This window comes from Sminthopsis crassicaudata, chromosome 2 (assembly GCF_048593235.1).
Source record: "Sminthopsis crassicaudata isolate SCR6 chromosome 2, ASM4859323v1, whole genome shotgun sequence".
NCBI classification, from domain to species: domain Eukaryota; kingdom Metazoa; phylum Chordata; class Mammalia; order Dasyuromorphia; family Dasyuridae; genus Sminthopsis; species Sminthopsis crassicaudata.
In genome coordinates this window covers 572,162,354-572,234,442 of record NC_133618.1, presented here as the reverse complement: position 1 = coordinate 572,234,442, position 72,089 = coordinate 572,162,354, and positions in this window count along the sequence as shown.

Sequence of the window (72,089 nt, the reverse complement as noted above, 5' to 3'; positions counted from 1 at the left end):
TTGTAATATTCTCCCACTCTTCTCCACAAGGAGTAAAGAATAACTCTATATTTGAAACTCATTTTAATATTTAGTCATCATGCTTCTCCTTTTAGCAAAGATGTATTATTTTCTTACTGAGGTGGTTGATTGCTTTACCTCCATTAAACTTCTATGGAAAATGAAAATCAGTTAATAACATTGCCCTTTTCCTTTCCCACTTTTTGGCCTAATTGGATTTCTTGAATGGGTCTAGTTGGTGCTGTTGCATGTTTTCCTCAATGTCTCTCTTCTTGACTCTTTTTTCTAATTTAACAGTGATCTTGACCTATTCTATAATTAGCTCAATATATGACTAACACACACTGGCATATATGTCATTCTATAACTCTTAAATCAATAACAAGGTGCTTCTTGCTATGAACGGTAACTTTCATTTTTTGGGTAAGGTGTTATTCAGTATTATGACTCATAGGAAAAATACATGCACATATGCATATTATATAACATGTACATATAATGAGATATAAGTATTTATGTATATACAAACATACACACACACATACACACACATATGTATCCCTCTTTCTTTCCCTCTCATGTTTTTAAGTGTTTAACAGTGAAGTCAAGTATCAATGATTTTGGCAGGAATGATTTTGTGAAGCTCTCATAAAATGTGTCCCCCACCTCATATTTTCCAAAAAATGTTGGAAGTATGCTATAGTCATTTTCATAGTAACCTTTTTAATTTTACTCATCATATTACAATAAGACAAGACAACTAAATTTACCACAAAATGGATATTTTTATTGCCATTGCAAGAGTCATAATGATGTTGATGATAGAGGCTATGGTATCAAGTTCAGTTTAAGACCCAGATTTAACAATTTCATTTGGACACATATTCCCTGTGTGAGCACTGGCAAATCACTTAACTTTATTAAGTTTTAAATACTTGCCTGAGGCATCATAAATTTTTACTTTCCAGTAAGTCAATAAACATTTATTTAGCACTTACCATGCGTTAGACATCATACTAAGAACCTGGGATACAACAAAAAAGGGAAAAAAGAGAGGCTGAGCCCTCAGAGAATTAATCTAAGAGCTATCCATACCCTCCATATTAATGAGTTTTGTATTAAAGTTGTAAACTTTATGTAAATTCATATTGTGCAAAATTAACTTTACATGAGGAATTTTGAAAGAGATCAGAGTGAGGATTCCGAATGAGAATTTCATTGAGATGGAAACTTCAAAGACTATAGAATAAATAAAAGCATTAGAACACACGGTTAAACCAAAAAGTTTCAAAATGAAAAGATTGACAGAAACATTTCATCATTTTAATCTTTTCTTTATATTGCAAAGAAAGATCCAAATATCTCAAGATTTTAAAAAGTCCAAAGATAAGTTGAAGATAATATTGATAATTGTCATCAGATATAAAAGGGCCACAGTGCAAACATTTCTCAATAGTTTATAAAAAGTGTAACAATTGTCAAGAATAAAGACTAAGTGCATTGAATGGGAAAGGAGGAACATACTACATACATATTTTAACTTAATTGTACAGTATTGTATATACTCTATCATTAACTTTCGTGGCATAATTCTGTTTATCATGGAATAGTATTTAATTTCTCTGCATTATACTACATTTTTGACTCATGTAAAGTATTCTATTGTTGGCCTCTGTTACATAATCTAAATGAAGTGAGTAAGTAGGGGCAAATTCACATTAGGTAAAAATTACTTTACCAAGAGGAATATAAAATTGTCCCCTTAAGTAAAGCAAAAAACTGACTGTATAAGATTTTTAAGCATGAGTAATAATTCATAAATTTTCAAAGAAATATGGGAAGATTTATGTGAAGTGATACAGAATGAAGGAATTACTTAAAAACAGTATAGTAAGAATTAAAATGATACCTTTTAAAAGTTATAACATGCAACCTTGCTTTTAAAATCCTTGGTAAATTCCAAAAGATTTAAAATTGGATATATTAACAAGATATAATTGCTTTCTCTTTTCTCTCTTTAAAGGTTTTATCGACTAAACAATTGGAAAAATATCAAGTGCTCTTGGATACGTTGAGGGAATATAATAAATGGATAAATGGTCAAAGGATTTGAAGAACCCTTATTCAACAATCTTTAAACAGGTTGTTTTAGATGAAGAAATTACAGCTATCTATAAACATATAAAATGCTCTAAATTATTATTGATTAAAGAAATAAAAATTAAAACAATTCTGAGGGACCACCTCTCCTCACCTATCAGTTTGCCTAATAAGGAAAATGATGAATGTTGAAGAACATATGGGAAAATTAGGACACTGATATATTGTTGGTAGAGTTGTGAACTGATCCAAGAATTCTGAGGAACAATATGGAACTATGCCGAAAAACCTATTCAACTGTTCATACATTTTGATCTACCATTACTACTTCTAGGTCTGTATGCCAAAAAAAAAATCATATAAAAGGGAAAATGACTCACATGCACAAAATGACTCACATGGTGGCAAAAAAACAAACAACAAAAAAACCCCCTAGAAATCAAGGTAATGCCCATTAATTGAAGAATGGCTGAAGAAGTTGTAGCATATCAATGAAATGAAATATTATTGTGGTGTAAGAAATGATGAGCAAGTCAATTTCAAAAATTCTGGAAAGACTTACATGAACTGATGCTAAGTAAAGTGAGCTGAACCAGGAGAATATTGTATATAGCTACAGCAACATTGTGTGATTATCAACTATGGTAGACTTATCTCTACTCAGAAACACAATGATCCAAGACAATCTCAAAAGAGTCATGATGGAAAATGCCATCCATATCCAGAGAGAACTTTGGAGTCTGAATGCATATCAAAGCATACAATTCTCACTGATATGTTTTCTGGTTTTTTCTCATGTTTTTTTTTTTCTTTTGTTCTGATTCTTCTTTCACAACATGATTAATGTGGGGATGTATTTAATATTATTGTGTAAATATAACATATATCATTGTCTTGGAGAGGGGGAGTAAAGGAATGGAGGGGGAGAAAAGGAAGGGAGGGAGGAAGAAAATTTGGACCTCAAAATCTTATAAAAAACCTTAACCTCAAATGTAAAAAAAATGTTTGGAGATAGCTAGGTTTCATAATGAATAGAATACTCCTAGAGTCAAGAAGAAATGAGTTAAAGTCTAGCCTCAGAAATTTAGTAGCTCTGTGAAATTCACTAAGTTACATAATTCCATTTGCCTTTTCTCCCACCAAAAAATTGAAAAATTGCTTTTATGTGTAGTTGAGGAAAACAGATTAAAAACTTTATTTGCAATATGCTTAATATCTTTTAATTAATATATTTAATTATATATATATGTACATATATACATATATATAGTATAAATAATTTAGATAACTGTTTTTTACTTGACTTTCGTGAAAGAGTATCAATAATGTGGTATAGTGCATAAAATACTAAATCTTAAATGAGGAAATATTGATTCAAATTCTGGCTCTGACACTGACTAGTTGTATGACCAAGAACAAACTACTTAATATCTCTGAGTCTCAATTTCTTTATCTGTCAAATGAGGATTAGATGGATTCTAAAATTTCTTCCAGATCTAAATCTAGCTAAATCTCCTTTGATCTCCTTGACTATTTGGTCTCTGTCTCAACTGCTATTCCTCCCCCTCACCTATCCCTTAAAAGTATGTTTCCTAGAAAGTTTTATCTTTGATCTTCTTTTGTCTTCAATTTTTTTTTGGCTTGGTGTTCTCATTTTTTCTTATGGCATCAGTGGGCACTTTCATGTAGTAAAAGCCAAATCAGCACAACAAGCCCAGCATTCCCCCCAGCCATTCTCCAAAGGTCTACTTCCACTAATCAATTGTTTCATGAATGTCTTGACTGAGATTATTCTGTATCTAACACCCCTGAACATGTCTAAAACTGCATTATCATGTTTCCTTAAATCTTGTCCTCTTGCTAACTTTTCTATTGGTTATGATGGCAGCTTTGTTTAAATGAATGAATGAATAAAAAACATTAACCAGTGGTTACTATATGACAGGAACTGTGCTGAGCTCTAGAGTTCAGATGGTTCATATCCTCAAAGAACTTACATTCTAATAGGGAAAGAGAGCCCATATAAGGAAATAGTGGCCATGGAGGATGTTGTTGTCTTCAAAGTTGTGTTCTTACAGTGACAATATGTGGAATAACAGAACAATTAATTGGCATGCCATTTTTGGGTATATATGGTATTGTATTTTATTAATTCAATTATTATTCCCAAACCTAGAGGTAGAAAGGTATAGAGAAAAGGTATATTTTTCAAAATATATGGCAGCATGACAGAATGTTGTTTCTCAAGCTTCAGAAATAATGAATTATCTGTACTCAGAAGTTTATTTTCCAAGAACATGAATTGCACTGCTAAAGGAGACCCTCAAGGTGGAAAAGAGCAGTATAGCAAGATTGGTATGATTGATTTGGAGGTTCCTATATTCCACTGATTCCCACTAAATAGTCAGTGTTCCTAGTCTTGCAAGATTATAATCATGAAATAATCTTTGATTTTTTTTTTAATTCTGTCTCACTCCAAATATACAACCAGTGGGACAGTCCTCTCAATTTTATCTTTGCAATAATTTTTTTTTATATCTGGTCCCTCCTCCCATTTTCAATTACAATAAACTTTGTTTAGATCTACATCTCTTTTTGCCTAATCCTAATAGCTTATAAACTTGTCTTCCCTCTCCAACCCATTTTCTCCTTGGCAATTTTCTCATTTATCCTTTTGTTTTTGTTTATTATATATAGATAGGTAGAGAGAGAGAGAGAGATATCTCTGTGTGTGTGTGTGTGTTTATATATATATATGTATATATATATATATATATATATATATATATATATATATATATATATAATCACATTGGATTTTAAAATTCATGAATACAAGGCCTATAGGAGAATGATTTTTGTATTTTGGTACTTAGGACAGCTCCAAACACCAGTAGATTTTTAGTATGTACATTTGTCTCATGGATTATTTTTATTGTATTATACAATACTGTGATGTATGATAAAATGTTAATTTTCCTAATGAAAATCATATTTCATGCAAGTAACTTTTATAGTAGAAAATAATTAAGGTATTCTGAACACATAATTTACATATTGTTTATTTTTAAATGGAATCCCTAAGCCCTTTCACTAAAGTAGAAATGTAGGGATCCAGCTGTTATTCTGATAAAAGGCACAAGAAGAATTTACAAACTAGACTTTTGAGAGAGAGAGATATCTGTGTGTGTGTGTGTGTGTGTGTGTGTGTGTGTGTGTGCATGTATATATGTATGTATGTTTTGTGGCTATTAGGGAAGGAACTTGATCATCAGTATATTGGTTTATTATATTGTTCTAATACTGTACAGAATTTATTGATCATTATGTATTTAGTACTATGCTAAGTGCTAAGGATATAAATATGAAAAGAAACATGGTATCTTTGCTATAGTACAATAGCTACTGAATTGGTAGAAGCTAAATGTGATATCCTAGGAATCAAGATAATCTAGGTTCAAATCTGGTTGTTGCTACTGACTGGCTTAGTTTTTTCCTTTGCCAATGAAATCAAAGAAATAATTTTTAAAAGGTCAAACATTTTTATTGTAAAGCTATAATGAGAGGATTCTGGAAAATTACATCCCAGAAAAAATATCTAGAGAGAAAAAATTCACTTTATCATAGAATATGAAGATCTTGATCCAATCAGTTCAGATATGAATGGGAAAATTACTGATTCTAGACATAAGATTAAGCTGAAAATGAAACAATAATTTAAAGAGAAAAAACAAGTTCTTTCATTTTGTTGAAGAGCAAAATTAGTATTTGTAACTTACAATAATATTTTTTGTTGGTTTAATTTCTGTTTTTTCCTGTGGTACATAGTTGGAAAATTAAAAAACCCAAGCTTTATATATATAAAGCTTGGGTTTATATATATATATATATATATATATATATATATATATATATATATATATATATATATATATATATATATACAGAGAGAGAGAGAGAGAGAGAGAGAGAGAGAGAGAGAGAGAGAGAGAGAGAGAGAGAGAGATGCAGAAGAAAAAAAAATATGTCTGTGTCATTTTTGGAATCAGTGTGTGGATTAGTAAAATCCAGAGGGAAGAAAGGGAGAGCTCAGTAACCTCTGGAGTTACATGTAGAATATAGCAGGTCACAGAAAACTAATCTGGGACTCAGAGAATATCTGACAGCTTGAAATGCACCAGAACTGTGTGGCCTATGAGTTACTACAGAATTGGTCATTTAATAGGAAATCTATAGGTCGACAGTTGATAATGGAGTTCAGAGGTTTGAGAAAATATTAAGATTGGATATTTAGATTTGAGAATCATCTAAGTAGATATGTTGCTTGAAATTATGGAAGCTAGCAAACTTGCTAGGGAAGTATGTAGAGAGAGAAGGTCATAGGGTGAATGCAAGAATCCTGGGAAGTGTTAATACAAAGGGTACAGGAAATGATTGAAGATCCAGCAAAGAAGAGAGTAAAGAAAAAGGAAGCAAAAGAAGAGAGAAAATAGAAAGCTATATCATAGAAATAAAGGCAGAGGAGTGTGTCCAGAATTTTATAGAAAAAGAATGATATTAGACTTTTAACAATTGAAAGAATCATTCCTGAACTGGGATCTAGGACAAAATGGAGAGGAAATGGAAAAGAAAAAATATTCTAAGCATTATTAGAAAAATTAAATAGAAATGACTTTTTTTTTTAAACTTAGGCACGATTTTAAATCTTAAATAAATCAGAAAGAAACCTCCAAAATTAGTCAGAGAAAAAAATAGGTCATCACAGTTCCAGATCTTGCAGTAATCACAATAGAAGAGTGTGAGGATTGGGGAAGAGGGGGAAAGGAAGGGCTAAGTATATCCACAATACTTTGAAAAACATGTAGATATGATAATCCAGCCTCAGCTTTAGTGAAATTGGTATTCTCATTGAAACAGAAAACAGGTTTATATTTTTTAAAAACAAATTTAGAAGAACATAATTTGCTCAGCCTAATACAGGACCTTAGAAAGCTTTCATATTTGAATAATATAAAGCTATAATTTAGAAAGGAGTAGGAATGGAAGAGAAATAAGAAATAATCCTTTTTAATGTAAGAAAGCAAAATAGGATGAAACAAACAAAAACAGGCATGATAAGGGGAGAAAGAGGAATCTTGCTAGTTCTGTTTAAGCACTTCTGAATTCCTTTCAAATGGGATTGAGGAATAAAATTTTTAAGTTCTAAGAAAAGAAAGAAGGCACTTAATGAGCAAATGCAAGCTCTGTATGCAACCTGAGGAAAGTGGTGAAATATTTTCATTTGAGAAGGAAAAGTTATTCCGATTTAATTGCAAAAACTCAGTGATAGGGTTTCACACAGCTACAAAACTTTTCTCTCAATCCTGAGTTCTGCCAAGCCCCCTGGATAGAAAGGCAGTTCTCTTCCTTCTGTGAAGTAATTAGGAAGTGAGAGTACTAACCACTACTGGCAATCAACTTTTTTTTTTTTTTTTTTTTTTTTTTTTTTTTAAATGGCGAAATTAAAGCTTACTCCCATACTCTACTTGAACTTTGAATTGGATCTCTTCCATGACAATAATGAAACAGTGAGCACTGTTGATAAGAATGTTTCTCTCCATTTTGTGCTTTTTTTGACATTAACAATCAGAAGGTTATTGAACAAAATCCCAATATGATGGCTCTTTTATAATAAGTTTATAATAAAAGAAATACAGATTTCAACATGTGGCCCAATATAACTATAGCTGACATGTATTACCTTTTAATGTATTATCTTTTAAAAATCTTTAAATAATTTGGTTTGATCTTCATAATAATTATGTAGGGTAAATAAATAAGATAACATTATGCCAGATGGACAGATGAGGAAATTAAGCTTCAGGGAAATCTATTTACTTGCCCATGATTATCCAGCTAGTTGGTGACAGATACTAGAAGTCATATCTCTTCTGTGAATGTACAGATATGAGAGCCAGAATGCTAAGTTTGAGAAATAGGTGGTAGTGCAGTTTTTATGGAATATAGAATGTATTAAGAGGGGAAAAGGTTAAACTAAAATAATCCTGGAAAAATAAATTAGAGTCAAATATGTTGTGAAGAAGTTTGAATTCCAGGCATTTATATTTCATCCTAGAAAAAATAGGGAGCCAGTAAAAACTTTTGATCAGGGTAGTGATCTGGTCATATCTGGATTTTAGGAAAATTATTTCAGTTACTGGGTAGAGGGTAGATTGGAGAAAGAAGCTAATAGGAACAAGATCAATCAAGAAGATACTACAGTAGGCTTACTAGAATATAGAGGTTTTATGTGGTACAGTGAATATTGTGCTGGGCCTGACCCAGGAACACAAGTTTAAATCCAGCCCAGATACTTGATAGCTCGGTGATCTTAGGATAATCACTTTATTTCTGAGGATAAAATGAGATATTTGTAAAAAGAATTTGCAGTGTCTGACACAAAATAGATGTTTAATAAATGCTTGTTTTTCCCCTCCATGTGAATAGAGGGAATGGAGACCATGGTGGAAGTGGAATCCTTAAAAGTGAGCAAATGATTATAAGTGCAGGAAAGGTGATGAGAACGAGATAAGTTATCTTTGATGCCAAAGTTTTTATCCTGAGTGATGAAGATCGTGCTGGTATAACCAATGGAAATAGGGAATTTCTGAGTAAAGAACATGTTTAAGGAAGAACATGATGAGTTTCATTTTGAACATATTGAATTTGAAATAATGAGACATTCAGGAGAAAAGTTGCATCAGAAAGATATTGGCATTACACTAAAATTTGGAAACAAAGAACTTTGCTTTTTAACTCTGGATGTCATCTCTTCACATTATAATGGAACTCATGGGAGCAGATGAAATTAAAAGGGAGGCAGGATTGAGAGGAAAAGAAGAAAAGAAAACTGGGAAAAATATTGAGAAATGGGAATTTTGGGAGAGGGAGATAGATTTATAATCTAGTGAATAGAGTGATAATAGGTAAAAATGAGGTCCAAATTATTTCTTCCCCAATACCTTTGTCTTCTCTTTTATATCCCTTAAAAAAGAATCTGAAAATATCCTCAATTCTGTGTAACATTCAATATGATCTTCTGCACCCTTCCCTATTTGCATATACTTGGTCAAATCCAGTTGCTCTGTCCATTCTCAATGGATTTTCTAATTCTTCATGAAACGCAACTGAGACTATAGTGTTAGCATCCAAATATGATGACAAAAAAGATTTCATAAATGAGATTATATTGCAAATCTTTGCCTTTAACTGTTATATCTCTTCTCCTGATAAGATTAATTATTTGAAGTGGTTTTATCTGTTACACAAGAAGAAACTGAGAGTCAGAGACATTAAGTGACTTGCTCATGATTACCTAATTATTAAGTGTCAGAGTTAGGACTTGAATCTGACTCTGGGTCCATCTTTTTTTTTTCCATTATGAAAATCACAATTGGTAATGAGGGGATAGAAAAAGAAACATGGAGAAACATGAATCACAAGCTGAGGATGAAAATGGAAAATTCTATTTATAAAGAAATTTATATTAGGCATTTACTTTTATATGTCTTTACATTTGTAAAATGTTTTTCAGTTTTCAGTTCTTTCACACACATTTGATCTTGACAATAATCCTGTGAGTCAAGCAGGCTAGTTACCATCTTAGTCTGTAACTAAGGAAACTGAGATCAGTTTATTAAAGCAGAAAAGAAAGCAAAGCTTACAGTTCAGACGAGTACTACCAAAAATATGTTAGTGTCATCACCATCATCATCATCATCATCATCATCATCATCATCATCATCATCATTATTACTGTTATTCTGCAGTTCAGTGTGTATATTTCAGTAACAGAGCCCTGATATATAGAATTATTCTCACCCTTGGCAAGTGTCAGTGTTCACATATAAGCACATATACAAAACAAATTCTAGCTTTCTACCTCCCTAACTATGGTCCTTCTATCCTTTGGTATCTCTATTGTTTGAGCCAAAATAATATATATATATATATATTATCTTAACCAAATCCAGAAAGACAAAGGAAAGAAAAAGTATAATTCTTCCCTTTGATGGGATGAGTCTAGGAACATAACCCATTTGTTTTTAAAAATTTATTTTAAAACAAATAAAAAATAGAAAAAGGAAAGTAATTGTCATGTATATATCATAATATATAAGAGGATTCAAAATGTGTAATGATAAACTTCCATTCCAAGAAAGCATATATAGTATTAAAACATTGTATTCAGAGCTATCTTTTCTTTGCTTTCTTATAGGTTTATTTTTGTTTTCTGCTGTGCATTTTTTATTTTATTATCTTCCCTTTTTTCTTTACTAATACCTCCTCCAAGCAGGCTACAGTTAAGCACAGATATATTCATGTTTATATAAAAAACATATAGACACATACATACATACAACACTATGAGAGTGCACATGAATACACACACATATATACATTATCTCTTGTTTCCTATTCCTACTAACTTTTCTACTTGACATGCATCTCCTCACTTTATTTGGCCACTAAGAATCCCTCCCATATCCTTTCCCCAACCTTTTCCCTCCTTTTTATCTCTTTCCACTAATTTATACATCTAATCTCACTCCTGTTAATAGACAAACCCTTCTATATTCTATCTTATCCTATTTCCTCCTCCTCTCATTTCTTCATAGACTTTGAAGGGTGCTATCCCCTTTCATACACACACACACACACACACACACACACACACATACACACACACACACACACACACACACACACTATATCTGTCTGTATGTATTGTTGTCTTCTTACCCCATTCCTGGTGTGAATAGGATTTCAGAACTACCAACCCTCCTTCTTAAATTCCTCTATGCTGATTCTCTCTTTTATACTTCATTCATATAGCATAATTACTATTTTTGCCTTTTCCTCAATTGTGTTGCTTTTTATAATTATTTCATATTCAATTCTATCCCTATCTTTCTTTTGGACTATTCAATAAGTAATGATGATTAGAGATATGGTTTATATTACCATGTATAAAATATGAACAATTCATTCTTATTGAGTCCTTTGAAATCAGTCTTTGATATTTGCTCTTATATATTAAATTTTCCACTGAGTTCATGTTTGTTTGCAATAAAATCCTGAAAATTTGAAAGTATACTGAGTGTTCATTTTCCAATTCAATATTATATTTAATTTTGCTAGATATAATATTTTGGCCACAACCTTAGTTCTTTTGTTTGTTGATCTATAATATTTTAGGACCTCATTTTAGTCAGTGATAAGTCTGGTCTTTTATTGTAGTTGGTGATTAGTCTTGTGTGATTCTAATTGCAGCTCCAGAATATTTGACTTTTTTTGTTGTTGCTTGTGAAATTTTCTCTTTGTTCTATGGATTTTGAAATTTAGCAGTGATATTGTTATATTCCTTCCTTGTAGGATCTCTTTCAGGTGGTGATCAGTGTATTTTTTTCTGTGTTTGCTTTCCTCTCTTGTTTTGTCACTTCAGGACAATTTTCTTTCATTATTTCTCATATTATTATATTGAGGTCTTTTTTTTTTTTTTTTGGTCACAGCTTTCAGGTAGTCCATTTATTCTTTTGTTTTATCTTCTTGATTTGTTCTCTAGACCTGTTGTTTTTCTTATGAGATGTCTCACATTTTTTTCTATTTTTCATTCTTTATAATTTGTTTTATTTTTTTCACTGACTCTCCCTTACATAATTCTAATATTTCAGAACCATTTTCTTCCTTAAGATTCTTGATCTTCAAAGAAATCCAAATTAAGACAACTCTGAGATACCACTACACTCCTCTCATATTGGGTAAGATGACAGGAAAAGACAAGTTTGAATGTTGGAGGGGTTGTGGGAAAACTGGAACACTAATACATTGTTGGTGAAACTGTGAATGGATCCAACCATTCTGGAGAGCAATTTAGAACTATGCTTAAAAAAGTTATCAAATTCTGCATACCCTTTGACCCAGTAGTGGTTCTATTGGGCCTGTATCCCAAAGAGATCTTAAAGCAGAAAAGGACCCACATGTGCAAAAATGTTTGTGGCAGCCATTTTTGTAGTGATAAAAAACTGGAAACTGAGTAGATGCCTATCAGTTGGAGAATGGCTGAATAAATTATGTTATATGAATGTTATAGAACATTATAGTTCTGTAAGAAATGATCAGGAGGATGATTTTAAAGAGGCCTGGAGAAACTTACATGTAAGTAAAGTGAGGAGAACCAGGACATCATTGTAAATGGCAACATCCATATTATGTGATGATCAATTCTGATAAATGTGACTCTTTCCAACAATGAGATGATTGATGCCAGTTACAATGATCTTGTGATGAAGAAAGCTATCTACAGCCAGAAAGGACTGTGGGAATTGAATGTGGATCACAATATAACATTCTCACTCTTTTTGTGTTGTTCACTTGCAGTTTGTTTTCTTACTCATTTACTTTACTTTTTTAATCTGACTTTTCTTGTGCAGCAAGAGAATTGTATAAATATATTCATACATATTAGTTTAGCAAACATTTTAACATGTTTAACACATATTGGATTGTTTGCTATCTAGGGGAAGGGGTGGAGAAAAGGAGAAGAAAATCTGAAACACAAGGGTATGCAAGGTTCAATGTTGTCAAATTATCCGTGCATATATTTTAAAAATAAAAAGCTTTATTAAAATTTTTTTCATCTTTTTTCTAGTTTGTTAACTTTCTTTTCATAATTTTTTTATGTTTTTTTTTTCTGTAGTTTTTCCTCAATGTCTATTATTTCAGTTTAGTCTTTTTGAGTTCTATGAATTCTTTTGGTTGGTTTCCATTTAATGTTACTAATGCTTTTTTTTTTTTAACAACTTTGATATCTTCCTCCTCTGATGAACTCCAGTTTTCCTATTCCTACAGTAATTTCTATGGTTGGATTTTTTCATTTTGCCTGCTCATTTTTTCAAAAATAAGAGCTTGTTAGTATAATCACCTCTAATTCTGTAGTATGTGTATGTGTGTGTGTGTGTGTGTGTGTATGTGTGTGTGTGAGAGTGTGTGCGTGTGTGTGTGTGTGTGTGTGTGTGTGTGTGTGTGTGTGTGTGTGATAGTTCCTCTGGCTTCAGTTTTCTCCTATAGCCTGAAATCCAAAACCAAAAATTTCACCTTCCTGTAAGTGCCTGCAGCCAGCAACTTCCCTGCTCCACTGCTTCTGCACTCACCATTGTGCTGGTTCCTTCTCACTCAGGGCCATCTCAGTAGCACAACTGGACATGGCATTAATTATCAATAGAATTCCCCTCAATTTTTTCAGACTCAAACCCCGAACTCCCCACATTATCCAGTTACCTCTGAATCCAGATAGTTGCTTGCTCTGTTGTTTCAGCAAAACCAGCTGGAGGTGTTTTCACTTCACACTGGCCAAACCTCCAACATGGGATTTTTCTTTAAATCTTCTCCAATTGTCCCAGGAGGACCCCTGTTCTTCCCCAAGTGTTATTTGTTTTTCATTGTGCTATGTTAGCCTGAAGCAAAATTTTGTTTTGTTTAGGGGGAAACATGAAAAACTTGGAATTTTCTGGTTTATTTCTTCATCTTCCCAGAATCCTTTTTCTTTTTCTTTTTTAACTTTTTAAATTAATTTTATAATTATGACATTTTTGACAGTACATATGCATAGGTAATTTTTTTTTGCAACATTATCCCTTCGACTCCCTTCTGTTCTGAATTTTTCCCCTCCTTCCCTCCACTCCCTTCCCTAGATGGCAGGCATTCCCAAACATATTAAATATGTTATAGTACATCCTAGATACAATATATATGTGCAGAACCGAATTTTGTTGTTGTTGTAAAGGAAGAATTAGATTCGGAAGGTAAAAATAATCTGGGGAGAAAAACAAAGAATGCTAATAGTTTACACTCATTTCCCAGTGTTCCTTTCTGGGTGTAGCTGATTCTGTCCATCATTGATCAATTGGAATTGGATTAGCTCTTCTCTATGTTGAAGATATCCACTTCCATCAGAATACATCCTCATACAGTATCATTGTTGAAGTGTATAATGATCTCCTAGTTCTGCTCATTTCACTCAGCATCAATTGATGTAAATCTCTCCAAAGCTTCTCTGTATTCATCCTGTTGCTCATTTCTTACAGAATAATAATATTCCATAACATTCATATACCATAGTTTACCCAACCATTCTCCAATTGATGGGCATCTGTTCATTTTCCAGTTTCTAGCCACTATAAAAAGGGCTGCCACAAACATTTTGGCACATACAGGTCCCTTTCCCATATTTAGTATTTCTTTGGGATGCAAGCCCAGTAGTAGCACTGCTGGATGAAAGGGTATGCACAATGTGATAACTTTTTGGGCATAATTCCAGATTGCTCTCTAGAATGATTGGATTCTTTCACAACTCCACCAACAATGCATCAGTGTCCCAGTTTTCCCACACCCCCTCCAACATTCATCATTATTTGTTCCTGTCATCTTAGTCAATCTGACAGGTGTGTAGTGGTATCTCAGAGTTGCCTTAATTTACATTTCTCTGATCAGTAGTTATTTGGAACACTCTTTCATATGAGTGGAAATAGTTTCATTTCCCAGAATTCTTTTTCATAAATCATTCTTTGACACTGTATTTGTACCTCACTTTGGTTATTTCTAGAAACCCTAAATCTTTGAATGGTGGCCATCTTATCACATTAGTAGCAAAAATTCTTATCACAAGTCAAAGCAGAAATTCAAGAATTTGGGGTGATCCTAGACTCACTATGAAAAAGAACTAAAGCAAAGACAGACTCCATATTTGGGGACTAGTCTTATGAGTAAGTTTTCAAAGAAGCATTCTGTTTTAGTTTAGAATATAAAAACAGACAAAGTGAGATTTTTGCTTGGTATGTAAAATCTAGCTGAGTATATTGGGAACATGGAGCTTGAAACCCATGCATGATGATGTTCTTTGGGAAATGCAAGATTGTGCTCAGTGCCACCTACAATTAGAGACAGTTACCCTGTACTTGTTTTCCAGAACTCCATAATCATAGGCAGTTCGATAATTAGCTGTCTAGGTTTTGGAGAATGGTAAGATCAACTACTTGCTGAAGGCAGCCAAAGTTTTAATAAGTTTCAAACATTAAAAAGCATGTGCTCATGCCACATGCTATTGCTTATAATTAGTAGCTATTTCGGTATGTGTCACATATGCCCAATCCCTGCATTAATAATCTGAAGAATTACCTACTCACTCTGACGATTAACTTACAGAGAGCATCTATTATTTATAGCAATTTTTGTTTTCTGACCTATCTGCCTGGCATGATCCATTTCCATCCATTAAAGCATTATCTACTTTAGCAAAACATGCATCATAAATGAAATATTGATTTTAAAAAATGCTTGACTTTTTCATAAATAATTCTTATAAAGTAAAAAAAAAATGAAAACAGGAAAAAGGTGCTATTTAAATAAGCTCTGTGCTACTTAGATTGTTAGAAAAAAAGATCAAAATAACGTATTGTCTTAGTATTTCTTTGGGGGATGGAATTAATTTCTTAGATTGTAAAATGATGAGCTCTTGAAAATCCTTCTTGCTTCACTACACACATTTAGGCAGCTTCAGGTATTTTATTAAGTCAACTTAAATATGGAAGAATGAATTAAATGGAGACTATAAATTTGGTTTGCAAATGAGCTTTCTGAGTCTGAGGTTAGGATGCTAACTGGAAAGTTCAGGCAGGCATCACAGGGTTACTAGTATTATTTCAGTCTGAAGACATATCAAGCATAAATGCTACTATACTGGTCCTTTCTTTTTAAATTCTTCCTTTTTGGACCCACACTTAACACCATATAACAAGATAAGATCAAAATGGGTCCATAATTTAGGCATAAAGAATGAGATCATAAATGGATTAGAGAAACAGAGGATAGTCTATCTCTCCGACCTTTGGAGGAGGAAGGAATTTATGACCAAAGGAGAACTAGAGATCATTATTGATCACAAAATAGAAGATTTTGATTACATCAAATTAAAAAGTTTCTGCATAAACAAAACTAATGCAAACAAGATTAGAAGGGAAGTAACAAATTGGGAAAATATTTTTATAATTAAAGGTTCTGATAAAGGCCTTATTTCCAAAATACATAGAGAATTGACTCTAATTCATTAGAAATCAAACCATTCTCCAATTTGTAAATGATCAAAGGATATGAACAGACAATTTTCAGATGATGAAATTGAAACTATATCCACTCATATGAAAGAGTGTTCCAAATCATTACTGATCAGAAAAATGCAAATTAAGACAACTCTGAGATACCACTACACAATTGTTAGATTGGCTAAGATGACAGGAAAAGATAATGATGAATGTTGGAGGGGATGTGGGAAAACTGGGACACTGATGTATTGTTGGTGGAGTTGTGAAAGAATCCAGCCATTCTGGAGAGCAATTTAGAACCATGACCAAAAAGTTATTAAACTGTACGTACCCTTTGATCCAGCAGTGCTACTACTGGGCTTATATCCCAAAGAAATACTAAAGATGGGAAAGGGACCTGTATGTGCCAAAATGTTTGTGGCAGCTCTTTTTGTAGTGGCTAGAAACTAGAAAATGAATGGATGTCCACCAATTGGAGAATGGTTGGGTAAATTATGGTCTATGAATGTTATGAAATATTATTGCTCTGTAAGAAATGACCAGCAGGATGAATACAGAGAGGTTTGGAGAGACTTGCATGAACTGATGCTTAGTGAAATGAGCAGAACCAGATCACTATACACTTCAACAACGATACTGTATGAAGATATATTCTGATTGAAGTGGATATCTTCAGCATAAAGAAGATCCAATTCACTTCCAGTTGATCAATGATGGACAGAAACGGCTACACCCTGAGAAGGAACACTGGGAATTGAATGTAAACTGTTTGCACTACTGTCTTTCTACCCAGGTTACTTATACCTTCGGAATCCAATTCTTATCATGCAACAAGAAAATTGGATTAACACACATATATTGTATCTAGGTTATACTGTGACACATGTAATATGTGTGGGATTGCCTGTCATCTAGGGGAGGGAGTAGAGGATGAGAGGGGAAAATTTGGAAAAATGAATACAAGGGATAATGTTATAAAAAATTCCTCATGCATATGTACTGTCAAAAATTATAATTATAAAATTAATAAAAAAATTCTTCCTTTTAGCAAAATTTTTCTCTTTCTAGTGGTATAAGTGGATTAGCTACACTTGCCTATTACCATTCCAGTGATTACTTCTTTTTATGCAAAAATGATTGCTTGTGTTGAAGTTGGTAGAGGAATAGAACTGTAACTATGCTTTCTCCTTCTAGATTTAGCACTTAATCAGTATCACTTGTATTATCTGAACCTCAGCTTCCTCATCTACAAAGTGGGAAAATTTTTGATTTGGGTTAAAATACAATAAAATGGAAAATGGAGTGAATGGACATTAGGAATGAAAGGGCATCAGAAGATGGGTTCAATCTCTGTTTGGTATGGCAAAGAGCAAATCTCAAAGATCATTTGATCCAGAAGAAAGTCATTTCAACCAACTCCATTATACAGAGAAAGAGACTGAGTTCTAATTAGATTAATTTGACCAAGGTTGTAAAAATGATAAATGGTAGAGCAGGAATTTAAACCAAGATACTTTGAAGGTAATGACATTGTTGGTCTCCTGAATCAATTATCTCCACGACACATATAGGACATTTAGACTTGATGATCTATAGGATTCCTTCTGTGTGGTGATAGCTAAATGACTAAATCTTTATTTATTGAACAGGTCTTTTGGACAAGGTATTGTGACCTCCTCTCTCCAATCAATAAGGTTCAGGCTCATAGAGGAACATAAATTCAAAGACTTTTTTTGGTCTAATGGATTAAACAGTTTGGGCTTTCTCTATAAAAAATATCACTTCTTGTATTGCCTCTAGTGGAGTGGTGTTTTATCTATGAGAAAAAATTAGGTCACAATCATGTTGATACAAGGAGTGGATTGTCCCTTGCTAGCTTTGCATCTTTATAAGGCCTCCTAAGATCCCAGGATAAAGGTTTTAAACTAAAGCTGAAGCCTTTCATGATTTGAGGTTGCTAAGTTTGGGAAAACAAGAATTTCTATTTCTGAGAATGTGGGAAAGCTTTGTTCATGAATAGACATCGCTTGCACCACTGGACATAAAATGTTGTGGACAATAACATTTTGAAGAACTAAGTAAAAATTGGTATAAATCTAAAAGAGGAGATTTTTTTCCCTTTATAAAACTTTTCAGTGCTTCAGTGACTCTATGATCTTATCAAGAACAAATGAAATAACATCTGCAAAGTGCTTGCAAATCTTACAATAATGTCTAAACAGAAGTTACACTATTCTACCTATCAACCAATGCATTCTTTCTATTGGAGCAGGTTTAAATTCATCCATGACAGCTCTGCCTGGTGACTGTTATCCATATTCTTCTGTAGACTCTCAAGATACCATCTACCCAACTTACTGGAAGCCTGTAGAATTCTGCCTCTTGGTACATTGCTAAAGGGTAAGTCAAATTCCTGGCTTGTCTACAGCTACTATGTTGTTCATCTTTTGTTTTCAAAAACCAATGACAACAAGGGACAAATGTCTTTATTACCACATGAATGGAAATTAAGTAAGGGAGTACTATACAAAGCCCCTCTTTCTTGCTTAAAGCCCCTTCCTATTAAATTATAATGACAGCATTTTGCAACTATTATTTCATTTTATCTTCACAGCAATCCTTGGACATGGGTGTTATTATCCCCATTTTACAGAGGGGGAAACTGAAGCAAACCAAGGTTAAATTATAGTCAAACAGCTAGTTAAGTATCTGAGGCTGGATTTGAAATCAGGACTTCCTCACTCCAGGGTTGATGCTTTATCCACTGAGCCATTTAGCTACCTTTCAATTCAACAAACATTTATTAAGTACCTATTAATAGGTACTTAGAATAGAAATTATTCACTGGACTTCCAGCCAAGATGGCGGCATGGAGGCAGACAGCTGCTTGAGCTCTGTGCTTTCTCTCAGGACTTACCTCATGACAAGCCTCAGAGTTAATGCTTGACCAGAAAAGAAACCCACAATTAATCACCAAGAGAAGACATCCTTGAAATTCGACAGAGAAGGTCTGTATTTGCTTGGGGGAGGGTCGAACAGACTGGGCACAGACTGAGGGTAGGCAAGCCAGAGCAAGACAGGCAGCTCACACAGCTCACACCAGAGGGGGGAGAGGTACGATTTTTGCCATTCTTGTGAAAAAGCTTTTATCCCAGTGTGGATGTTCCGGCTTGGCAGCAAGCCAGGAGCAGCACAGAGGGTGTAAACACCGGAGGTGAAGATTAAAACCCTGGAAAGCTATAGTCTCTCGGAACCGGCCACCCCCACCCCCACCTGGAGTGACTCAGTGCGTTCTCAGAGCCTCAGAGTGCAGATGCAGTGCAGCCATCCCTGTTCTGTTAGTGGCTCTCTGCTGCCCTACCCCCAGTCTGTAGAGGAAGCCCATTAACACCATCCAGCCCCATCCCCCCAAAAAACAGACCAATTGTTTCTCTTGTCAATTTGTTTTCTTCCATTCCACTCTTGACAAAATGAACAAAAAATTCAAAAGGGCTCTAACCATTGACAGCTTCTGTATGGAGAGAGAGCAGACTTCAAATACTGAGGAGACTAAAAACAGATTGTCCCCAGAGGAATGCCCTAAGAGGGATATGAGCTGCTCCTCAATACAAAAGAACCTCATAGAAGAAATCAAAAAGGCTCTCACAAGAGAGCTAGAAGAGAAATGGGAAAAGGAAAGGGAAGCTTGGAAAGAGAGGCTGGAGAAGTTATCCAGAGTGGATAAAGAGAACAAATCATTGAAAAATAAAATTAGTGAATTTGAAAAGGCAAACAACTCCAAGGAAAACAGAATTAGTGAATTGGAAAAGATAAACAACTCCAAGGAAAACAGAATTAATGAGTTGGATAAAGAAATCAGCTCTCCAAAAAATAAAATGGAAAAAAATTCCATAGAAGAAAAAAACTCACTTAAAAACACAATTGGACAATTACAAAAAAGATATAAAAAAAAGAGTGAAGAAAATACATCATTGAAAATTAGACTTGAACAAGGAGAAATGAATGACTCAAGGAGAAACCAAGAGGTAGTCAAGCAAAATCAGAGAAATTAAACAATTGAAAAGAATGTCAAGTACCTTACCAGAAAGACAACAGACCTGGAAAACAGATCCAGGAGATACAATTTGAGAATAATCGGACTCCCTGAAAAAATGTGAGGAAAAAAAGAGCTTGGACACTATTTTCGAGGAAATTATCAAAGAGAACTTCCCAGACATTTTGGAAACAGAGGGGAAAATAGACATTGAAAAAATTCATCGATCACCTACTGAAAGGGACCCTAAAATCAAAACGCCAAGAAATATAGTGACCAAGTTCAAGAACCATCAGACAAAGGAAAAAATATTGGAAGCTGCTAGAAAAAATCAATTCAGATATGGAGGATCCACAATAAGGATAACCCAGGATCTAGCAGCGTCTACATTAAAGGAACGAAGGGCCTGGAATATAATATTCCGAAAGGCTAAGGAACTTGGTATGCAGCCAAGAATAACTTACCCAGCAAGAATGAGCATCATTTTCCAGGGAAGAAGATGGACATTTAACGAAATAAATGAATTCCATCTATTCTTGATGAAAAAACCAGACCTACATATAAGGTTTGATCTTCAAATACAGAACTCAAGAGATTTCTAAAAAGGTAAAAAGAAATCTTGAGAACTATACTTCTGCCAAAAAAATATGTAAAGAACATATCTACAATTTGTCTTAGAAACTAGAGGTGGAAAGGAAATTATAACATAAAAAAGTGTAAAGTGGTGGTACTACTTCTCATGAAGAGGCAAAGGTAACCTATTATATCTGAGAGAAAGAAAGGAGGGAGATGAACATAGTGTGTATCAATAGACATATTCGATTTATGGTGAAACTTCTTCCACTTTATTGAAAAGTGAAAGGAAAGGAGTAAGCTAAGGGGAAGGGAATACAGACATTTTGAGGAAAAGGGGTAAAATAAGGGGAGGAACTTTAAGGTGGGGGAGGGATCCTAAAAAGGGAGGGCTGTGAAAAGCAAGTGGTATTCACCAGTTTAATACTGGATAGGGGGGTAAGAGGGAAGGAAAAGGGAAAAGCATAAGCAGGGGTTAATAGGATGGTAAGCAATATAGAATTAATCATTCTAACCATAAATGTGAATGGGGCAAACTGCCTCATAAAGAGGAAGCAGTTAGCAGACTGGATTAGAAGTCAGAATCCTACTATATGTTGTTTACAGGAAACACACCTGAAACAGGGTGAGACATTCAAACTAAAAGTAAAAGGGTGGAGCAGAATCTATTATGCTTCAGGCAAAACCAAAAAAGCAGGAGTAGCCATCCTCATCTCAGGTCAAGCAAAAACAAAAATTGATCTAATTAAAAGAGATAAGGAAGGGCATTATATCCTGCTAAAGGGCAGCATCAATAATGAAGCAGTATCAATATTAAACACATATGCACCAAGTGGTGCAGCATCTAAATTATTTTTTTTCCCTTGACCCCCCTGATCCCTCTCCCCGATATTTAATTTACAGACCCCCCTTGTGACGCACAACCCTCCCTCTTTTTTTTTTTTTTTAGGATCCCTCCCCCCTCCCTCAAAGTCCCTTCACTTATTCTCCTTTTCCTTTTCCCTTTTCCTCTCCCCCCTTTTAATGAGGTGAGAGAAAATTCTCTGCAAAACAAATATGTTAATTATTTACTCTTTGAGCCTCTCCTGATGAGAGTAAGATTCACACAATGATTCTCCCCCTCACTAAGTTCCCTCAGATATGGTGTATTTTCTATGCCTCTTCCTGGGATGTAGTTTCCCTCTTTTTATCACTCCTTCCCCTTTTTCTGAACCGACCTCCTTCCCTTTACTACACCCCCCTTTTTTTCTTTTATATCAATAAAATCAAATTATCCTTGAGTATTTTTTATATACCCACAACAGAGTTACAGTTCTCAAGGGTTCTGTGTACCTTTTTCTGTTTCTCTTCAGTCTTGTGGATGTAGATCAAATTTTTTGTTTAAGTCTGGTTTTTTTCTTAGAAACATATAGAATTCCTCTGTTTCATTGAATGACCATCTTCTTCCATGGAAAAAGATGCTAAACTTAGCTGGGTAGTTCATTCTTGGTTGCAGTCCTTGATCTTTTGCCTTACGGAATATCAGGTTCCAGGCCCTTCTATCTTTTAATGTGGAGGCAGCCAGATCTTGGGTGACCCTTATTGTGGCACCTTGGTATTTAAATTGTTTTTTTTCTAGCTGCTTGCAGGATTTTCTCCTTTGTGTGGTAATTCTGCAGCTTAGCCACTATATTCCGTGGTGTTCTTTTTTTAGGGTCTATTTCAGAAGGAGTTCGATGAATTCTTTCCACATCTACTTTCCCTTCTGTTTCTATTATCTCTGGACAGTTCTCCTTGATAATTTCCTGTAAAATAGAATCTAGGCTCTTTTTTTGGTCATAGTTTTCTGGAAGTCCAATAATCCGCAGATTATCTCTCCTAGATCTATTTTCCAGGTCTATAGATTTTCCCAGTAAGTATTTGACGTTGTTCTCCAGCTTCTCATTTTTTTTGTTTTGTTTGACTGATTCTTGGGTTCTCTGTGAATCATTCATTTCTATTTGTTCCATCCTGACTTTTAAGGAGTTATTTTCTTCTTTCACAGTTTTTAGTTCTTTTTGTAAATGCCCAATTTTGTTTTTAAATGAATTATTTTGCTCTATTGAATTTTTTTTCATTTCCCTAATTTTTTTTTTGAGAATTATTGTCTTTTTCCAATTCAGAAATTCTATTTTCTTGAGACTTTTTTATCTTTTCCAATTCAGAAATCCTACTTTCCTGTGTTTTTTTAACCTTTTCTAATTCATAAATTTTGTTTCCCTGCATCTCCTGTGAATTCTTTATTTTTTCCAACTCCAATTTCAGGACGTTGTTATTCTCTATCATTGCTTCCCTTTCCTTTCCCCATTTTTCTTCAATCTCCCTCAATTTTTTAAGAGTTTCTTCTAGGAGAGAGTTATGTGATGGGGGGCAGGAATCATTCCCCTTTAGGTTGTTATCTGCTGACTCTCTGCTGTTAACTTCCTCGGGGTTGGATACCCGCTCTTTCTCTGTATAGAAGGAATCTATGGTTTTTCTAGCTTTTTTGCTCATACTTAAAAAATCTTTTGGGGTCTGTCCCTGGGGTAGGAAATTATTTATTTACTTCTTTACCAGCTTCCTCCCAGACCAGATGGATGCAGCGGCTCCTGCGCCTGAGCTAAGATAGAGCTCTGGGAGAGAGTTCCCCACCCCCTCCCTGGAAGTGCTTCAGAGGTGATTAGCACTGCTGTGCTTCGAGGGCGTAGAATAGTAAAGACAGCACAAAGCCCAGCCTATGTGTCCGGGTGGGGCGTGGATGTCTGCAGCAGGTGACGTGAAAAGCCCCTGTGCTCAAACTGGAAGTGTCTGCCAGAAACCTCGGTCCCTAGTTCAAAGGTTCCGCTTCTCTGGGACTTCCTGGAGCTGAGTTCCACTCCCTCCAGCTAAACTAGGCAGTGTGTGTTGCCTTGGGCCGTATCCACCCACTTGTCAATCTCTTAACAATTCTCAGGTGGTAGTTGAGGCCACACCCCCTGGTGCCGAGATCTGCTGAGTCACCCCCAGGATCGGGGAAAATCTAATCTGAGTTTTAAAATATTTTGGCTTTCTCTTCTGAACTGCTAAATAATTAGCAGAGAAGAGCTAACAGCCTGTGCCAGATTCCTTTACCTCAGTGGCTTCTCTGATCCCAGAGCCCTTCCCAGCGCAATGGGCGCAGTGTGCCACTACCCCACCGTCTGTGCTGGTCTCTCTTATTCCTCCCCTGAGAACTGACCTTTCCTGTTGAAACTCCAGATTCTCTTCAGCTGGTAAGTCGTGCTTCCAGTCCTTATGGTATCTATCAGTCCTGAGCTAATTCTGAGACTTAATTTATCTAATTGGTTGTGAGGGAGTGAGGACGTTCACTGAGTCGTGTGTTTCTTCTCTGCCATCTTGGCTCCCAGCATGTAAATTCTTAAAAGAGAAATTAAGAGAGCTGCAAGAAGAAATAGATAGCAAAACTATAATAGCTCGAGATCTCAAACTTGCACTCTCAGAATTAGATAAATCAAACCACAAAATAAATAAGAAAGAAGTCAAAGAGGTTAATAGAATACTACAAAAGTTTGATATGATAGATCTTTGGCGAAAGCTAAATGCAGACAGAAAGGAGTATACTTTCTTCTCAGCAGTTCATGGAACCTATACAAAAATTGATCATATACTAGGGCATAAAAACCTCAAAATCAAATGCAGTAAGGCAGAAATAGTAAATGCATCCTTTTCAAACCACAATGCAATCAAAATTACATTTAATAAAAAGCCAGGGGAAAATAGACCATAAAATAATTGGAAACTAAATAATCTTATACTAAAGAATGATTGGGTAAAACAGCAAATCATAGACATAATTAATACCTTCACCCAAGAAAATGACAATTATGAGATATCATACCAAATCGTGTTGGATACAGCCAAAGCAGTAATAAGGAGAAGTTTTATATCTCTACAGGCCTACTTGCACAAAATAGAGAAAGAGAGGGCCAACAAATTGGGTTTACAACTAAAATTGCTAGAAAAGGAACAAATTAAAAACCCCAAGACAAACACAAAACTTGACATTCAAAAAATAAAAGGTGAGATTAATAAAATTGAAAGTAAAAAAACTATTGAATTAATTAATAAAACTAAGAGTTGGTTCTATGAAAAAACCAACAAAATAGACAAACCCTTCATTAAAAAAAGGAAAGAGAAAAAGCAAATTGTTAGTCTTGAAAATGAAAAGGGTGAACTCACCACTAATGAAGAGGAAATTAGAACAATAGTTAGGAGCTACTTTGCTCAACTTTATGCCGATAAATTCGATAACTTAAATGAAATGGAAGAATACCTTCAAAAATATAGCTTGCCCAGATTAACAGAGGAAGAAGTAAGTAGTCTAAATAGTCCCATCTCAGAAAAAGAAATAGATGCTTTTATGACACAGACATGGTACTGATACCTAAACCAGGTAGATCGAAAACTGAGAAAGAAAACTATAGACCAATTTCCTTAATGAATATTGATGCTAAAATCTTAAATAAGAAATTAGCAAATAGACTTCAGATTATTAATATGGTCAGTTATAAAAGGAATTTGTTAGGACTCCTTCAATCCCTATTTTTTCAAATAGTTTACATAGCATTGGAGTTAGTTGTTCTTTAAATGTTTGGTAGAATTCAACTGTAAATCCATCTGGTCCTGGGGAATTTTTCTTAGGAGGTTGGTTAATAGCTTGGTCTATTTCTTTTTCTGAGATGGGACTATTTAAGCAATTTATTTCCTCCTCTGTTAATCTGGGCAAGCTATATTTTTGAAGGTATTCTTCCATTTCATTTAAGTTATCGAATTTATTGGCATAAAGTTGAGCAAAGTAGCTCCTAACTATTGTTCTAATTTCCTCTTCATTAGTGGTGAGTTCACCCTTTTCATTTTCAAGACTATCAATTTGCTTTTTCTCTTTCCTTTTTTTAATCAGGTTTACTAAGGGTTTGTCTATTTTGTTGTTTTTTTTTCATAAAACCAATTCTTAGTTTTATTAATTAATTCAATAGTTTTTTTACTTTCAATTTTATTAATCTCATCTTTTATTTTTTGAATTTCAAGTTTTGTGTTTGTCTGGGGGTTTTTAATTTGTTCCTTTTCTAGCAATTTTAGTTGTAAGCCCAATTCGTTGGCCCTCTCTTTCTCTATTTTATGCAAGTAGGCCTGTAGAGATATAAAACTTCCCCTTATTACTGCTTTGGCTGTATCCCACACATTTTGGTATGATGTCTCATTATTGTCATTTTCTTGGGTGAAGTTATTAATTATGCCTATGATTTGCTGTTTTACCCAATCATTCTTTAGTATGAGATTATTTAGTTTCCAATTATTTTTTGGTCTATTTTCCCCTGGATTTTTTTATTAAATGTTATTTTGATTGCATTATGGTCTGAAAAGGATGCATTTACTATTTCTGCCTTACTGCATTTGATTTTGAGGTTTTTATGCCCTAGTATATGATCAATTTTTGTATAGGTTCCATGAACTGCTGAGAAGAAAGTATATTCCTTTCTGTCTCCATTTAGTTTTCGCCAAAGATCTATCATATCAAACTTTTGTAGTATTCTATTTACCTCTTTGACTTCTTTCTTATTTATTTTGTGGTTTGATTTATCTAATTCTGAGAGTGCAAGGTTGAGATCTCCCGCTATTATAGTTTTGCTATCTATTTCCTCTTGCAGCTCTCTTAATTTCTCTTTTAAGAATTTAGATGCTGCATCACTTGGTGCATATATGTTTAATATTGATACTGCTTCATTATTGATGCTGCCCTTTAGCAGGATATAATGCCCTTCCTTATCTCTTTTAATTAGATCAATTTTTGTTTTTGCTTGATCTGAGATGAGGATGGCTACTCCTGCTTTTTTGGTTTTGCCTGAAGCATAATAGATTCTGCTCCACCCTTTTACTTTTAGTTTGAATATCTCACCCTGTTTCAGGTGTGTTTCCTGTAAACAACATATAGTAGGATTCTGACTTCTAATCCAGTCTGCTAACTGCTTCCTCTTTATGAGGCAGTTTGCCCCATTCACATTTATGGTTAGAATGATTAATTCTATATTGCTTGCCATCCTATTAACCCCTGCTTATGCTTTTCCCCTTTCCTTCCCTTTTACCCTCCTATCCAGTATTAAACTGGTGAATACCACTTGCTTTTCACAGCCCTCCCTTTTTAGGATCCCTCCCCCACCTTAAAGATCCTCCCCTTATTTTACCCCTTTATTCCTCAAAATGTCTGTATTCCCTTCCCCTTAGCTTACTCCTTCCCTTTCACTTTTCAATGAAGTGGAAGAAGTTTCACCATAAATCGAATATGTCTATTGATACACACTATGTTCATCTCCCTCCCTTCTTTCCCTCAGATATAATAGGTTACCTTTGCCTCTTCATGAGATTTAATACCACCACTTTACACTTTTTTATGATATAACCTCCTTTCCACCTCTAGTTTCTAAGACAAATTGTACATATGTTCTTTATATATTTTTTTGACAGAAGTATAGTTCTCAAGATTTCTTTTTACCTTTTTAGAAATCTCTGGAGTTCTGTATTTGAAGATCAAACCTTTTATGTAGGTTTGGTTTTTTCATCAAAAATAGATGGGATTCATTTATTTCATTAAATGTCCATCTTCTTCCCTGGAAAATGATGCTCATTCTTGCTGGGTAAGTTATTCTTGCCTGCATACTAAGTTCCTTTGCCTTTCGGAATATTATATTCCAGGCCCTTCGTTCTTTTAATGTGGACGCTGCTAGATCCTGGGTTATCCTTATTGTGGATCTACCATATCTGAATTGCTTTTTTCTAGCAGCTTCCAATATCTTTTCCTTTGTCTGATGGTTCTTGAACTTGGCCACTATCTTTCTTGGCGTTTTGATTTTAGGGTCCCTTTCAGTAGGTGATCAATGAATTTTTTCAATGTCTATTTTACCCTCTGTTTCCAGAACGTCTGGGCAGTTCTCTTTGATAATTTCCTCGAAAATGGTGTCCAAGCTCTTTTTTTCCACCCATTTTTCAGGGAGTCCGATTATTCTCAAATTGTCTCTCCTGGATCTGTTTTCCAGGTCTGTTGTCTTTCTGGTAAGGTACTTGACATTCTTTTCAATTGTTTCATTTCTCTGGTTTTGCTTGACTCCCTCTTGGTTTCTCCTTGAGTCATTCATTTCTACTTGTTCCAGTCTAATTTTCAATGATGTATTTTCTTCACTCACTTTTTTATATCTCTTTGTAATTGTCCAATTGTGTTTTTCTGTTCTATGGAATTTTTTTCCATTTTATCCATTTTATTTTTTAGAGAGCTGTTTTCTTTTTCCAGCTCACTAATCCTATTTTCCTTGGAGTTGTTTACCTTTCCCAGCTCACTAATCTTGCTTCTCAATGATTTGATTTCTTTATCCACTCTGTCTTTGAATGCATGGGATGACTTCTCCAGACTCTCTTGCCAAGCTTCCCTTTCCTTTTCCCATTTCTCTTCCAGCTCTCTTGTGAGAGCCTTTTTGATTTCCTCTATGAGGTTCTTTTGTATTGAGGAGCAGCTTATATCCCTCCCAGGGGATACATCTGGGGACAGTCTGTTCCTAGTCTCCTCAGCATTTGAAGTCTGATCCTTCTCCACACAGAAGCTGTCAATGGTTAGAGCCCTTTTGAATTTTTTGTTCATTTTGTCAGAGTAGGAATCAAAGAAAACAAACTGACAAGAGAAACAATTGTTCTGTTTTGCGGGGGATGGGGCTGGATGGTATTAATGGGCTTCCTCTACAGACTGGGGGTAGGGCAGCAGAGAGCCACTAACAGAACAGCAATGACTGTACTGCGTCTGCACTCTGAGGCTCCGAGAACGCACCGAGTCAGTCCAGGTGGGGGTTGGGGGTGGCCGGGCTCTGAGAGACGCTGGCTTTCTGGGGTTTTAATCTTCACCTCCAGTGTTTATACCCTCTCTGCTGCTCCTGGCTTGCTGCCAAGACGGAGCATCCACACTGGGGCAAAAGCCCTTTCACAGAAATGGCAGAGATCACACCCCTCCCCCTCAGGTCTGAGCTGTGTGAGCTGCCTGTCTTGCTCTGGCTGCCTGCCCTCAGTCTGCTCCCAGTCTGATTGACCCTCCCCCGAGCAAACACAGACCTTTTCTGGTGACTTTCAAAGATGTCTTCTCTTGGTGATTATTCGTGGATTTCTTTCTGGGTCAAGCATTAAGTCAGAGGCTTGTCATGAAGTAAGTTCTGAGAGAAAACGAGGAGCTCAAGCAGCTGTCTGCCTCCATGCCGCCATCTTGGCCAGAAGTCTCAAGATATAACATTTTCATAAAATATGTTTCCAAAACTATTACATTGTGTTATTAGTTTCTATATCAATAAAGCATTTGTTTCTTAAGTAAAACATTTTTAGAAGGAAAAAATTAGACATGAAATTTAAATTCATTTTTCCCTCTTTAGAATTGTATTTATCTTTGTGGGAAAAGAAAGTTTTAACTACAATTCATTTTCCTTTGTTTTTCAGTATATCATATTCAGCTTTTTATTTACCATTGTTGATAAGTAGTTTTAGGGGATTCTAACAAGTATTACTTACTAAATGAACCTTCTCCTTTAAGCCATTGACAAAACTTTTTATTTAACCTTTAATTCTAGAATGTGGTAATTAAATTTCCGAATGAGTTAAATCTGGTTTGTTTTCTTTTGGCAATCTGTAGATTCTATCAATCTGCATTTTCCCCTATAATGTAGTACTTCAAGAATTTTTTATTTTTATTTTCTTGAAACATGGTATTCTTGTATAATTGAGTAGGATGCTTTCAGAGAGGCCTGGAGAGATTTACATGTACTCATGCTAAGAGAAGTGAGCAGGAACCAGGAGATATACATGACAACAGCAAGAATATATACAATGATCAATTTTGATGGATGTGGCTCATTTAAACAATGAGATGATTCAGGCAGGTTCCAATAGTTTTGTGTTGAAGAGATCTATCTGTACCCAGTGAGGTCTATAGAAAATGAGTGTGCATCAGAACACAATATTTTCACTCTTTTTGTTGATGTTTGCTTCCATTTTTTTCTTATTTTTTCCCTTTTTGATCTGATTTTTCTGGTGCAGCATAGTAATTGTGGAACTATTAGAAGAATAGCAGGTTTAACTTATATTGAATTACTTGCCATTTAGGGGAGGGGATGGAGGAAAGGGAAGGAAAAATTTGGAACACAAGGTTTGACAAGGGTGAATGTTGAAAATTATCCATGCATATGTTTTGAAAACAAAAAGCTTTAATTAGAAAAGACTATCTGATAGAACTTTTTTTTCCCCAGTTACTTGCCTTGTTTTATAGAAAACTTATGTTCTTCCAACTTAATTTTTCTTGTTTCTTCTTTGAGTTTTTAATATTTATTCCTTCTATTCTTTTTCAGGGTGTTTGTGGATAAAATATAATTCTTCTAACTTTCATTATTTAAAAAGTTTCCCTTTTCAAAATTTTTAGGGCTTTTTTTTATTCCTTATTTTTTTTTTCTCAATCTTTCCAATCACTCTGGGAGTTTTTGCTTTTTTGTTTCTATTTTCCTCTATCTTCAATAATAGGTTGATCTTATCTTTATTGTTAATTTATCCCATTCTATTTTTCTTCATTATATTAGGGAGGGTTTTTTGTTTTTGTTTTTTGTTTTTTCTGTTCCTCAGGATCATTTTTTATTTTATATTTATTTCTCTTGGGAAAATTATTTATTTTCCATTGTTGTTTTATATTGATACATTTCTTGCTATTTGGAAATGTTGAAGAGAAGCAGGGCACTCTCAATTAATATCATTTTTTTTTGTTTGTTTTATATATTTTTTAATTTTCAAAACATATGCAAGGATACTTTTTCAATACTGAACTTTGAAAAACCTCGTGTTCTATTTTTCCCCTCTTCTCCACATCCCCTCCACTAGATGGCATGTAATCCATTATCTGTTAAACATAGTAAAATCTGTGTTAAATAAAATATAGACATACATATAAATATAATTATCTTGTTGCACGAGAAATATCAGATTAAAAAGTTTAAAAAATGAGAAAGAAAATAAAATTCAAGCAAACCACAATAAAAAGAGTAAAAATACTATGTTGGTGTCCACCCTCAGTTCCTACAGTCTTCTCTCTGAGTGTAATTGGCTCTCTTCATCATAGAATAGGAAAAGATTTGAATCATCTCATTGTTGAAGAGAGTCACATTTATCAGAATTGATCATCGTATAGTCTTGTTGCTGTGTCTAATGATCTCCTTGTTCTGCTCATTTCACTTAGCATCAGTTCATGTAAGTCTCTCCAGGCCTCTTGAAAATCATCCTGCTGATCATTTCTTATAGAACAATAATATTCCATAACATTCATATACTATAATTATTTCCAACCATCTTATATTCCCCACTATGTTTTTTTTCTTTCCTTTCCCCATTTATCTTCTCCCCCATATTTTGCTTCTGCCTACCACTCCCTCAAACAGCCCTCCCCCTTCCCTTTTCTTATGCTTTCCAATACTACTGTTTTTCCTTCTATTAGCTTTAACCTTTCCTTTCCTATTTCCCCTCTCACTTCTCTATAAGGTGAGAGAAGTTTCTCTGTGAAACCAAATATGTCTGATATATCAGACAGATCTGATAAGAGATTCACACAATATTCATCCTACTACCTTCTTTCCCTCAATTATAATAGGTTTTCTTTGCCACTTCATGAGATATAATTTTCCTCATTTTACTTTCATTTTTCTCTTTTTCTGGCACAATCCCCTTTCCACCTCTAGTTTATTTTTCATATTATCCCAATAAAATCAAATTATATCCACACTCTCTAAGTATACCCAGAAAAGAGATATACTTCTCAAAAGTTCTTTCTTTTTACCTTTCTATGCTTCCCTTGAGTTCTGAATTTGGAAATCAAATTTTTTTTTTCAGTTTTGTTTTTTTTATCAGAAATAAATGAAATTCACTTGTATCATTAAATGCACATCTTCTTCCCTGAAAGATAATGCTCAATTGAGCTGGATAGTTGATTCTTGATTCTTGTCTGTAATCTATGTTCCTTTGCCTTTTGGAATATCAGATTCCAGATCCTTTGATCCTTTAAGGTGGAAGCTGATAGGTTCTGGGTTATCCTGATTGTGGCTCCTCAGAGTTTGAATTGTTTCTTTTTGGGTGCCTGCAATATTTTTCTTTGATCTAATAATTATGAAGTTTAGCTTCAATATTCTTTGGAGTTTTCATTTTGTGGTGTCTTTCAGGAGGTGATTGGTTCTTTCAATGACTTTCAATGACTCTTTTACCTTCTGGTTCGAGGACATCAGGGCAGTTTTCCTTGAATATTTCCTGAAAGATGATGTGTAGGGTCTTTTTTTCATCATGGTTTTCAGAAAGCCCAATAATCCTTAGATTGCCTTTCCTAGATGTAGTTTCCAGGTCAGTTGTTTTTCCAATGAGGTATTTTTTTTTTTATATGTTCAATTCTATTTTAGTGAATTATTTTCTTCAGTTACTTTTTAAAGCTAATTTTGTACTTGGCCAATTGAATTTAAAAATTCAGTTCTTTTGTTCACTGCATTTTTCCCATTTCACAAATTCTGTTTTTCAACAAATTGGTTTCTTTTTCACATCTATTTTGTCAGGAGTTATTTGCTTTTTTCCATTTCATCAAATCTATTTATAGTTATATGCTTTTTCTATTTCATCATATCTATTTTTGAGGCGTTTTCTTCAGATAATTTCTGGTTTTCCTTTTTCATGGCCACTTGTAAAGATTTCGTTTTCTTTCTCTATTTTTCTTCTAATTCTCTTTTAAGATCATTTTTGAATCCTTCCAAGAGAGTCTTGTGAAATGGGGATCAACTTATAATTAGGGCTTCATCTGGATTTGATTGGCCTTTAGAAACCTCAGGGTTTGAGGTTGGTTCTCTCTCTCCTAAGCTGTCTGTGGTCATAACTTTTTGCTTTTTTGCTCATTTTTTAAAGAGTTGAGGTCTGCTCTTAAAACAAAGGGATACCAGCTACTTTAGTTTACCATGGAGCCAATGTTTCTAACTGACTTGTAGTGTTGAGTAGGCATGGCCAAGTCCCATGTTCTGGGGTTCAGGGCTTCACAATTTGCCTTTTATATATGCTTTGAATGTCTTACAGAAAATCTGCTGAATCACCACCTTGTAACTATGACATAGTAGCCAAAAAAACTCCCAGTAGATTCCCCATATGCAGAAGTTACAATACCCTGATTTCCCACCCCAGCTCCTTATTCTGGGCTCCCTGCCCCTGTAGCCTGGGCTTGGCAGCCTCTCTTCCAGCCTGATTGAAATAGATCTTTTCTGAAGATCTTTCAAAATATCTTCCTCTAGAAATTTGTTGTACTTCAAATATTTGTGGGTTCTGTCACTCCAAAACCATGTCAAAGACCTAATCTGCTACTGATCTGAGGGAAGCTAAGGGGAGGTCACATAGAGATACATCTACTCTCTGCCATCTGAAAAGGGGGAAGTAACCAGAAGATACCTGATATATGGGCATGGTGTTTGTGGAGTCAAAAACAATCAAAGCAACTTGTGCAAAATGAAATGATGGCTGGAAATTCCAAATCCTTTATAACTGGATGGAGGTTTTGCAATTTTTGGCTTTTCCCTTCAACTTTTTAGTTAGCAAGGAAAGAAACAGAGTATTTGCTTATTTTATATTTAAGATTTGGTAACAAAAGTTTTAAATTATAAAACTTTTTAAAGCTTGTTTTCTATGACATTTTATATTACTATTTAATGCTTGCTGGTTTTTGATATTATAAAATATGTGTTTTTAATTCTTTAAAATATAAATCTAGAATCTAGGTAGTGCAGTGGACAGAGCACTAGCCTTAGTGAAAGGAGGAGCTTAATTCAAGTCTGGTTTTAGACACATAATACTTAGTAGCTGTGTGATCCTGGACAACTAACCCCAATTACCTCACACACAAAAAGAAAAAAAAAGAAAATCCATGGTTCTGATCTGAATTTCATAGAAAGCACATTTCCATATATAATAGAAAGCTATGTAAATCTAGGTGCCTACTGCCTTCTATTGATAGAGTATTCTGATCACTAAGGAAACTTTTTCATTCCTTTCATCCTCCTTCTGTTTATCCCTATATTCCCTTACTTCCTCTCTGCTTTCTTGCCTTCTTTTCTCCCTTCCTTCCTTCCTTCCTGCCTGCCTGCCTGCCTTCCTTCCTGCCTTTCTGCCTTCCTGCCTTCTTTCTAGCCTTCCTTTCTTTTCCTCCCTCCCTCCCTTCCTTCTCTCCCTTTCTTGCTTCCTTCCTTCCCTCCTTCTTTTTTTTCTAAATTGAAAAGATCAATGGAATGAATGAGTGTTAGTTTAAAAGAATAAATTATTATTTCCTTCTCCATGGTTAAAAAAAAGATTAACAAATTTAATATTAAATGGAATCTATGACTGAAATTCCCATTTAAAAGCAATTGTTCTCCTGTTATATAATTCTTATCATTCTCCCTTCCCTTCCCTTCTATCCTTTGTTCTTTATAGCCCATCCTTATTGTTGTTTGTGGCTATCATCACAATACTAAGAGTTTTAGTCTTCATGCTACCCTGCCTAAAAACTTCAATTGTCTTAGTCTATATATAATCATTTTCAGTCACAAAATGCACCAAACAACAACAGCTGGAAACCAGAAGTATTAGAAAAAAGTGTCTGCCCACAACTGCTGAGAAACATTATTTCCAGCAATACATTTTCTTAATCTGGGGGTTGTTGAGAAATGTCATACAAGCAGAAGTCAATTAAAATAATTTCTACTACACTTGTTAGAACTTTTAAAATATAGTACATGGAAACTGTAAAACTGTAGATCACAATTTTTGGTTTCTGATGGTGAAGGACTGCATAATATATGTGCCAATGTTCTAATGTTAAAATAGGTTATTATAATTAGTTTTAACTATATTGCTTATAAAAATTCTCTCTACTTTAAAGCTAACAAGCTGTCAGCTACTGATGTAATTCTGGCTAATGAGTGAACAATTCCCTTCTGTTCAAAACAGAACTGATGAACTTGGGGGTAGACAAAGAGAGAAAATGTAAAATCTAGGCAGAGTTTGAAAGCAGCAAAGTTGGGATGCGTGAAAAGTGAAGGAAGGATTTCTTTTACCATATTCTTATTAATGAGAAATACCTACTCTGCATCTGTTCTTATCCAACCTCCCCCCCCAAAAAAAAATAAAACAAACTTTTCTAAGAGAGAATAAAAATTTGGGAAACATAGCAAAGTTAGTATTGAAATTTTGGAGGCAATCATATGAGAAATACAGAAATTGGACTCACATTTTAAAAATATTGTCATGCAATATGTATTAATAATTACTTAAGTTTGTAATTACTGCACTTTACATCAATTATGGTAAATTGCCACAGCTGTTGCCTTAGCCATGGCCTAAGTGACTGAATACTTCTGCATCAACATATGTGTTGTCAATTGTAACTATAAGAGATTTAAAAAGTTTTTTTTTAATTGCTCCTTTCTTCGCAATTTGTGAAGTCAACAAACATTTGTTAAGCACTTCCTATATATCATTCCCTGAACTAAGCTCTTGAGATATGCAGAAAGTGAAAACAAAAAGTGCTCTCAATTAGCTCACAAGCTAATGAAAGATGAAATGTTTAAACCAAGTTACCTACAAAGGACCTATGAAAGAAATTCTCTCTGCATCCAGAAATAATTAATAGAAATTTTTTAAATTAATAGAATTATTAAAGAAATAATTATTCTACCTCATGACTGGATAATTGTACTAGATTGCTAATTGGTCTCACTGTTTCAAATCTTTTCCCAATCCAAACTCAAGTTTCACCCCCTGGCCCACTCAAAGTACAGTTTCTCTCTAGTACCTCTGAAATCAAATACAAAGGAAAGAAATAATTAATATTGTTAATATAATATTGTTATATATGATAAATTTGAGATAATCAATAGAAGGAATATATTAGTATTAAGAAATCTAGAAGTTTCTTGCAGAAAATGAGTTTTTACTTGAGACTTGAAGTAAAGAAGGAAAGGAAGCAGAAATAAAAAAGGAGAGAATTACAGACATGTTCTAAAATCAATGAAAATGACCAGAGTCAGGAGACTGTGTCTTGTGAGAGAAATAGCAAGGAAGCCAGTATTGTGGATTGTATGATATGTAGCGGGGAAGTAAAGTAAAACATAAATGGAAAAATAGTTAGGGTCCAGATTAATGAAGGTCTTTTTCTAAACTAAATATTTGTTTATTTTTATTAAAGCTTTTTTATTTTCAAACTGTATGCACGAATAATTTCTCAACATTAACCCTTGCTAAAGCTTGTATTCCAATTTCCCTTCCCTTCTTCCACCCTCTCTCCTAGATGGCAAATAATACAATATATGGTAAACATGGCAAAATATATATGTTAAATCCAATACATGCATACATATTTTACAATTATCTTGCTACACAAGAAAAATCAAATCAAAAAAGGAAAAAAAATGAGAAAAGATAAAATGTAAGCAAACAACAGAAAGAGTTAAAATGCTATATTGTGATATTCACTCAGTTTCCATAGTACTCTCTCTGAGTGTAGATGGCTCTCTTCATTTTGTCATGAAGATCATCAGAAGTAGTCTGAATCATCTCATTTTTGAAGAGAGCCTCATCCATCAGAAACTTCATTGCCACATGTACAGAAAGCTTGGAGAAAATAACTTACCCTAATAGTAGATCCCAAAGTCTTACAAAAATGAGTAAAAAGGCAAAAAGAACTCTGACCATAGATAGTTTTTATGGTGAAAGAGAAGAACAGATTTCAAACCCTGAGGAAACTAAAAGCAGATTGTCTCCAGATCAAGCCCCAAAGAGTGATATAAATTAGTCCCCCCATAAGGCTGTCCTAGAAGAAATTTTAAAAGATAACTAAAATGTTGCATTTCTCATTAAAAGAATTCATTGATCACCTTCAGAAAGAGATTCCAAAAGGAAAACCCCAAGGAACATTGTTGCAAAACTCCAAAACTATAATCTTAAGGAAAAAAATATCCCAAACTGCCAGACAAAAACAATACAAATATTACGAATAACAGTCAGAATTATCCAGGATTTGGAAGCTTCAACAATAAAAGATAAGGAGCTTGCCATACCATATTCCAAAAGTCAAAGGACCTAGGGTTATAACCAAGGATTAACTACCCAGCAAGACTAAGCGTCATCTTTTAGGGAAAGGAATGGATCTTCAACAAAGTAAGAGACTTTCAATCATTTCTACTGAAAAAAAACAAAACAAAAAAAAAACAAAAACATGAATCAAACAGGAAATTTAATCTAAAAATACAGGACTCAACAGAACATAGCAAGGGAAAGAGGAGAAAATATATATCATTAAAAGGTTAAATTGTTTATATCACTAGATGGTTAAAACAATATCTGTAACTCTTGAGAAATGCATCTGTTACTGGGGCACACAGAGTGGGGCATCACATGAACAGAAGGTTATTAATGGACTCTGATGTGATATCAAAAAACACATTAAGGGGTGGAAAAAGGTCTGTATTGGAAGTAGACCAAAAAGGAGATATAAAAGGACAAATTAGATCACATTAAAGAGGCAAAAAATAAAAAATAAATATTACAATCTAGAGAAGAAGGGAGAACATGAGCATTGTCTGAAGCTTGATCTCATCAATTTGAGCTCTAAAACAACTATTAAAGAGGGAAAGAAAGAACAAAAGTATATATGGGGGAGAAAATAGTATTAGGGAAATACAGAACTCAGATAAAGCAAAAATAAAAATAGATCTAATTAAAAGAGATAAGGAAGGAAAGTACATCTTGATAAAGGATATCATAAACAATAAAGTATTAATGATATATATATATATATATATTCTTCATATATACAAAGTGGTAAAGCATACAATTTCCTAGAGAATATATTAAGCCAGTTACAAAAAGAAATAAACAGCAAAACTATATTAGAGGAGGATCTTAACCTTTCCCTCTCCAAATCAGACAATTCTAACCACAAAGTAAACAAGAAAGAAACTTGGGAAGTTAATAAGATTCAAAAAACATAGATATGATAGACCTCTGGAGAAAATTGAATACAGATAGAAAGGAATACACTTTTTTCTTGGCACTACATGATGTCTTCATCAAAATTGACCATATATTAGGGGACAGAAACCTCACAGTCACATGCAGAAAGGCAGAAATAGTAATGCTTCCTTAACAGACCATAGTGCAATTAAAATTATGTCCAATAAAGGGAAAGATAGAGTAAAGATAGAGTACAAATTAATTGGAAATTAAATAATCGAATTCTAAAAATGAGTGGGTCAAACAGCACATCATAGAAACAATCCATAATTTCATCCAAGAGAAAGACAATAATGAGCAACATACCAAAACCTTTGGAATGCAGCCCAAAAGAGTACTTAGGAGAAATTTTCTATCTTTAAATAGCTACACGAATAAAATAAAGAGGAGATCAATGAATTAGGCTTACAACTAAACAAGCTAGAAAAAGAACAAATTAGCCCCTTAATTAAATACCAAATTTGAAATTCTGAAACTCAAAGAAGAGATTAATAACATTGAAATCAAGAAAACTATTGAACTAATTAATACAACTTAGAATTGGTTTCATGAAAGAAATAATAAAATAGATAAACCTTTGATTAATTTGTTTGGAAAAAGGAAACAAAAATTCACCAGCAACAAAAAAATGAAAAGCCACTTATCACCAATGAAAAAGAAATTAAAGCAATGATTAGGAGCTATTTTCCCCAACTGTTTGGCAGAAAATCTGACAATCTAATTGAAATGGTTGAATATTTACAAAAACATAAATTGATCAGATTAATAGAAGAGGAATAAATTATTTTTAAAATCCCATTCTAAAATAATAATAAAATAAATGGTATGCTCTTTCAGTAAATCCTTTCTCTGTGCTCTGTGCTTTAGTTTCCTGGTATAAATTGAAGAAAATTGGATTTTTTTTTTTCATTTTAGAATCTTAGCCCTGAAGTCAGGAAGACCTGAGTTCAAATCTGGTCTCAGACACTTTACACTTCTACCTGTATGACCCTGGGCAAGTCACTTAATCCCAATTGCCTTAGGAAAAAAAAGTCCCATTTTAGAGAAAGAAATTGAACAAGCCCTTTATGAACTCCTTAGGAAAAACATCTGCAGGGCCAGATGAATTCACAAGTGTAGTCTACCAAATATTTAAATAACAATTAATTCAAATACCATGCAAACTATTTAAAAAACAGGTAAAGGTGTTTTGTCAAATTCCTTCTATCGCACAAATATGGTATTGATACCTACACTAGGAAGAACCAAAACAGAAAAAGAAAACTACAGACCAATCTCCTTAATGAATATTGATGCAGAAATATATATATATATATATATATATATTAGTGAATGGATTACAACAATTTATCAGGAGGAAAATACCCTTTTTTTCCTTTTTTCTTTCTTCCTTTCTTTATTTTTTAAAATAGTTTTTACTTACCAGATATTTGCATGGGTAATTTTACAACATTGACAATTGCCAAACCATTTGTTCCAATTTTTCCCCTCCTTCCCCCCCCCCCTCCCTGCCAGATGGCAGGTTGACCAATACATGTTAAATATTTTAGAGTATAAATTAAATACAATATATGTATACATGACCAAACAGTTGTTTTGCTGAACAAAAAGAATCGGACTTTGAAATAGTGTACATTTAGCCTGTTAAGGAAACCCAAAATGTAGGCGGACAAAAATAGAGAGATTGAGAATTCTATGTACTGGTTCATAGTCATCTCCCAGAGTTCTTTCACTGGGTGTAGCTGGTTCAGTTCATTATTGCTCTATTGGAACTGATTTGATTCATCTTATTTTTGGAGAGGGCCATGTCCATCAGAATTGATCATCATACAGTATTGTTGTTGAAGTATATAGCAATCTCCTGGTCCTGGTCCTGCTTATTTCACTCAGCGTCAGTTCATGTAAGTCTCTCCAGGCTTTTCTGAAATCATCCTGTTGGTCATTTCTTACAGAACAATAATATCCATAATATTCATATACCACAATTTATTCAGCCAATCTCTAATTGATGGGCATCTATGTGGTTTCCAGTTTCTGGCCACCACAAAGAGGGCTGCCACAAACATTCTTGCACATAAAGGTCCCTTTCCCTTCTTTAAGATCTCTTTGGGATACAAACCCCGTAGCAACGCTGCTGGGTCAAAGGTTATGCACAGTTTGATAACATTTTGAACATAATTCCAAATTGCTCTCCAGAATGGCTATATGTACTCACAGTTCCACCAACAATGTATCAGTGTCCCTGTTTTCCCACATCCCCTGCAACATTCTGCATTACCTTTCCCTGTCATTCTAGCCAATCTGACAGGTGTGTAGTGGTATCTCAGAGTTGTCTTAATTTGCATTTCCTTAATTATTAATGATTTGGAGCATCTTTTCATATGACTAGAAATAGTTTCTATTTCTTTATCCGAGAATTGTCTGTTCATATCCTTTGACTATTTATCAATTGGAGATTGGCTTGATTTCTTATATGTTAGAGTCAATGCTCTATATATTTTGGAAATGAGGCAGGCCTTTATCTGAACCTTTGACTATAAAAATGTTTTCCCAGTTTATTGTTTCCCTTCTAATCTTATCTCCATTGATTTTGTTTGTACAAAAACTTTTCAATTTGATATAACCAAAGCTTTCTATCTTGTGATAAATAATGATCTCTAGTTATTCTTTGGTCATGAATTTATTCCTCTTCCACAGGTCCGAGAGGAAAACTATCTTATGTTCCTCTAATTTATTTATAATCTCATTCTTTATTCCTAGGTCATGAACCCATTTTGACCTGATCCTGGTGTACTGTGTTAAGTGTGGATCAATGCCTAGTTTCTGCCATGTTAATTTCAAATTTTCCCAGCAATTTTTGTCACACATTGAATTTTTATCCCAAAGGCTGGGGTCCTTGGGTTTGTCAAACACTAGGTTGTTAGAGTTATTAATTATTTTGTCTTTTGGACCTAACCTATTCCACTGATCAACTAGTCTATTTCTTAAATGGTTTTGGTAACCACTGCTTTATAAAACAATTTTAGATCTGGTACAGCTAGGCTACCTTCATTTGATTTTTTTTTTCATTAATTCCCTTGATATTCTTGACCTTTTGTTTTTCCGTATGAACTGTGCTGTTATTTTTTCTAGGTCATTAAAATAGTTTTTTTGGGAGTCTGAGTGGTATAGCGCTAAATAAATAGATTAGTTTAGGTAGTATTGTCATCTTTATTATATTTGCTCACCCTATCCAAGATCACTCAATATTTTTCCAATTGGTTAGATTGGACTTAATTTGTGTGGAAAGTGTTTTGTAGTTTTGCTCATATAGTTTCTGATTTTCCCTTGGCAGATAGATTCATAAATATTTTATACTATCAGTAGTTACTTTAAATGGGATTTCTCTCTGTAACTCTGTTGGACTTTGTTAGTTACATGTACGAATTCTGATGATTTATGTAGATTTATTTTGAGGATAATACATTATGACCAAATAGAATTTAAACCAAGAATGCAGAACTGGATCAATAACAAGAAAACTATTACCATAATTGACCAATGTCAATAACAAAACCAACAGAAACCATATGATAATCTCAATAGATACTGAAAAAGCTTTTGACAAAATACAGCGGCCATTCCCATTAAAGAGAAAAGATAACATAGGGATAAAGAGAGATTTCCTTAAAATAATAAGTATCTATCTAAAACCAATAGCAAGCGTTATTTGTAATGGAGAAAAACTGGTCTCATTCCCAATAAGATCAGGAGTGAAACAAGCATGTCAATTATCACAACTATTATTCAGCATTATACTAGAAATTTTGGTCTTAACAATAAGAGAAGAAATAGAAACTAAAGAATAGGCAATAAGGAAATAAAATTATCACTCGTTGCAGATAATATGATGATATACTTAGAGGATCCTAGAAAATCATCCAAAAACCTACTGGAAACAATTCACAGCTTTAGCAAAGTTGCAGAATATAAAATCAACCCACAAAACCCATCAGTATTTGTATATATAACTGAAAAAGTTCATCAGCAAGAAATAGAAAGTAAAATTCTACTTAAAGTAACTAGAGAAAATACAATATTTGAGTTTCTACCTACCAAGGCAAACCCAAGAATTATATGAACTCAATTTAAAAAATACTTCTCAGACAAATAAAATCAGATCTATGCAACTGGAAAAATATCAATTGATCATGGGTAGGCTGAGCTGATATAATAATGACATATTAATAAATAACAATTTATTAATAATAAATTTGACCATTCTGCCTAAATTGATCTCTTTTTTCAATGACATACCAATCACATTGCCAACAACTATTTTATAAAAATTGAAAATTAATAACAAAATTCATCTGGAATTACAAAAGTTCAAGAATATTAAGGGAATTAAAGACAAAACATAAAAGGATGGTGGCTTAGCAGTACCAAATCTAAAACTACATTATAAAGCATTTGGTACCGGCTAAGAAATAGAGTGGTACATCAGTGGAATAGATTAGATACACACAACAAAATAATCAAGATCTAGATTAATCTAGTACTTGATAAACCCCTGAATTCCAGCTTCTTGAATAAAAAATTACTATTTGACAAAAATTGCTGAGAAAATTAAAAAATATTATATCAGAAATCCAGCATAGTCCTACATCTCACACCCCTACAAAAACAAAGTCAAAATAGGTATGTGATTTGGGCATAAACAATTATACCATAAAAAAAATTAAGAAAGCAAGGGATAATTCTCCCTTTCCAAAGATCTCTTAGATCTCTTAGATCTTTGGGAAAAGGAGGAATTTATTAAGTAAATAACTTAGATTACATTAAATTTAAAAACTTTTGCAGACACAAAACCAACAAAATTAGATTAAATGGGAAAAAAACAAATCTGGAAAAGCATCTTTACAGCTAGTGTTTCTGATGTAATATATAAAGAACTGGGTCAAATTCATAAGAATACAATTGATAAATGGTCAAAGAATATGAATAGATAATTTTCAGATGATAAAATTAAAGTCATCTACAGTCATATGAAAAAATTACTAATTGATAATTACTATTAATAATAGAAATGCAAATTAAAACAACTCTGAAGCATCACCACATCACTCTCTGATTGGCTAAGATGACAGTAAAATATAATTCTAAATGTTGGAGGGGATATGGGAATATTGGAAAACTAATGAATTGGTGGTGGGGGTATGAAATGATCCAAACATTTTGGAGAGCAATCTGGAACTATGCCTGAAGAGCTATAAAACTGTGCATATCCTTTGCCCTAACAGTGCCATTATGGAGTCTTTTTCCCAAGGAAATCATAAAGGAGGGAAAACATCCACATGTGTAAAAATGTTTATGACTGCTCTTTTTGTGGTAACAAAGAATTGGAAAATGGTTAGATGCCCATCAATTGAAGAATGGTTAAATAAAATGTGGTATATTAAGATAATGGGGTATTATTGCTCTATAAAAATGATGAACAAGCTGAATTTAGGAAGGCCTAGAAAGATTTACACAAACTGATGCTGGAACCAGTTATAAATTATACACAATAATAGCAAGAATTATTATCAACTATGAAAGACTTGGTTCTTCTCAGTTTTAGATATCCAAAGCAAACTGAATAGGCTTTGGTCAAAAAATGACATCTGCATGCAGAGAAAGTACTATGGAGATTGAATGTACATCAACACATGCTTTGTTCACTTTTTTCTGTTGTTGTTTTTTTTTTTTTTTTTTTTTTCCTCTGCCATGGTTTTTTCATTTTTGTTCTGATTTTTTTCTCACAACATGATTCATAAATCAATATGTATTAATAAATAAATTAAAATTTGGGAAATACAAAAAACTTCAATTAGCTAAATTCAAAAGGAGGTTAAAAAACTAATGGAAGAAAATAATTCACTAAAAATTAGAATTGAACAAAGTGAATGTTAATGATTCAATGAGATATGAATCAGTAAATGAAAACAAAAAAAAAAAAAAGAAAAAAGAAAAGAATGTAAAATAGCTCATTGGAAAAATAACTGACCTGAAAAATAGATCCAGGAAAGACAATCTAAGAATTATTGGACTACCTGAAAATCACAATAAAAAAAAAAAAGTCTTGATAACATCTTTCAAGACATCTTTAAGCAAAAGTGCCCTGATGTCCTATAACTAGAGGGTAAATTAGCCATTGAAAGACTCCACTGATCACCTCCTGAAGAGACTCCTAAATAAAAATTCTAAGAAATATTGTAGCTTAATTTCAGAATTATCAGATCAAGGAGAAAATATTGCAAGCAGCCAGAAAGAAACAATTCAAATATTGAGGAGCCAAATCAGGATTGCCCAGGACCCATAAGCTTTCACTTTAAAAGATTGAAGGGCTTGGAATATGATAATCCAGAGGTCAAAGGAATTTTGACAGTAGCCAAGAATCAACTATCAAGCAAAAATAACTATTATCTTTAGGGGAAAAAATGGACATTCAGTGAATTTCATTTATTTCTAATGAAAATACCAATGCTGAACAGAAATGTTTTTAATCTCCAAATACAGAACTCAAGAGAAGCCTACAAAAGTAAAAAGGGGAAAAACTGTTTCTTAAGGGTCAAAAAAAGTTTACATGCCTATTTTTAAAGATGATAAATTTAGTTCTTGAAAAACTATGTCTTTTTTAGAGAGTGTAGCTACAATTTGGCATTATTATAATGCTAAAAAAGAAAAAAAAGAAAAAAAGAAAATAGAAGTGAAAAAGATTATACTGAAAAAAAAGGAAAGAGAAAGTAAAATGGGATAAATTACATCAATGAAGATACAAAAAAGATCTGTTACAGTGAAGGGAAACAAGAGAAGGAGGTGAGCATTGTATGAACCTTAATCTCATGGGATTTGATTCAAAGAGAGAACATCAGACATATTTAGTTTGATAGAAAAACTTGTCTCACCCTACAGGAAAGTATGAGGGGAAAGGAATAAGAAAGGAGGAAGGGGCTGTAAAAAAGGGAGGCCAGACTGAGGGAGTTGGTGGTGTGTAAAGGCCTAGAACTGAGCAATGCACTTGGATAATGAAGCATGTGAGACTAATTGCCAATTGGACAATTCCCTATTAACTTTTTTGAAGGTTGACCCTCCCCAGCTATTCTGTACTGACTTGATTGGTGAGACGAAGAGGGGGAAGTGACATGTGTGGGAGGAATACGAGGAGGAAGAGGAAATTGAGACACTTGACGCTGAGTCAGTCTCTCATGGCGTTTGAGGGAAGAAAGTGTGTGTGAGATTGCTAGACCTAACTCCCTGACATTGACCGTAAAAGATCAAGAATAAAGACGTTTAGTGATCCTGATTCTGGCTGATTTCTGGGAAGACAGAGTTCCAGCAGTGGTGAGAAGCAAAACAATGTGGAGAAGGAAAAAGAAAAGAGAAAAATATAACTTGAGGGAAATAAAATGGTGGGAAATACAGTTAGTAATCTGTTAAAACTCTCTGTAAAACAGAAGCCGATAGCAGACTGAATTTAAAGTGAGAATCCTACAATATGTTGTTACAAGACACATATTTAAATCAGAGTGATACATACAGAGTAAAAGGCTGGGGCAGAATCAATTTTGCTTCAGCTGAAGTTAAAAAAAAAAAAAAAAGCAGAGTAGTAATCCTGATCTCAGATCATAAAAAAGCAAAAATAGATCTAATTAGAAGAGATAAGAAAAGAAACTGAATTTTGCTAAAGAGCACCATAGATAATGAAGTAACAGCAATACTAAATACATATGCACCAAGTGGTATACCATCCATGTTCCTAGAGAAGAAGTTAAAAGAGCTGCAAGAATTAGACAGTAAAACTTATACTAGTGGAGGAACCCAACCTTGCTCTATCAGAACTAGATAAATTGAACCACAAAATAAAAAGAAAGATATTAAGAGATAAATATATTTTTTAGAAAAGATAGGTATCATACATGTTTTGAGAAAATTGAAGGGTTACATAAAGGAATATACATTTTTTCAGCAGTACATGAAACCTTCACAAAAATTTTCCATATATAAGGGCATACACTTCTCAAAATCAAATGCAGAAAAGTCAGAAATAGTGAAAGCATCTTTTTAGATCATGATATAATAAAAATTACATGTAATTAAGAGCCAGGAAAAAATAGAGCAAAAAAATTTTTTTTTCTTTTCTTTTCTTTTTTTTTTAAAATTTTTATTTTATTTTATAATTATAACATTTTTTTGACAGTACATATGCATGGGTAATTTTTTACAACATTATCCCTTGCACTTACTTCTATTCAGATTTTTTCCCTTCCTCCCCCAACCCCCTCCCCCAGATGGCAGGCAGTCTTATATATGTTAAATATATTACAGTATATTCTAGATACAATATATGTGTGTAGAACCGAATTTTTTGTTGCACAGGAAGAATTGCATTCAGAAGGTAAAAATAACAGTTTACACTCATTTCCCAGGGTTCTTTTTCTGGATGTAGCTGATTCTGTCCATCATTAATCAATTGGAATTGGATTAGCTCTTCTCTATGTTGAAGAAATCCACTTCCATCAGCATACATCCTCATACAGTATCATTGTTGAAGTGTATAATGATCTTCTGGTTCTGCTCGTTTCACTCAGCATCAGTTGATGTAAGTCTCTCCAAGCCTCTCTGTATTTCTCCTGTTGGTCATTTCTTATAGAACAATAATATTCCATAACATTCATATACCATAATTTACCCAACCATTCTCCAATTGATGGACATCCATTCATCTTCCAGCTTCTAGCCACTATGAAAAGGGCTGCCACAAACATTTTGGCACATACAGGACTCTTTCCCTTCTTTAGTAGTTCCTTGGGGTATAAGCCCAGTAGTAGTATGGCTGGGTCAAAGGGTATGCACATTTTGATAACTTTTTGGGCATAATTCCAGATTGCTCTCCAGAATGGTTGGATTCTTTCACAACTCCACCAACAATGCATCAGTGTCCCAGTTTTCCCACAGCCCCTCCAACATTCATCGTTATTTGTTCCTGTCATCTTAGCCAATCTGAGAGGTGTGTAATGATACCTCAGAGATGTCTTAATTTGCATTTCTCTGATCAATAGTGATTTGGAACACTCTTTCATATGAGTGGAAATAGTTTTAATTTCATCATCTGAAAATTGTCTGTTCATATCCTTTGACCATTTATCAATTGGAGAATGGCTTGATTTCTTATAAATTAAAGTCAATTCTCTGTATATTTTGGAGATGAGGCCTTTATCAGAACCTTTAACTGTAAAAAATTTTTCCCAATTTGTTACTTCCCTTCTAATCTTGTTTGCATTAGTTTTGTTTGTGCAGAAACTTTTTAATTTGTTGTAATCAAAATGTTCTATTTTGTGATCAATAATGGTCTCTAGTTCTCCCTTGGACACAAACTCCTTCCTCCTCCACAAGTCTGAGAGGTAAACCATCCCATGTTCCTCCAATTTATTTATGATTTCATTCTTTATGCCTAAATCTTGGACCCATTTTGATCTAATCTTAGTATGTGGTGTTAAATGTGGGTCCATGCCTAGTTTCTGCCATACTAATTTCCAGTTTTCACAGCAGTTTTTGTCAAATAATGAATTCTTATCCCACAATTTGGGATCTTTGGGTTTGTCAAAGATTAGATTGCTATTTTTATTCACTATCTTGCCCTGTGAACCTAACCTATGCCACTGATCAACTAGTCTATTTCTTAGCCAATACCAAATGGTTTTGGTGACTGTTGCTTTATAATATAGCTTTAAATCAGGTACACTTAGACCACCTTCCTCTGACTTTTTTTTCATTAGTTCCCTTGCAATTCTCGACCTTTTATTCTTCCATAGGAATTTTGTTGTTATTTTTTCTAGGTCATTAAAATAGTTTCTTGGGAGTCTGATTGGTATAGCACTAAATAAATAGATTAGTTTGGGGAGTATTGTCATCTTTATTATATTCGCTCGGCCTATCCAAGAACACTGAATGTCTTTCCAATTATTTAAATCTGACTTTATTTTTGTGGCAAGTGTTTTGTACTTTTGGTCATATAATTCCTGACTCTCCTTTGGTAGATATATTCCCAAATATTTTATACTATCGACTGTTATTTTGAATGGAATTTCTCTTTGTATCTCTTGCTGTTGGATTGTGTTGGTAATGTATAAAAATCCTGAGGATTTATGTGGATTTATTTTGTATCCTGCGACTTTGCTAAAATTCTGAATTATTTCTAATAGCTTTTTAGCAGAATCTTTGGGGTTCTCTAAGTATACCATCATGTCATCTGCGAAAAGTGATAATTTGATTTCATCATTTCCTACTCTAATTCCTTGGATCTCTTTCTAGGCTCTTATTGCCAAGGCTAGAGTTTCTAGTACTATATTGAATAGTAATGGTGATAGTGGGCAACCTTGTTTCACTCCTGATCTTACAGGGAAAGGTTCTAGTTTATCACCATTACATATGATGTTTACTGAAGGTTTTAAATATATGCTCATTATTTTAAGGAATAGTCCATTTATTCCTATACTCTCAAGCATTTTTTAGTAGGAATGGATGTTGGATTTTATCAAATGCCTTTTCTGCATCTATTGAGATGAGCATATGGTTTTTATTAATTTGATTATTAATATGGTCAATTATACTAATAGTTTTCCTAATATTAAACCAGCCCTGCATTCCTGGTATAAATCCCACTTGGTCATAGTGTATTATCCTGGGGATGATTTTCTGAAGTCTATTTGCTAATATCTTATTTAAGATTTTAGCATCAATATTCATTAAGGAAATTGGTCTATAGTTTTCTTTCTCAGTTTTCGATCTACCTGGTTTAGGTATCAGTACCATGTCTGTGTCATAGAAGGAATTTGGTAGGACTCCTTCAATCCCTATTTTTTCAAATAGTTTACATAGCATTGGAGTTAGTTGTTCTTTAAATGTTTGGTAGAATTCACCTGTAAATCCATCTGGTCCTGGGGACTTTTTCTTAGGAAGTTGGTTAATAGCTTGGTCTATTTCTTTTTCTGAGATGGGACTATTTAGACTACTTACTTCTTCCTCTGTTAATCTGGGCAAGCTATATTTTTGAAGGTATTCTTCCTTTTCATTTAAGTTATCGAATTTGTCGGCATAAAGTTGAGCAAAGTAGCTCCTAACTATTGTTCTAATCTCCTCTTCATTAGTGGTGAGTTCACCCTTTTCATTTTCAAGACCATCAATTTGCTTTTTCTCTTTTCTTTTTTTAATCAGGTTTACTAAGGGTTTGTCTATTTTGTTGGTTTTTTCATAAAACCAACTCTTAGTTTTATTAATTAATTCAATAGTTTTTTTACTTTCAATTTTATTAATCTCACCTTTTATTTTTTGAATTTCAAGTTTTGTGTTTGTCTGGGGGTTTTTAATTTGTTCCTTTTCTAGCAATTTTAGTTGTCAGCCCAATTCGTTGGCCCTCTCTTTCTCTATTTTATGCAAGTAGGCCTGTAGAGATATAAAACTTCCCCTTATTACTGCTTTGGCTGTATCCCACACATTTTGGTATGATGTCTCATTATTGTCATTTTCTTGGGTGAAGTTATTAATTATGTCTATGATTTGCTGTTTTACCCAATCATTCTTTAGTATAAGATTATTTAATTTCCAATTATTTTTTTGGTCTATTTTCCCCTGGCTTTTTATTAAATGTTATTTTGATTGCATTATGGTCTGAAAAGGATGCATTTACTATTTCTGCCTTACTGCATTTGATTTTGAGGTTTTTATGCCCTAGTATATGATCAATTTTTGTATAGGTTCCATGAACTGCTGAGAAGAAAGTATATTCCTTTCTGTCTCCATTTAGCTTTCGCCAAAGATCTATCATATCAAGCTTTTCTAGTATTCTATTTACCTCTTTGACTTCTTTCTTATTTATTTTGTGGTTTGATTTATCTAATTCTGAGAGTGCAAGGTTGAGATCTCCCGCTATTATAGTTTTGCTATCTATTTCCTCTTGCAGCTCTCTTAATTTCTCTTTTAAGAATTTAGATGCTGCACCACTTGGTGCATACATGTTTAATATTGATACTGCTTCACTATTGATGCTTCCCTTTAGCAGGATATAATGCCCTTCCTTATCTCTTTTAATTAGATCAATTTTTGTTTTTGCTTGATCTGAGATGAGGATGGCTACTCCTGCTTTTTTGGTTTTGCCTGAAGCATAATAGATTCTGCTCCACCCTTTTACTTTTAGTTTGAATGTCTCACCCTGTTTCAGGTGTGTTTCCTGTAAACAACATATAGTAGGATTCTGACTTTTAATCCAGTCTGCTAACTGCTTCCTCTTTATGAGGCAGTTTGCCCCATTCACATTTATGGTTAGAAGGACTAATTCTATATTGCTTGCCATCCTATTAACCCCTGCTTATGCTTTTCCCCTTTCCTTCCCTTTTACCCTCCTATCCAGTATTAAACTGGTGAACACCACTTGCTTTTCACAGCCCTCCCTTTTTAGGATCCCTCCCCCAACTTAAAGTTCCTCCCCTTATTTTACCCCCTTTCCTCAAAATGTTTGTATTCCCTTCCCCTTAGCTTACTCCTTTCCTTTCACTTTTCAATAAAGTGGAAGAAGTTTCACCATAAATTGAATATGTCTATTGATACACGCTATGTTCATCTCCCTCCTTTCTTTCTCTCAGATATAATAGGTTACTTTTGCCTCTTCATGAGATGTAGTACCACCACTTTACACTTTTTTATGATATAAACTCCTTTCCACCTCTAGTTCCTAAGACAAATTGTACATATGTTCTTTACATATTTTTTTTGACAGAAGTATAGTTCTCAAGATTTCTTTTTATCTTTTTAGAAATCTCTTGAGTTCTGTATTTGAAGATCAAACCTTTTATGTAGGTCTGGTTTTTTCATCAAAAATAGATGGAATTCATTTATTTCGTTAAATGTCCATCTTCTTCCCTGGAAAACGATGCTCATTCTTGCTGGGTAAGTTATTCTTGGCTGCATACCAAGTTCCTTAGCCTTTTGGAATATCATGTTCCAGGCCCTGCGTTCTTTTAATGTGGACGCTGCTAGATCCTGGGTTATCCTTATTGTGGATCCCCCATATCTGAATTGTTTTTTTCTAGCAGCTTCCAATATCTTTTCCTTTGTCTGATGGTTCTTGAACTTGGCCACTATATTTCTTGGCGTTTTGATTTTAGGGTCCCTTTCAGTAGGTGATCGATGAATTTTTTCAATGTCTATTTTACCCTCTGTTTCCAAAACGTCTGGGCAGTTCTCTTTGATAATTTCCTCGAAAATGGTGTCCAAGCTCTTTTTTTCCTCCCATTTTTCAGGGAGTCCGATTATTCTCAAATTGTCTCTCCTGGATCTGTTTTCCAGGTCTGTTGTCTTTCTGGTAAGGTACTTGACAGTCTTTTCAATTGTTTCATTTCTCTGGTTTTGCTTGACTCCCTCTTGGTTTCTCCTTGAGTCATTCATTTCTACTTGCTCCAGTCTAATTTTCAATGATGTATTTTCTTCACTCACTTTTTTTATATCTCTTTGTAATTGTCCAATTGAGTTTTTATCTTCTATGGAATTTTTTTCCATTTTATCCATTTTATTTTTTAGAGAGCTGATTTCTTTTTTCCAGCTCACTAATCCTGTTTTCCTTGGAGTTGTTTACCTTTTCCAGCTCACTAATCCTATTTTCCTTGGAGTTGTTTACCTTTTCCAGCTCACTAATCTTGTTTCTCAATGATTTGATTTCTTTATCCACTCTGTCTTTGAATGCATGGGATGACTTCTCCAGGCTCTCTTGCCAAGCTTCCCTTTCCTTTTCCCATTTCTCTTCCAGCTCTCTTGTGAGAGCCTTTTTGATTTCCTCTATGAGGTTCTTTTGTATTGAGGAGCATCTTATATCCCTCCCAGGGGATACATCTGGGGACAGTCTGTTCCTAGTCTCCTCAGCATTTGAATTCTGCTCCCTCTCCACACAGAAGCTGTCAATGGTTAGAGCCCTTTTGAATTTTTTGTTCATTTTGTCAGAGTAGGAATCAAAGAAAACAAACTGACAAGAGAAACAATTGGTCTGTTTTGTGGGGGATGGGGCTGGATGGTATTAATGGGCTTCCTCTACAGACTGGGTGTAGGGCAGCAGAGAGCCACTAACAGAACAGCAATGACTGTACTGAGTCTGCACTCTGAGGCTCCAAGAATGCACCGAGTCAGTCCAGGTGGGGGTTGGGGGTGGCCGGGCTCTGAGAGCAGCTGGCTTTCTGGGGTTTTAATCTTCACCTCTGGTGTTTACACCCTCTCCGCCGCTCCTGGCTTGCTGCCAAGACGGAGCATCCACACTGGGGCAAAAGCCCTTTCGCAGAAATGGCAGAGATCACACCCCTCCCCCTCAGGTCTGAGCTGTGTGAGCTGCCTGTCTTGCTCTGGCTGTCTGTCCTCAGTCTGCGCCCAGTCTGATTGACCCTCCCCGAGCAAACACAGACCTTTTCTGGTGACTTTCAAGGATGTCTTCTCTTGGTGATAATTTGTGGATTTCTTTCTGGGTCGAGCATTAAGTCAGAGGCTTGTCATGAAGTAAGTTCTGAGAGAAAACGAGGAGCTCAAGCAGCTGTCTGCCTCCACGCCACCATCTTGGCTGGAAGTCCAAAATAGAGCAAAAATTAATTGTACACTAAATAATCTACTCCTAAAGAATGAGTGCGTGAAACAACAAATCACAGACATAATTGATCATTTCATTGAAGAGAATGACAATAGTGAGACAACATACCAACATTTTTGGGATGCAACCAAAGCAGTTCTTAGGAGAAATTTTATACCTCCAGAAGTTTATTTACATAAAATAGAGAAAGAGAAGATCCATGAATTTGGCATACAATTAAAAAAGCTAGAAAAAGAACAAATTTTAAAAAAAATTAAATGTAAGATATGAAGTTCTGAAAAAGGGAGATTTAATAAAACTGAAAGTAAGAAAACTACCAAATTGATGAATAAAACTGAATTTTTTTTTTGAAAAACCTATAATACACATATAAACCTTTCATTAATTGATTTAGAAAAAGGAAAAAAGAAAATCAAATTGTTAGCATCAAAATAAATAAGGTGACCTTTTCACCAATGAAGAGGAAATTAGAGCAATAATTAGGAGTTATTTTGTCCATCTGTATGTCAACAAATATGATAACCTAAATGAAATGGATGAATAATTACAAAAATATAGATTGCCCAGATTAACAGAGGAAGAAATAATTTACTTAAATAGTCCCAATTTAGACATAGAAATTGAACAAGGTCTTAACTTCCTTAAAAAATCTCCAGGATAAAATGAATATACAAGTGAATTTTACCAAAAGTTTAAGGAATGTCCAAACTATTTGGAAAAACAGGCAAAGAAGGAGTCCTACCAAATTGCTTTTATAACACAGATATACTGCTGAACCTAAACTAGGTAGGGTCAAAACAGAGATAGAAAATGATAGACCAATTTCCCTAATGAATATTAATGAAAAAATCTTAAATAAAATTTTAGCAAAGAGATTACAGAAAGTCATTCCTAGGATAATACAACATGACCAAGTAGAATTTATACCACGAATGCAGGGTTGGTTCAATATTAGGAAAATTATTAGCATAATTGACTATATCAATAACCAAATTAACAGAAATCCTATAATTAGCTCAATAAATGCAATAAAAGCATTTGATAAAATACAACATCCATTTCTGTTAAAAAAAAACCCAATAGAGAGCATAGAAATAAATGGAGCTTTCCTCAAAATGATCAGTACCATCTATTTAAAACCATCATCAAGCATCATATATAATGGGGATAAACTAGCACCATTCCCAGTAAGATAAGAGTTGAAACAAGGTTGACCACTATTACCATTACTATTCAATATTGAATTATGTTAGCTTTATCCATAAGACAAAAAGTGGAAGGAAATATAATAGGTAATGAGTAAACAAAATTATCATTCTTTGTAGATAATATGATGGTATACTTAGAGAATTCTAGAGAATTAACTACATTGCTAGAAACAATTTACAACTTTAGCAAAGCTGCAGGATGAAAAATAAATCTACAAAAATCATCAACATTTCTATGTGTTACCAATAAAGTATGGCAGCAAGAGATACAAAGAAAAATTTCATTTAAAATAGCAGCAGATAATATAAAATATTTGAGAATCTAACTACCAAGACATTAGCAGGAACTGTATGAACACAATTACAAAAACACTTTCCACAAAAATAAAGTCAGATCTAAACAATTGAAAGAATATCAAGTGCTTATGGAAAATCTGAGCTAATGTATTAAAAATGACAATTCTACCTAAATTAATCTATTTATTAAGTTTCTTACCAATCAAACTGCCAAGAAATTACTTTACAGAGCTAGAAAAAATAATAACAAAATTAATTTGGAAGAACAAAAGTTAATATTTATAAGAGAATTAATGAAAATGCAATTAAGTCTACCTGTACCAGACAAATTATATTATAAGGCAGCAGTCATCAAAAACCATTTGGTACTAGCTAAGAAATAGAGCAGTTGATTAGTGGAATAGGTTAGATTCATAAGACAACAATAATCAATGACTATATTAATCTATTGTTTGATAAACTCAAAAAACTCAACCCCTGGGAGAAACATTTACTATTTAACAAAAAATTCTGTGAAACTGTAGAATAATATGGTAGAAACTAAGCATTGACCACCTCATAACATGATCAAAATGGATTCATGACTTAGACAGAAAGAATGATACAAATTAGAAGAACAAAGAACAGTCTACTTCTCAGATCTGTGGCCAAAAATGAATTAGAGTACATTATGAAATGCAAAATGGATAATTTTGATCATATCAAGTTAAAAAGGTTTTGTACAAACAAAATCAATGAAGACAAGTTAGAAAGAAAGCAGAAATCTAGGGAAAAATTTTACATCTAAGGGTTCTGATAAAGGTCTCATTTCTAAAATGTATAGAGAATTGATGCAAATTATAAGAACACAAGACATTCTCCAATTGATAAATTGTCAAAGGATATGAACAACCTTCAGATTAAGTAATTAAAACTATTTCTAGTCCTATGAAAAAATGCTCTAAATCACTATTGCTTACAGAAATGCAAATTAAGACAACTCTGAGGTACCATTACATATCTCTTAGATTGGCTAAGATGACTAGAAAAGATGATAAATGTTGGAGAGGATGTGGGAAAACTGAGGTACCAATACATTGTTGGTGGAGTTGTGAACTTATCCAGACATCTGGAGAGCAATTTGGAACTATGCTCAAAGGATTTCAAACTGTGAATATTCTTTGATCCAGCAGTGTCTCTACTGGGCCTGTATCCCAAAGAAATCATAAGAAAGGGAACAGGATCCACAGGTGCAAAAATGTTTGTAGCAGTCCTTTTCATAGTGGCAAGAAACTGGACATCGAGTGAATGCCCATCAGTTGGAGAGTGGCTGAATAAGTTATGGTATATGAATGGTATGGACAATTATTGTTGCATAAGAAATGATCAACAGGATGATTTCAGAAAGGCTTAGAGAAGCGGTCCTCAAACTATGGCCCGCAGGCTAGATGTGGCCCGCTGAGGATGTTTATGCAGCCAGCTTAATTATGGCAAAATCAGACCAGCAGTGACTTTCGACCTAAACTCCCATTAGCAACACACACTTCCGGCACTGGGCTGAGGTTCATAGTTTTTGTTTTTACTATAGTCTGGCCCTCCAACAGTCTGAGGGACAGTGAACTGGCCCCCTTTTTAAAAAAGTTTGAGGACCACTGGCCTAGAGAGATTTATAGTAATTGATGCTAAGTGAAGTGAATAGAACAACAACAAGATTATATCATGACCAATTCTGATGGACATGCTCTTTTTAACAATGAGATGATTCAGGCCAATTCCCATTAGACATTATAGAAAGAGCCATCTGCATCCTGAAAGAGCTCTATGGGTACTGAATGTAGATCATAGGGCAGTATTTTCACCCTTTTTTGTTGTTTGTTTGCTTGCTTTTTGTTTTCTTTCTCATCTTTTTTACTTTTTGATCTGATTTTTGTGCAGCATGGTAATTGTGGACATGTATAGAAAAACTGCACATGTTTAACATATATTGGATTACTTGCTGTAAAAAAGAAGAGAAAGAAAAAAAAATGAGCAAGCTGAATGTTGAAAATGATGCTTATATTTTGGAAATAAAAAGCTTAAAAAAGGCAAATAAAGTACATGGAAGAAAAAAAATTGAGGAAAAGGAAGAAATGAGAATTCCAGATTAAATTTTACTAATGGAACCTCACTTAATTTTGCAATTTTGCCCTTTAATCATTTTAGGATAAATTGATTAAGTTACTTCAATTATGAAAAAATACAATCATGTATCTGACCCTGTGCAGGCTTAGAAAGGTGTTGGCTACTTGCTAAATTCCCCATAATCTGAAAGCTTAAAAAGAGTTTGAAAGATGGCAATGAGAAAGTGACCATGGAATATTCCATGTGTTTCTCAAGACCAAGACTTCCTATCTTTCCCCTACATTTCCCTAACCAACTAAAGTTTTTTTTTTTTTTTTTTTTTAAATAGTGCTACATTAGTCATTAAATCACATGGAGTCAGGAATGCCCCCAAAGGAAATCTTACAAATTCACCTATTTCCTTATTCTTTTCATACTTCCCATCATTTCTATGGATATGCAATAATATTATCATATTTTAATCTCTTGAATAATAAAATTCCTCTCTATTTACTATAAAAATGTTCACTGTACACCCCTCAATTTGTCTTTGACTACTGAGGAATGACTGACACAATTTATTTACAATTGTATTTTGAAAACAAAGTCTTGCTTAAAACTTTTTGCATTGGTTTAACTTTATTTTTCATAGAACAGGAAGGAAAGAAGGGAAAAAGAAGGGAAGGAAGGAAGGAGAGAGAAAGGGAACACAGGAGATAGATAGAGAGAGAGACAGAGAGAGAGAGAGAGAATAGAAAGAAAGAAGAGATAACTAAAGAGAATGTGAACAGAGATTATCTTTTGACTTTTTTTATTCTCATTGCCAGCACAGTACCTACCACATTGTTTGTTTGATTGTTGTCTTTCATTCTTGAAGAATAACAAAATGACTTCACTATGTTAGATGCAAGTTGCAGACAGACTATAGCTGATGAGATCATTATGAACTCAGAATGCTCTGTAATAAGTCTGACAGAAATAGTCCCTATGAACATTTGGGGTAGCTTCTCTAAATTTGTGCATCTTGTATTTCCTCTGAGCTAATGCAAGTTTGCTTTACTCATGGTGCATAGCAGCTTCTCTGATGAGAGTACATCATGCTGGGTGGTCCTATGCCAGTGTCTCCTATGTCAAACAATCGATTCTAAAGTTTTTAAGAGACCGTGAGGGTGTTTTTGTATTGCTTTTGCTGACCACCTTGTGAGTGTTTGCCTATGTGAGTTCTCCATAAAATAATATTTTTGGCAAGCATATATTTGGCATTTGAACAATGGAGTTGCTCTTTCTGCAGTAGAGATTGAATGCTTACCAGTTTAGTTCAACAAAGGACTTTAGTGTCTGGCATCTTATCCTGTCAGGTGATCTTCAGAGTCAAATGGAAGTGATTTAGTTTCCTGGCATGGAATGTTCTGGTTTCACAGGCACACAACAATAAGGTCAGTACAACATCTCTATAAATCTTTCAGTCTAATACCTCTACTCTCCCACATTTTCCCTTAAAACCTCTGAAGTACTGAACTATCTCTGGCAATTCCTGTGTGCCAATTTCCTTATTAATGTGGAAATCCATGGAAAGTATACTGTCAACATAACTGAACTTATCCAGAATATAAAAGACTTCACCATTTGCTGTAACTGACAGTTCCACATATGGATGATTGGTGTTGGCTGATGGAGTACCTATTGTGTTGGTATTAATTGGGCCAAAATTAGTAAAAGCAGCAGAGAATCAATCCATAGTTTGTTGAATCTCAGATTCAAAGGATGCAGTGAGTTAACAATCATCTGCAAACAAAATCCATGCAACAACACTCCCTCTACTTTAGTTCTGGTTTGTCTTTTCATGTTAAAGTATTTACCACTGGTATAGTATCTGACTTTAATTTCATGTTTGTCTCATTGAAGGCATTTGACAGCATAACTGACCAAACATTGCACTATTTGATAAAATCCAACACCCATTCCCATTAAAAATACTAGAGGGTATAGGAATAAATGGACTTTTCCTTAAAATGTCTATTTAAGTAATATCTATTTAAAACCATCAGCAAGCATCATATGTAATGGGGATAAACTAGAACCATTCCCAATAAGATCAGGGTTGAAACAAGGTCGCCCACTATCAAAATTGCTATTCAATATTGTATTAGAAATGTTAGCCTTGGCAATAAGAGAAGAAAAAGATATTAAAGGAATTAGAGTAGGTAATGAGGAAACCAAATTATTACTCTTTGCACATGATATGATGATGTACTTAGAAAAACCCAGAGAATCAACTAAAAAGCTATTAGAAATAATCTACAACTTCAGCAAAGTTGCAGGATACAAAATAAATCCACATAAATCATCAGCATTCTTATACATCACTAACAAAATCCAACAGCAAGAGATACAAAGAGAAATTCCATTTAAAATAATTGTTGATAATATAAAACATTTCAGAATCTGCCAATGGAAAGTCAGGTACAATATAAGGAAAACTAGAAAACACTTTACACACAAATAAAGTTAGATCTAAGCAATTGGGAAAATGTCAAGTGCTCTTGGATAGGTCGAGCAAATATAATAAAGATGACACTATTCCCTAAACTAATTTATTTCTTTAGTGCTATACCAATCAAACTCCCAAGAAACTATTTTACTGAACTAGAAAAATAACAACAAAATTCATCTGGAAGAACAAAAGGTCAAGAATTTCAAATAAATTAATGAAGAGAAAAGCAAACGAAGGTGGCTTACCTGCACCAGACCTAAACTATATTATAAAGCAATGGTTATCAAAACCATTTGGTACTGGTTAAGAAATAGACTAGTTGATCAGTGGAATAGGTTAGACTCACAGAACAAAATAGCTAATGACTATAACAATGTAATATTTGACAAACCAAAAAGGCCCACCTTTTGGGATAATAATTCACTATTTTACAAAAATTTTTGAGTCTAACCTATTCCACTGATCAACTAGTCTATTGGAAACTAGTATGGCAGAAACTGGGCATTGACCCACACATAACACTGTATACCAAGATAAGCTCGAAATAGGTTCATGATCTAGACATAAAAATGATATTATAAACAAGGTAGAAGAACATAGGATAGTTTGCCTCTCAGATTTGTGGAGGAGGAAGGAATTTGTGAGCAAGAAAGAACTAGAATTCATTATGGATTGTAATACAGATAATATTGATTATATTAAGTTAAAAGTTTTTGTACAAACAAAAGTAATGCAGACAAGATTAGAAGGGAAGCAATAAATTGAGAATACATTTTTACATTCAAAGGTTCTGAGAAAAGGCCTCATTTCTAAAATATATAGAGAATTGACTCAAATTTATAATAGTTCAAGTCATTCTCCAATTGGTAAATGATCAAACAATATGAACAATTTTCAGATGAAGAAATTGAAACTATTTATAGCCACATGAAAAGGTGTTACAAATCCCTATTTATAAGAGAAATGCAAATCAAGAAAACTCTGAGATACCACTACACTCCTGTCAGATTGGCTAAGATGACAGGAAAAGATAATGGCGAATGTTGGAGGGGATATGGGAAAACTGGGGTACTGATACATTGTTGGTGGAACTGTGAATGGATCCAACCATTCTGGATAATAATTTGGAACTATGCTCAAAAAGTTATCACACTCTGCATACTCTTTGATCCAACAATGTTTCTATTGGGATTACATCCCAAAGAGATCTTAAAAGAGGGAAAGGGACTCACATGTGCAAAAATGTTTGTGGCAGCCCTTTATATAGTGTCAAGAAACTGGAAACTGAGTAGATGCCCATCAATTGAAGAATGGCTGAATAAATTGTGGTGTATGAATGCTATGGATTACTATTGTTCTGTAAGAAATGACCAGCAGGATGGCTTCAGAGAGTCTTGGAGAGACCTACATGAACTGATTCAAAGTGAAATGAGCAGAATCAGGAGATCATTATACACAGCAACAAGAAGAATATGTGATGATCAATTCTGTTGGATGTGGCTCTCTTCAATACTGAGATGATTCGGACCAGTTCTACTTGTGTAGTGGTGAAGAGAACCATGTAAACCCAGAGAGAGAACCATGGGAACAGAGAGTGGAACATAGCATAGCATTCTCACTCTTTCTGTTATTATTTACTTGCATTTTGTTTCTTTTTTCTCAGTTTTTCTTTTTTTTTTCTTTCTTGATCTGATTTTTCTTGCACAACAGGATAGCTGAGTGAATATGTATACATATATTGGATTTGGCATATATTTTGACATATTTGGCATGTATTGGACTGCCTGCCATAAGGGGAATGTGATGGGTGGAAGAAGGGGAAATTTTGCAGCAGGGTATTATGCAGGGGTCAATTTTGGAAAAAAATCACCCATGCATATGCTTTGTGAATAAAAAAGAAAAGAAAAGAGAAAAAAAAGCAAATATTGTGCTAAAAAAGCAAGGGAATAAGTATACAGCCTTGTTTCATTCAATTGGTGACTAAAAGAGCCTAAGAGCATTATTCATTCTCCAGAACCCAGGCAAGCATGTCATCATGAAATTGATGCACTGTACTGAAAACCTTCTCAAGTTTTTTGACATTTTTCCAATTTTGACATAATTTTCCATAAGCTATAATGACTGACAGTATAGATGCTTAATAAATATTTATTGATTACTATTGGATTATCAATGTATCACACAGCTTAGTGAAAAGGAGGATTTGAATCCAGGGTTTCCTATCCCTCTATTATAATATGCTGATTCTCCATATTCTTGTATGTTTTTCTATTTTTACTGTTAAATATATGTCTGTCTCCATATGATACTGAATGGGGAATTATCCAAACTTTCTGCTGCTGCATTTTAGCAGTAGCTACCTTTGCAAACCTCCAAGGGATACAAAGATAAAGAATGAGCTATTTGGATTTCATTTTATAAATGGAAAATAGTCAGTTGAGATGCAGACAAGATTAAGTAATAATATACTTGCTTTGATAAACTTGTGCTTTTGAGGTAGTTGGAAAGATGGAATGTTACTTTCAAAAGGTCATTTACTACATAGTCTAGAATCTGAGTGTTATGTGTAGTTCTAAAGAAAAATCATTTTCTTAGGGCAGGTTGTTCAGGAAACATACTCTTTGGGACTCAAGTGACATTTGGAATCCATTTGTGTATTGGAGCCTTAAGTTCATGTGTAATATATCAGACATCCTCTCTGAATGCTACTGAAGAAGAGAGTTTCAGGAAATAATTTATCAAGCATATACAGTATACATTTGGGAAAATTCAATGGTTGATGTATATACTTTTTGGCTTGATTGTCTCTCCTTATAAATCTTGGCCTAATTCTTACTTGCCTTAAACTATAATTTATGCAAATATCACATTCTAAAATGTCCAGGGGAGACCTACTAGATCAAAAAAGCCACTGGATTCACATTAATACCCACTCTATAGCATTTCTTCCTTGCCATGTGAAGAGACAGAAAATCTGAGGCAGCTGGAATCAAAACTTTGATTAAATTATGCTCAAAAATTCAAATCCCTACTAGAATGGAACTATAGGAGAAATTTGTTTTATTATTGAGATTAAGATAGAGGTGGGAAAAAAAGAAGGGCTAGGGATATGCTGGAAAGTGTTTAATGAATGACTCTCTAGAAAAAAAATCTATGTGTAATATAATTTTAATTTCTAAAATTTCTTACATCACTTTCCTAAGTAGAAAATCACCAAAATAATAAAACCAGCTTGATTTGTAGCATTTGCTAATTTCTAAGGTGTAAATGCTCAAGCTGAAAATTTAACAATCAGCTCTCAGGAGCTCTGATAAACTGGATCCAGAATATCACTGATAATGACCATGTTTTCAGATCTATATTATGGGTTCTGAGGGACATGAGATCCTAATTTGATCCAAATCATAGCAAGTTCATGAGAACTATATATAAAATCAGTTCATATGAAAAGGACTTTGGGGATTCACTTTGATTATATTCAATATGAGCTAAACATGATTGTGGCTGCCAAAATGCTAATGTCCTTATAAGCTGCCTGAGAAGTGTTCTGGCAAAAAAAAAATAGATCCTATATAGTCCCTTTGTCCTCAACCTTGATCAAACTATATCTGGGATTTTGTGTTCAGCTCTAATTGTTTCAATTTGAGTGATACTGAAACACTAGAGAACATCCAAAGAAGATAGAGACAATGGGAAGAAAGCACAGAATCATGTTTAGGAGAAACAATTGGCATTATGGCATAGCAATCAATTTGGATTTAAGCTACCTGGCTTCAAGTTCTGTCTGAAGCTCACAGACTGACTGCTACCACAAAAACTTCTATTTTAATAGTCCTTTAAGGTTTGCAAAGTAAACAAAAACTTCACAAAAACCTTTACTAAGATCTCCTCATTTAAGCCTCTCAATAAAAATCTCAAATAGATTTTGTAGATAACACCATTTCACAGAAAGTATACTGAAGTAGAGAGTTGAAGGAATTTCCTTCCCAAGAGCATATAGCTAGTAAATGGTCCTTCTGATTCTATGATCAGCATGTTATCTATTATACTATACCATTTCTTTACATGACATTCCTACCCTCCTGTTATGGGCCAGAACTTGAAACAATGTGCTAATGCTTATGTATTTAGTTCATACCTTTAAAGGAGTTCACATCTGTAAGAGAGTTCACACACTAAAGTTTTACCTTTAGAGAGCATATATAAGGAAGAGTTCACAAGCCCACTAAAGGATAAGCCCACTCTTGGACTTTGGGAGATTCACAAGTCAGAATCCCACAAGCCCACTCTCTGGGAGGAGGTGTCAAGATTCATTCCATTTTCCACCTTTGTGCTGGATGGAGATTCAGAGGGAGCTAAAGGCTGAGCTGAAGCTGGAAGAGACAAAGGACTAGGGGTAAGAGCTCCCAGAACCAAGGAGAGGGATAGGACTCTAAGAAAGCTAACTGAGATATTCTGAAGGAGACAATAAAGGATCTGAACTTTTAGCTCTTGGTTGCATTTGAAGTGATTATTAAACTGAACTGAAACTAAGGCTGCTTCCAGAAGTCCTCCCAAAAACCTGCTTCAGAGAACATTATATTTTGGAGAAGAACATTACACCCTCCTGTACTTTTTTTGTTCATCTCTTAGACTTAGTTTCATCATCTTTATTTATCCAAAGAGATGACAAATATTTGTGTTACCTGACTCACTGATTCTTGTAAGAGAAGATTTTTTTACATTGTAAACTCTTTAGGAATGCATATGAGTAATTGTTACTGAGGAATATTCAGGTTATAAAAGATACCATCTTTCTTCTATTTCAAGTTCCTTATTTTGGCATTACCCTTGACTTCTCACTATCCCTTACCTGCCATATTAAACCAGTCCAACCACCAGAAAGCTAAATCATATCAGTTCTACGTTAGTAGCATTTCACATCTGCCTTTTTTATTTATATTTGCATAATGATGTCCTAGTTCATATCTTCATTTTCTACTTTGCTTATTGCCACAGCCTCCTAACTAGTCTCCCTGACTCAAGTCTCTCCATTCTGTCTTACATACTCCCTTCAAAATGATCTTGTAGCCATGTGACTCCTTTACTCCATTAACCCTACTGTTTCCTTTGTGTTTCAGCTTAAATATTATACACAATACACATTTCAACTTTCTTGCCCCATTATTACTTCCCCTATCCCATTCAGTGATCAAATAAATTGGGCTGTTCTGTATTCCTCATACATACACCCTATCTCACTCCTCTTGTCTTTTGTGTTGGCCATCCTCCACATGTGGAATGCATTCCCTCCTTATCTCCATCTTAGAGTGTCTCTCTCTTTTGAAAATAAGAATAGAAGCAGCACACAGATTATGCATGAGGTCTTTCCTGATCTTCTTTCTATCATATTTTTAATGATTTTGTTTAATATAAATATGTATCTGCTATATATATATATATGTATATATATATGTATAGATTACATATATACACATGTGCATGTACACATTTGTATTCTTGCATTAATATTATTTTATCCTAAATATTTTAAAAATATGTACTTATCTCAAACATTAGAATATAGACACCTTCAGAATAGAAATTAGTAATTGCTTGAATGTTTAAGACCAGTTAACACCAGTGCCTGATACATAGTAAATACTAGATAAATACCTAATGATTGATAATTGTTATCAAATACAAAAAAGGAATATAATTTAGGAAGAAGCATTTAGCAAGACTTGTAGTCAAGGTTTGCCTTGAATAATTTATTGTGTATAAATGCTAAATATTTGTTGAATTTAGAATTGTTGAAAGTTGACATATAAGATACTCAGCAAATCTCTGCAGTTATTGGGTACCTAAAAGATGCTTATCAATGTGCTAGGCTCTGTGAGGAAAACAAATCATAAAGAAATAATTGTTTTTAAGGAATTTGTAGTGTAATTAAGGTGGCAAGATGAATGGACAAAACAGCAGAAGGCATAGAAGCCTTTTGTAGAATCTCAGAGTTGGAAGGAACCTTGGAATTCAACTAGTTCAACATTCTTACAAGTATATTAATATCAATTTTATTTGGGACTAAAGATTTTCATTTGATTTCTGAAAAAGATACTCATGTTCCAATGTTGTCTGCCCTGATCCTCCCTCTCTTTCTAATGGATTGCATCCAAGAATCTTAGAAGAAACAGTATATAGGTCAATTGGAAAGATATAAAGAATAAAACTGGAGAGATTGTGGAGGATAGATGGATGGAAAAAGATAATGTTATGTATGTATTTTTTTTTAACCCAAATAGGCTATATAAGCTTGGAGGGAAGTCAAATATATTACAGCTTGTTGTTCACTGTTAGATATACTGACCTTTCTAGCTGTTTTGCACACAAGATATTCAATCTTTTAACTTGACATTTTCAATAGCTGTTCCTTATGCCTTAAATTCTCTCCTTGTTCTTCACTGGCTTCCTTCAAATTCGAGATACAATCTCAACAAGCTTTCCTTAGTTCCAGTAGATAGTAAATTTTTGTTGAATAACTGATATCCAGAGAAAAAGCAAAACAGGGCAAACTGAAAGAGTGAAAGAAGTTCTACACAGGAGACAAAATAGCTCAAGTTAGTGGAAAAAACACTGGGATGATCTCAGAGGTGCAGTTATCAAATCCCATTGAGCCACTTTATATGGACATGATGTTGGAGAAGTCTCTTTCCACCTCTGAAACTATTCATTAGCTATTACATGAAGCAGTTAGGCTAGATAATCTTTAATGTCTCTTATAAGGTATGACATATAGCTTAGAAATGTGCTTATCCAACCTGAATTTTAAGCTTCTGTCATGCTTCATTAATATTATTACTCTCTGAGAAAGAAGAGACAAGGTTATTTTGAACTAACAACAATTTCACACATTTGTTAAATTTGAGCAGTAAAATATATAGCTAATGAGCTTTTTCTATTGCCATTTAATTATTCTAAAATAGAAATTGCTAAATCTCAAAAGGAATTGGGCTTGAATGTCTTAAGAATCTGTCTTTATGCATGTATGTAAATGCATATGTGTGTATATGTGTATACACATACACACACACATATATATAAGCAGAAAGACAAATAGACAGAGACAGAGACACAGAAACTGACAAAGAAAGAGACACACAGAGAACCAGACAAAGTAAGCTACACACACACAGAGAGACAGAGACAGAATTACAGAGACACAGAGAGAGAGACAGAGAGAGAGACTAAAAGAGAGTTCATCTTACCCAAAACAAAATCTCCCAAAGTCTTCTGGGGCAAGCTTGAAATAGGGAAATATTTAAAATGTTCCTTTTTTGAAATGTTATCTATTTCTCAAAATCTTTATCTCCTCTAGCGATATCTCCCTGAAATAAGCTTGCAATCTCTCTCAAAATTTGAAGCTAGAAAAACTTACTCTTCTAAGTTCTCCTCCATACAGATACAAGTTGCATAAACATTCTCTCTAGCAAAGAGGAGAGTTGTATGCAAATGTTCAGTTGTTTTCAGTTGTGTCAGATTTTTCATGACTCCACTTGGGGTTTTTCTTCACAAAGATACTAGTATTTTGTCATTTTGTTCTCTATTTCACAGAGGGAAAAAAAACCCTGAAGGAAGCATGGTTATGTGAACTTCCCAAGGTCAAATTTCTGGCACCAGATTTGAATTTCAGTCTTTCTGACACAAGGCTTGCTTTATCCCCTAAGCCACATAAATGCCCCAATAGCTAGAATTGAATCCTGACTTACATAAACGTAGAGGTACTAATTAAATCCATAAGGGGCAGAGTCCCTTACCTCAGTTAATATGATGCTCTATACTTCTTAACCTGCAGCTCCATGAAATTTTAAAATATATATTTTGATAATTTTATTTCAATATAATTGGTCTCATTTATTATTTTATGAATTTTATTTTGGGCATTTCAAACCATTATTCTGAGAATAGTTTCATAGGGATTAACGCCAAAGATTCCCATGAAACACAGAATGTTAAAAATCTGTCCTGTTTACTCTGATTCCTTCAACAAGTAACAGAGCTTTTGACTTAGGTACAGAATCAACCAAAGCAAATGGTCTATACCCCAGGTGCAAACCTTTCTGCTTGGGTCAGAGAGGGAAAAAGGAGTATTGGATAATCTTATCAGACTAAAAAGTATAATCATCCCTCTGAGAGCTGTGAATAACAGATGGATTCTGGCAGTTCTGAAGTCAAGAGGGGTTTATTTCAGTTGAAAATTTTAGTTTAAGATTGAGGATTCCAGTATGAATCAAATATTTAGGAAGGAAATTCTTTTGAGGAGTAAATTTTCTTTCTATTTCTCTTCTCTTGCTACCCTCCCTTATTCCAACTTTGATCAAATTATCAGAAATACTGAACCAGTATTATTCAAAGGACACAACATTTATAAAGTGAAGACATAAACTGATTTGGAATGATAGCTACATTTAAGAAACCAATAGTAGCATTGTAAAGAATAGTTTCAGTAGCGCTACATGGCTAGATACCTGGATATAAGAAATTATATTCTTAATTCATAAAAATTCTTGTCATCTTTTTTCCCCTTTCTTTTCATTCTATCTTTTCAAGAGCTTTTTTTCTATAACCTTAAGTGAACACATAAATAAAATTGAAACTCAGTTTTATATCTAAAAATCTGATGTAATTTTGAGTTCTAGTTGCATATTTCTTTCTCTCTAAAAATATTTTCATCCGCAGGTCTTCAAACTCAACATGGCTACAATTGAATTCATCATTTCATTCCCCCTCCAAACAAATTCCTCCTCCTGATTACCTTATTTTTATTAGTGCTACAACTTCCTCCATATAACTTAAGTTTAAAAATTCTAAATCATTCCTATACTCTTTTCTCTCCTTTTTACCTCAAATGAACAGCTTTTAAGCATAATAAATTCTTCCTCATAATGTTATTCAAATACATTTCATTTCTATTGCCACCAACTTATTTCAGGCCTTTACTATTACAATAATCTCCTAATAAAGTCTTCCAGGAGGCTTCACTCAGGGAATAAACAATACGTAGAGCCCAGGCCTGGAGTTAAGAAGACTTGAGTTCAAGTCTGAATTCAAATACATACTAGGTGTGTGACCCTGAACAAGTCACTTAACTCTTTCTGCCTTGGTTTCCACATTTATAAAATGAGCTGGAGAAAGAAATAGCAAACCACTTCAGTATCATTGCCCAGAAAAACCCAGTGGGGTCATAAAGAGTTAGACATGACTAAAAAGAGGCTGAATACAAACAACATGTACCAGGCACTGTGCCTAGAATTTCTAGTATCTCTTCTCCTTTTCACCCTACATATTGCTGCCTGTGTAATTGTCTTAAGAAATCGTGATGGCTCCCTGTAAAGGGCTGAAACTTTGAATAGGTATACTTGAATCAGACAACTGAGCACTTAAAGCAAGTTACCTATTTGACAATAACTGTATTAGCATATGTTTGGAATTGCTCTTCTCATAGTTAATGCTGGCTCAATGTTTGTGGTTAAGAGAATTGTAGGTAAGGATTAGAGGGTGGGGTGAGAGAGGAGAGAAATCTTCACTTTGCAGGAGGACCAGGAGAGAGAAGTTGGTGGCGAGGCTCATGGTGGTTTGTCTGGGTCCTTCACTTCTCAACCTAAAGACCAAGGACTTTTACTTATCTTGACTGCGGTTGTTCCTGAGACCTTCAGAGAGCTAGCCCGGACTTTACATTTTGGCACTTAATGTGGGGCTTGAACCCACAACCCTGAGATTAAGAGTCTCAGGCTCTACCAGAATTGCTACAGCCCAAATAAAATTTGTAGCTTCCAATATATATCAGCTCTTTAGGGAACTTCAAGAATAAGTAAGAAAGCATCCAGGTAAGATTTATATCTTGCATGTCCACTCTCATAGTGGACTTCCAGGTCCTATTTTAATGGAAATTCAAAGGTAGATAGCCTTCTAATCATGCTGGCCAATACTCCTTTTTTTCAAGAAGCCCAAGAATCTCATTCTAAATATCATCAGACTGCTCAAGTTTTATGTTTACAATTTGGAATAACAAGAGAGGAAGCTAGGAGCATAGTAAAAGCCTGTACAGCTTGCCTTCCTTTTCATGTTCCTACACTCCCTCCAGGAAAGAACCCTCATGGTTTGAGACCCAATGAAATTTGGCAAATGGATGTGACCCATTATAAATCTTTTGGTAGTCTGTCTTTTATCCATGTTGTGGTAGATACCTTTTCAGGATTCACTTTTGCAATATCAGTAGCAAAAGAGACAGCCCAAGTGATCACTGAATTCCTTATACAAGCATTTTCAATTATGGGTGTGCCACAAGCAATAAAAATAGATAATGGACCTGCATATACTTCTAAACATTTTGTACACTTTTGTGCACATTATAAGATTTTACACACCACTGGCATACCCTTTAATCCTCAAGGTCAGGCACAAAAGAAAGGGGGAGCCACAGATAACCCTAGAGAACTTCTAAATTTAGCTCTTTATACTATTAACTTCTTGATTTTTTTTTATTATATATATATATATTTTATAATATTATCCCTTGTATTCATTTTTCCAAATTACCCCCCCTCCCTCTATTCCCTCCCCCCGACGACAGGCAATACCATACATTTTACATGTGTTACAATATAGTCTAGGTACAATACATGTGTGTGAATATCATTTTCTTGTTGCACAATAAACATTAGAATCCGAAGGTACATGCAACCTGGGCAGACAGATATTAGTGCTAACAATTTACATTCCCCTCCCAGTGTTCCTTCTCTGGGTGTAGCTACCTCTGTCCATCATTGATCAACTGGAAGTGAGTTGGATCTTCTTTATGTTGAAGATTTCCACTTCCATCAGAATACATCCTCATACAGTATTGTTGTTGAAGTGTACAGTGATCTTCTGGTTCTGCTCATTTCACTCAGCATCAGTTGATTTAAGTCTCTCCAGGCCTCTCTATATTCCTCCTGCTGGTCATTTCTTACCGAGCAATAATATTCCATAACCTTCATATACCACAATTTACCCAACCATTCTCCAACTGATGGACATCCATTCCTTCCAGTTTCTAGCTACAACAAAAAGAGCTGCCACAAACATTTTGGCACATATATGTCTCTTTCCGCTCTTTAGTATTTCTTTGGGATATAATCCCAGTAGTAGCACTGCTGGGTCAAAGGGTATGCACAGTTTGATAACTTTTTGGGCATAATTCCAGATTGCTCTCCAGAATGGCTGGATTCTTTCACAACTCCACCAGCAATGTATTAGTGTCCCAATTTCCCCACATCCCCTCCAACATTTGTCATTATTTGTTCCTGTCATCTTAGCCAATCTGACAGGTGTGTAGTGGTATCTCAGAGTGGTCTTAATTTGCATTTCTCTGATCAGTAGTGATTTGGAACACTCTTTCATGTGAGTGGATATAGTTTCAATTTCTTCCTCTGAGAATTGTCTGTTCATATCCTTTGACCATTTATCAATAGGAGAATGGTTCGGTTTCTTATAAATTATGGTCAGTTCTCTATATATTTTGGAAATGAGACCTTTGTCAGAACCTTTACTTTTAAAATATTTTCCCAATTTGTTACTTCCCTTCTAATCTTGTTTGCATTAGTATTATTTGTACAGAAACTTTTTAGTTTGATGTAATCAAAATCTTCTATTTTGTGATCAATAATGATCTCTAGTTCTCCTCTGGTTATAAATTCCTTCCTCCTCCACAAGTCTGAGAGGTAGATTATCCTCTGTTCCTCTAATCTATTTATTATCTCCCTCTTTATGCCTAAATCATGGACCCATTTTGATCTTATCTTGGTATATGGTGTTAAGTGTGGATCCATATCTAATTTCTGCCATACTAATTTCCAGTTTTCCCAACAGTTTTTTCCAAATAATGAATTTTTATCCCTAATGTTGGAATCTTTGGGTTTGTCAAAGATTAGATTGCTATAGATGTACCCTTTTTTGTCCTTTGTATCTAATCTGTTCCACTGATCTACCGGTCTATTTCTTAGCCAATACCAAATGGTTTTGGTGACTGCTGCTATATAATATAGCTTTAGATCAGGTACACTTAGACCACCTTCCTCTGAGTTTTTTTTCATTAGTTCCCTTCCAATTCTCGATCTTTTATTCTTCCATATGAATTTTGTTGTTATTTTTTCTAGGTCATTGAAATAGTTTCTTGGGAGTCTGATTGGTATAGCACTAAATAAATAGATTAGTTTGGGGAGTATTGTCATCTTTATTATATCCGCTCGGCCTATCCAAGAGCACTGAATGTCTTTCCAATTATTTAAATCTGATTTTATTTTTGTGGCAAGTGTTTTGTAATTTTTCTCATATAATTCCTGACTTTTCTTTGGTAGATGGATTCCCAAATATTTTATACTCTCAACATTTGTTTGGAATGGAATTTCTCTTTGTATCTCTTGCTGTTGCATTTTGTTAGTGATATATAAAAATGCCGAGGATTTATGTGGATTTATTTTGTATCCTGCCACTTTGCTGAAATTTTGAATTATTTCTAGTAGCTTTTTAGCAGAGTCTTTGGGGTTCTCTAAGTATACCATCATGTCATCTGCAAAAAGTGATAGTTTAATTTCCTCATTTCCTACTCTAATTCCTTGAATCTCTTTCTCGGCTCTTATTGCCGAGGCTAGCGTTTCTAGTACTATATTGAATAGTAATGGTGATAGTGGGCAACCTTGTTTCACTCCTGATCTTACTGGGAAAGGTTGCAGTTTATTTCTATTGCATATTATGCTTACTGACGGTCTTAAATATATACTCCTGATTATTCTAAGGAATAATCCATTTATTCCTATACTCTCAAGAGTTTTTAGTAGGAATGGATGTTGAATTTTGTCAAATGCTTTTTCTGCATCTATTGAGATGATCATATGGTTCTTATTAATTTGATTATTAATATGGTCAATTATATTAATAGTTTTCCTAATATTAAACCAGCCCTGCATTCCTGGAATAAATCCTACTTGATCATAGTGTATTATCTTGGAGATGATTTTCTGAAGTCTTTTTGCTAATATCTTATTTAAGATTTTAGCATCAATATTCATTAAGGAGATTGGTCTATAATTTTCTTTCTCAGTTTTCGATCTACCAGGTTTAGGTATCAGTACCATGTCTGTGTCATAAAAGGAGTTTGGTAGGACTCCTTCATCCCCTATTTTTTCAAATAATTTATATAACATTGGGGCTAATTGTTCTTTAAATGTTTGGTAGAATTCACATGTGAATCCATCTGGCCCTGGGGATTTTTTCCTGGGGAGTTGATTAATAGCTTGTTCTATTTCTTTTTCTGAAATGGGACTATTTAAGCAATTTATCTCCTCCTCTGTTAATCTAGGGAGCCTATATTTTTGGAGGAAGTCATCCATTTCACTTAAGTTAT